The sequence below is a fragment of the Mytilus trossulus genome, chromosome 2, assembly GCF_036588685.1.
Source record: "Mytilus trossulus isolate FHL-02 chromosome 2, PNRI_Mtr1.1.1.hap1, whole genome shotgun sequence".
Taxonomy (NCBI): Eukaryota; Metazoa; Mollusca; class Bivalvia; order Mytilida; family Mytilidae; genus Mytilus; species Mytilus trossulus.
This window is the reverse complement of record NC_086374.1, coordinates 84,852,695-84,924,783: the sequence shown is the minus strand read 5'-3', so window position 1 is coordinate 84,924,783 and position 72,089 is coordinate 84,852,695. Positions and strand designations below refer to the sequence as shown.

The 72,089-nt window shown below is 32.3% G+C and overlaps 1 protein-coding gene and 1 long non-coding RNA gene across 2 annotated transcripts; both read left to right on the top strand.

The window, feature by feature from the left end:
* The first annotated feature begins 34,352 nt into the window (after positions 1-34,352).
* Positions 34,353-43,260, top strand: LOC134705469 (uncharacterized). Its single transcript, XR_010105574.1, has 3 exons — positions 34,353-34,406; positions 37,729-37,776; positions 43,216-43,260. It is a non-coding gene; the product is annotated as an uncharacterized LOC134705469 (long non-coding RNA).
* Positions 43,261-44,018: 758 nt separating this feature from the next.
* Positions 44,019-66,942, top strand: LOC134706041 (mucin-2-like). The gene is made up of 11 exons (XM_063564750.1): positions 44,019-44,063; positions 45,561-45,663; positions 47,788-47,826; positions 50,614-50,669; positions 51,358-51,420; positions 55,857-55,959; positions 56,652-56,713; positions 57,459-57,524; positions 58,567-58,636; positions 59,631-60,284; positions 66,566-66,942. Exons 1-11 carry the CDS (start codon positions 44,019-44,021, stop codon positions 66,697-66,699), a joined length of 1,395 nt encoding a protein of 464 aa, XP_063420820.1. The 3' UTR covers positions 66,700-66,942.
* Positions 66,943-72,089: the final 5,147 nt, after the last annotated feature.

Below are 72,089 nucleotides of genomic sequence, written 5' to 3'. Positions count from 1 at the left end.
TAAAGGGCAACACGACGGGTGCCACGTGTGAAACAAACTATGCATACCCTTCCGAAGAACATGAGCTCATCGGTTTTAGTGAGGTTCGTGTGTTCAGTCTTTAATTTTCTGTGTAGTATTTTGGAGACAATTGTTTGTCAGTTCGTCGTTTTTCGTTTAATGTCATAACCTCAATAGTTTGTTTACGACCTATGAGTTAAAATCTCCCTATAGTATTTTTAACCTCTCTATTGCCCAATTAACAGTTATTCAACCAACAGCAGACATAAGGATTTTTTAATACCAGTAAAGTTTAGTTAAAGGAGAACGGAAAATCTGCATAACTCATTGTTGAAGGCCGTACGGTGACCTATAGTTGTTAATGTTTGTGTCATTTTGGTCTTTTGTGGATAGTTGTCTCATTCGCAATCATACCCCATCTTCTTTTTTTTTTATATAATATAAGAAATGAATATATAAAAATTAACATTTAAAGATAATGAAGTACTGTAACCAGTATTATAATTTTCATTTATGTATTTCTTTGTTCTGGGTGTTTTTGCGTGTATTTGTAATGTAATCCTGTTACGTAATGATATCACTTTAGTGGTATTTTCAACATTTCCATATAAGCGAGACAATTTGCTAGCCGTAAGACCAGGTTCAATCCACCATTAGGTTCTTAAAATGTACTGTACCAAGTCAGGAATATGACAATTGTTAGCAAATACTCCATTTTTTTGCCATGTTTGCGTTTGTTTTTGTTACTGGTTAGTTTTTCTATTGTTCCGTTGTTTTCCTCTTATATTTGCTTAAGGTGGCTCGTGGGTACAAAAAATTCAGCAAAAAAATAAACCTTTATTTTTTCATTACAAATTTTGTTTCATTACATTACACTATTAGTTATTACTTTATGATATGGTACAAAACTCAACCCAAAAAACATATTCGGTTTAGCCCCAGATGACTTTTAAAATGTTTATATCATTGAAAAAGATCCAAATTATCTGCCTTTGGTGCAAAAATGCCATTTTTTGGCATTAGCAATATCTTTTTTAAACTTATTGGTGACCTATATTTTTTATTATTGTTTTCAAATAAGCTGTACATAAACTAAATAATGGTAAAACTGAAGCGATTTCTGTAATTAGTTTATTTTTTTATTTTGATATTACCTCTTTGTCTCCTATTTGCTCAACAGAAAAAAGGGACATTACAAAAATGTATGCTTCTTCTGGAGGCAGATTGTGAGTTAAATGAATGGTGACCCCATTTTTTTATTTCATTTTTCTTTTAAGTATATGATAAAAGAGGGACGAAAGATACCAAAGGGACAGTCAAAATCATAAATCTAAGACAAACTGACAACGCCAAGGCTAAAAATGAAAAAGAAAAACAGAAAAACAGAAAAACAACCAAGAGTTCCAAATGGTGAAGTTGAAATCATCCCTTCCTAAATTTTACTGACGCCATCACGAGTTGGTTGACCGTTATGGAATAACCGTTTCACAAATGATATCGGATATGTTCCTTACGTCGTAACTACAATCCCCTTCCCTTTCATGAATTTGACCTACCGAATTAGTCTTTTTATCGGATTTGTAATCACATAAGCAACATGACGGGTGCCGCATGTGGAGCAGGATCTGCTTACCCTTCCGGATCACCTGAGATCACCCCTAGTTTTTGGTGGGGTACGTTGTTGTTTATTATTTAGTTTTCTATGTTGTGCCATGTGTACTATTGTTTTTCTGTTTGTCTTTTTCATTTTTAGCCATGGCGTTGTCAGTTTGTTTTAGATTTACGAGTTTGACTGTCCCTTTGGTATCTTTCATCCCTCTTATATAGAGACAAACGTGCTATCATTATCGTATTAAGAACACTTTTAGTTATTTTTTAAGGACTTTACTCGGAAGCAACATCCAATGGATTCCTTATTGATGATTCACCACCAGTTTTCGGCAGTAATCCTGCTCTATATAATGAAATGGGCTCAATTTTAAAACATTCTATCGTGTATAGAAGTTGTTTCAAAGTCACGTGGGAAGTTAGTGACGAAGAGTCTTTTATAGAGCGGCAATATATATCAGTCTCGTCCCATCGAGGAGGAGAAATGAATACTACTACTATTGAGGTATTTTTTTTTTATTTTGTCTCTATTTAATTTCTTCAAAAGATGTAAAAAAAAATGAAATTATAATCGTATTGTTGATAATCAACCTTATTCTTGCGAGTGAAATAATTTACATAATAACCACTTTAAAAGACCTGCAAAAAGATCCACGTTATAATCTTACTGATAGTACTAATGAATAAAAAAAATAGTTAATTAAATCGTTGATCGAAATTTTAATTTGGATTTTTAACAAGAACCTTTTCTCTTGACTCATTGACTATCTTTTCATAACAGCTAAATGGAATTGTTCGAGATTTTACGTATACAAGACTTGATCTTCATGATGGTGGCGAATACTTTGTGGCTGTCATTGCATGTAATGGAGCTAAAATATGTGTGAAGGAAACATCAGCAAGTATCTTAGTTGACAACTCACCACCTATCGCAGGTATTCTTGGCAATTTGAAATTTACATTATATAGACGAGTAATATCAAAAGTTTCCACTTTCATTATTCAATCTTCAAATATTTTATGTAAAAAATAACACAAACAGTTCAACAATTCTATTCATACACCATTGTTTTATCACACAGAAATTAACAACCATAGGTCACCGAAGTACGGCCTTCAATAATGAGCAAATCCTATACCACATTGTCAGTTTTAAAAGGCCCAGAAATGACAACGCAAACAATTCAAACGAGAAATTTAACGGCCTTACTTATGTATAAAGAATGAACGAGAAACAAATATGCAACACATAAACAAACGACAACCACTTAATTACAGGCTTACGACTTGGGACAGACACATGCATACAGAATATGCCGGGGTTAAACATGTTAGCACATTTGTTTACATTTGATAATTTACCAGATTTGTTAATACGTTGAAAAATGTAAATTTGATTGCACAACTGGAAATACAGCTTACATCCATACATTTCAATAAAGAAATAAATTAAGTTAACTTTTTTTGGTTAACAAAAGAGAAACAGGCATAGTGAGTTGTAATCACGTAGATTAAAAATCCGACTATTCTGTCTTGCATAGGAAACTTAACATTGATACGGTACCGTATGTCTATGTGCACGCTGGGTATGGTTGTCCTGCGAGAGAACGTACTGTGCTGGTGATTTGGTCCTGACGGGTGCTGGTGATCAATGAAAAAATGTAAACAAAGACGAAAATGATGATTTTTGACGTTTTCACTCATAAAAAATGGAAGAAAACAGTTGAGATTTTTCAATTTTGTTTCTTATGGGTTCATATGTAAACCATTGAAAAGTTGACCCTCTAAACTGTTTCAGTAAGCGTAACACAAAAATGCTCATTTTCAGAAAATCTCGAACTGAAAAAATAAAACAAAAATGCTCATAGAGTCCACTATCTATACCGCAATCCACACGACAAAACTATTTTGTAAGAAAACATTGCAATTTATTAAAATTTAGCATTTTTTCAATTTACTCATGTCCTGATACTGTGCTGGTGGGTCCTGTCATTGTGCTGGTGGGTCCTGATACGGTGCTGGTGATTTTGGATAAGAAGTTGGTCATATTTGAAACAAATGTTACAAAATCAATAAACTTGGGCAGATAATTGTTGTCAATAGGATCTATTACTCCTATTTTAGCTCTTGTGCATCCATTTGGCTGTTTAATATGTGTTTTAAAATGATTGTAACTTGTATAACATAATAACATAAAAGGGCAACATCTTTCGTCCAATATCAGAGAACAATATAATTTAGTATCTAAAAATAAGAATAGTTTTATTAAGATAGTAAATGCCCCTTACATTGATGCCTCAACAATGATCAAAGCCCATGCCGCATAGACATGTTTGTCAGCGCTCCGCATACCCCTCCCCACTTCCACCTAACCAACCCTCGATCCTCATTTCCTCCTTCATTGTTACAGTGCTGTACCAACACAACAAATTATCACATTAAATAATAACACAAAGACACACATTATTGAACAACGAATGCTCGCAGGTACTGAAAGCTATTTCAAAGCCGCATTTTCAACTAATAGATAAACCATGTTCTCATATAAAAAAATCTCAATCGCGTCGATTAAAAAAGTCTCAAAACTTAAGTTCACATTTTAATGTTTGATTAAGCAGAACATTAAAAGTGTTCAGTGAATCTTGTGCTCACAACAGTTATTGTCATAATTATGTTTACATAAGACTTATAAAGGAATTAAGAAGGTATCAAGAAATGTTTTACAGTTCAATTTAATTATCATGAAGGGAAGGTGAAAGGAAACTGTGAGGGTCAAAATCTTAAATTGCTTATAAATGTTGCTGGACCCAGTTTCGTTATCTGATCTGAATGTTCTGAAATGTGCAAGGTAGATAGACATTTTGATTTGTTTTACTCGGAAAGACATTTTGATTTTTTTTACTCGGAAAGTTTTGCCCTAATTGCTTGAACTTTTGCAATATTAAAGCCAATTTCAATGAGTGTGAAGACAAAGGGAATATCTTTGGTTATATTGCTTGATGAACCGAAAAGTCATTGTTAGGTTATGTAAACTACCCTACTTTAAGAGTATACTAGTCCGACAAATGACACATCTTTCTGTCTGTAGGACCAGGCTACTTCGAAAGGAGGGTACGGTTTAGCTAACAAGCAAGCTAACCAAAGATATTATGTTTGCCTACATACTCAATGGAATCGGCTGTAACTAAAAACTCGAATACATTTTAACAGACAGTGGTCATGTTTGTTGATGAATATTGTTTTTCCTAGATTCACTCTTGAAAAATCATGTGGTAACATTTGGTCAAGTAATTTCAGAAAAGATCGTTTTGTAATTGCGGACACCAAAACAATACATGAACCTCACACGACCCCTCGACACAGGTGAGCTTATATGATCTTATAGCGATTCAGGTTGATAACCATTTGAAATTAAGCCAGTTTGTGTGTGTGTGTAGATTTGTATTGTTTTAAACTGTTATGACCTTTTAAAGTTAAATGTAGGTGTTTAATCTAAGAATTTCTTGTTTAAACTTGTATACTTGTTTTAAACTCAATTGGTAGTATGAAGCTATTGATTGATTGATTGTTGGTTGCTTTACGTCCAGTGGCAAATATTTCATGCATATTCAGGACGAGAACAAGTTCACAATAAATACAATAGGTAGGTCTTGTCATAAAAGAGGCCAATGGTCGTAGAATTTTGGACTGTCACTGGAAAATGAGGATGTATTGGATAGAAACAGAAATTTTGCCTTGCAGCAGGCCACCTACGGACCCCTCAAAGAGTTGCTGAAAGGGTTCTTAACGAGGGATTTAACGTCTCCATTCTGACCGGACGCGACTGCGAACTTGATACATCCCGCATAGCCAAACGGACGCCCCACTTCGGCAAGCGTTTTACTGCCGGTCGAGAGAAGACCAAGTGACTATATTTCTATTTCCCAGTAACTCTTGGGGAATTTTGAAATGCACAATTAACAAAGCAAACGTACGTTTCAAATACTTTTAAATAGATTTTTAAGGATAATGTACCCTTGCGTTGATCCCATGCTAAACATAACAAAAATCTCTGTACAAAGGTTTGTGAATTTTCTTCAAAAATAGTGATTTTATTTTCACCAAATTCTCTTTTTCTACTAAATACAATAATGAACTATAAATAATAATGCTTTGCATGATATATGTACAAAATTATGTCTCTATTATTCATTGTCTGCTGTTTTCATACTTTTGCAGTTTGCACATTTCGTAATTGACAGGCCACAGAAGGGGTCATAAACCATACACGAAAAGATAAAATATTGATCTAAGTACTTAATTTGCATCTCTGAACCCCCACCCCGGTTTGTTTTTTAGGAGGGTGTCTATAAATGGTCGATTAAAGACAGCCGAGTAAGCATTTTACTTTCCAGGCGTGTTTACGTTGATTGTTACTGTCCTGAAAACGGATAGATGGAAACAAAAATGTTTGATATATTTGGCTTTAGATTCAGTTTTTTTAAATATAAATTAAGGCTACATTTTAATATAATAATACTAAGAATTCACAATATAAAAAAATGCAGAAAAAAATGGATGAAGTGAAATATCTTAGTAAGGAGTCATTACTACAGAGATGGTGTGTTTGACACACAAAACTTAAAAGCTTAGTGATATTACCAATATTAAAATAAAAGTGTATTTTAGTTAGGTATTTTTTTCCATTTACTCATTTTCAATTATAATTAAGGCACATTTGATTTTTATTCATAAAAATATTTAAATATAGTAAAGTATGACACATTGTTCACTTCCTACCCCGTAATTCTTTATTTATTTTGGAATTTTGAAATGAAAAAGCTAAGACATCTTAGTTTTGTTAGTGTTCTCTAGGTTATCTCGTCTTCATTCTCTGACATATTCTAGTCTGGCCCTTTCATAAAATAGTGATTTTTTAGTGTTCTATCGAACTTTCGAAAAAAAAACTGATAACCGTTCAGACAAAAAAGTTATGTTGAAAAAATCTTACAGATACAGCAAGTGATTCTTAATAGCTATAAGATTCGTTTTTCTTTTAAAATACAACTTTTTAATCTTACGGGAAACCATTCCAAGCTTAAAACTTTCACTGTAACCTTGCTCTTTCTTATCCCCATCCCCCCCCCCCCCCCAAAAAAAAAACAAAAAAAAACAAACAAACAAACAAACCCGCAATACTATTGTCATTCTTATAGTCAACACTCAATTGTTCACAAAAAAAATGTGTTTTAAGCTTCTAAAGACATATGATTCAAACGCTCAGAAAGTCCTTTGTTCTATATTTTTGCTCTCCATTTTTATGCAAAACCCTATTATTGAAACAACTTTTGTTGAAGGTATTACGATGACGTATGGTTATTAACACATACTTCCTTTGGTTTCTTATGGGAATTTGTCCATTGACAACAAACATACCACATCATCTACTTTATATAAGTATTTTGGTGATCTTGTAAAATAATCGTAAACATATTTTCTTTATATTAAAAGGGGGGCAAGAAGGTTTCCATTAACAGGCCAATGAATAAGATTACAGTTAATTAAAAAAAAAAAAAATGGGGGTATTTTTTCTTGCATAATAACAGTAAACGGATTCACAACAATGTTAATTTCAAAAAAGCAGGCAACAGTTAATTAGTCATTACAGTACAGCATCAATGATCTTGAATATATGCCACTTTTAACTAAAATATAAAGGCACAGAACCAGGACATAGGAGCACAGAACCAGGACCGTTTTTCTTATCACCAGCCCCGCGTCAGGACAATTCCGTTTAACGAACTTGCACGACTTTTGCAATATAATATTGTTGTAATATACTTTGCATGGTACTTATGACGCATCAGATAAAAAATAAGCAACAAAACAGTCGTTTTATTGCCGTTCTGATACAATGTAAACAAACCCACCAGCACAGAATCAGGACCCACCAGCACCCGTCAGGACCGAATCACCAGCACAGTACGTTCTCTCGCAGGACAACCATACCCACCGTGATGTGTGTCTTTATGTTAATGATAACTTGGTGTTATTTTCATTCACATCGGGATTCCATGAATAAATAGAGAATACCGAATTACAAGCTGAAGTTTATTTTGTGAGACATGTACTTTAAATGAATGAATAAATAATAAATATGAATAAATAAGGGATTAATAATTAATTTCTATAAGAAAACAAGTAAACAACCCAAAAACTTTTTGCTGTGTCATGAACGTTACTTTGATTTTAAAAATTAAATTCTAAAGTAAGTAGAAAAAATAAGAAAAACGCGTCCATAAACATTATTCGAGTGTTTTCTATGTGATCTAAAATCCAATCCCTTTTTGACGAATATGACCTACCACATTAGACTTGTTACCTGATTTGTATTAACATGATCAACACGACGGTTGACACATGTAGAGTAGGATATGCTTACCCTTCCGGAGCACCTGAGATCAAACCAATTTTTTGTAGGGGTGGGTTTCGTGTTGCTAAGTCTTTAAACTTTTATGCAGCTTTTTGTGTGTTTGTGTGGTTTTTTGTTTTAGCTTGGATGTTCTTCTGGTATCTTTCGCCCTTCTTTTAAGCTAATATTTAGAATAATAAAATGTTAGAAATGTGAAAGAAGCATGGACATCAAGCATATTTCAAAATAATTTTTATTTCATTCTTTGCATGCCTATTTTGGAGAATACTGAAGGTAAGAAATATCTCAAAAGTTTTGAAAGTCAAATATAAAATGTTTTGCATCATGAAAGCTACAACCAGCCAATTACAAACTTGTCGACCGTCAGAGCAATAACAACCACAGTATAGGCATAAGTGTGCAGTTCTAGATAGATCGTATAAGTAATTAGAATACATATAATACCGTAAAGCGGATTATTTTTGCGGGTGTAAATATTCCCGATTTTTATTGAATGAGGTATAAGAAATATTTTGGCGCTTATAATTTTAGCGGATTCAAACGTTTTATATATATCTTTGCCTGTACACTTATAAATTGGCTCAATTTATTTTGGCGATTATGTTCCGTCCGTGAAAATAAACGAAACTGTACACCCTGCGAAAATATCCCGCTATACGGTAGCTTATAATACCTTTCGAGAAAGCTTTTATTATTTTAAGGAACATTTGCTATACAAACCGATCATGCTGGAAGTCCTGATCGCCAAGTTTCCGAATGGATGATGTGGTCAAGGTTTAAATTATGGTTGTCATGGTTAGGATTTTCCGATCTCCACACGGGTATTGATTACTACATGGTATCAGTGGGCAGTCAATTCATGATGAACGATCTCAATAATGTAGGTACTTGATTGTCCGCTGTTATAATCAAATTTAAATTTTAGAGTATCGTTAAAGCAATTAATCTTCGGATATAAAATTTCCTTACAATTTAAGACTTTTCTATATACATTTCATAGTATGTATCTAATCAAAAATTGACAAATGTTAATGTTTATCAATTTTTTGTTCAAGGATACATTAAAGGATATAATGAAAACAGAACAATGAAATTTGGATCCATTACTGGAGACATTAAAAAAGAAGTTTAGACGAATGAATAGATTAAAATATGATACCTTAAAATGTTGTACAATTGTATTTCAAGAAATTTGTACATATAAAAGGGGGACGAAGGATACCAAAGGGATAGTCAAACTCATATATATACATATACATTTTTGTATTTTTTATTACAACTTTGAAGGATGGAATTCCTCAGAAAGTTATACACTACGTTACAAATACTAGTGTAGACAAAGGGGATGAAGGAAAGGTTCAAACTTATGAAGCAGCAACAACTCTACTTGAAGCTGATGATTATGTGTTTGTTAGTCTTTGGGCAGTTAATAACGTAAGTAAACATGTATTCCCAAGGAAAGGAAAATCATACAACATGCATTGACTGAAACCAAACCAAAAAATATTTAAAACCCATGGATGTTATAATCATATCATATCATTGGAGGTCTTTAATGTAGCAACACTTTTTTATACTACCTAAGATTGATTGTGTGTAAATCTGTGAACAAAAAATGTCTTTTTTTAAAAGTCATTGCTTAAAGCCAATCTTTTGTTTGTGTTTTTCGATTTTTACTTATTGTCTTATGTCTAGTTACCTTTTAAATGTTATGATAAAAAACGAATAAAGACGAGGAAGTAACATATATCAATTAAATCAATAATGCTCATTATCTTCAAGTAAGCATTGAATATTTGGTGAAAACATAAGATTTTTATTAGACCTGTTATAGCTATATCTTAAGGCAATTCTAAACATCAGCATGGCAAGTTAAATGAACCATACATACAATGTACTTGATCTGAAATAATTTGTTTTTCAATTGTGATATCATGTATTCAAATATTAATATGAAAGTCATACAAAAGTATGTCATGGAATTGAGAAAAAGATGAAACTATATCATTAAAATAAATACACAATGTATTGCATAGAGCCAATGCTATGCTCTTTCATAAAAATAAAATACTTTGGATAATGTAAAATATGAATAGTAAGATTGAACAAATGTGTATTACTTAGGTTGGACTGATAAGTGATATGATACACCACCAATTCCATTTAATTCCTGGTGGATCACTAGAACTTATCAGAAGATGTTCCTCTACTACGTGTTTAGGTCATTGTGTATGTGCACCGAAAGACCAAAGATGTCCTGTGGAGAGTGCCAGTTGCATAGACACTACACGAAGTAAGATATATATTCTGTCATTTCTTTTGTGTTACTTTTACTACATTTTAGAACTGAAACATAAATCACAATTTCCAATACTGTTTGGATTTTAATCGTACAGATTATTAATGCCGAGTAAAATATTAATGGTTGAGAAGTCGATAACAAGGTTTTCAATGTTCTGACTCTTTCTTTAGGGAACTTTGGTTTTGAATGTTGGTTGTTGTTTATCGATTTAATATATGTAGGACTCAAATCTACGGCGGGTTCCAAATCTCTGGCAGATTCCTAATCTATGGCAAATGTGTATTTACAAACGCCAAATAACTGAAATCTATGGCAGATTCTTGTTTTCTCTAAATCTATGGCAGATTCTTGTTTTCTCTAAATCTATGGCAGATCTGGGGGAAAGAGTAACATAAAACGTCACAATTTAATAACGCCATATTTAATATTTGCCGCCGCTGACGATGGCAGAACCGATAGTTGTGAACATCATTTAAGATGAAGATATTTCCCTGACAGTAATTTGCGGGTAGTTTAAAGGAAGATGTGACATATTATCCCGAAGATGGACAAAATGTGCCTTTACTGACAGAATGCCGCGATAAATTATGGCACCGCTATTTTCAGTACCGCATATTTTAGAAAAAAAGAGTCTTTTGGACCCTTTATATGTTGCTGTTCGGTGTGTGTGAATGCTCGGTACCTTGAATTAAAATGGTTTAAATTGTTACATGGATGGAGAGTTGTCTCAATGGCACTCATACAACATCTTCCTATATCTATTTAGTAGAAGTTTACTGTCTACGGCTGGCAAAGTTTATAAAGTGAAATATTAAATTACCGGATACAAATTCGATTTAAATCGTCATCAAATAAAAAAGATGTATTAACGATATCGCTGAAATAAATATTATTTGAAAATTCAAACTATATATTTTTATTTGTTACTTTTTTATTTTATATTTTTTAAAACGAGGCCGTCTTGTTTTTTAAAGGTCTTATTAGTTGTTTAATGATTTGGTTAAACAGGTACCATGCACATCATTTGTATCTTGGAAGTCTGTATCAAGGCAAATAAATTTTTCCTATATGATTTTTTTTATTGGTTGACCATTATGGAATGTATATTTCACAAATGTTTATAGACATGGTCCCGTTGTCGTATATTACCACTTGCTTAAGTGAAGTAATTGGTCGAAAATGTACTGCATTGTTTTCCATTTGCACAAAACTTGGAATGGCATGACGTCACTTTTACCATAGATTAGGAATCTGCCATAGATTTTAGTCCTAAATATATATCTTAAGATTTCGGTTCAGTTTTGGGGTCAGTGTTTACTTTCCGTTTTAGCATTTTTGTATTTCTTTCAGATAATACAAACACGTTGATAACTATGTATGACATAACTGATTTACGACCTGGAGAATCAAAAGATATCAAGTTTACAGCATCACATGATACGCTTGCAGCAAGGTGGCGTATTGTTCAGATTCAAGGCCTTTTGCCTGTTTGGTTCGTATAAAACATTTACTCTTAGAGATCAGAAGCAATTACCATATTTATAGATTAATATAATTGTAAATTTATATGTAAGATAATCAGGAATCTCATGTTCAGTACCTGTCGTTTTCAATTATTGATGTGGTTCATATGTGTTTTCATTTCTCGTTTTAATATAGATTAGACCGATGGTTTCCCCGTTTGAATGGTTTTAAACTAATAATTGTGGGGCCTTAATACATGTAGCTTTCTGTTCGTTGTGAGCCAAGACTCAGTGTTGAGGACCGTACGTTAACATATAATGGTTTACTTTTATAAATTGAGACTTGGATAGAGAAATGTTGCATTGGCACTCACACCACATCTTTGTATATCGATATATGATGTTATTTGGGTACATTATGTCGTGACAAGGAAAATGTATACGAATCATAATACCTTTGAAGGCCTTGCACGTTATAAACAAAGATCTAAAAATGAAATTTACACAGTCGCATCCCTGGATCACCAATCATGCCAAACATTCGAAGTTATATGACAAAAAGGACATAAAAACAATAGTAAGATTCATCTTTGGGTCAACTTTGCCCCAAAGAACATTGGAACCTTAGTGTATTAACACTTTCTTTACTTATCCTCGGATTCGGAACTGTCAAGATTCGTTTGTTAAAAATCATGACAGTACAATTAATCTTTTCCTTTGTCAAAACTAGAAAAGAAAAAGACAGTCCATCCACAGACAATTTTTTATTAAGAAACTGTTAAATGCTAACGTCTGTTTCATGAAAGTGTTATATTAGGTATGAATGGAGTGTTGGACTTACAGACTTAAATGAACCAGGAGGTGTCATTGATGATTCAATTGAGAATATATGGCATCCATGTGGTCAGATAGATAGAGCAATTTATACCTTACCAAGAGGTAGTGTAAAATACAATGATGTATAAAATTCAATTAGCTTTGTTTGACACATTTTATGAAATCAATAATGCTAAATAAAACGGATTGTTACCGAGTAGTCAAAAGGGAGCGATAATTCTAAGATAATTGCAAATGAGCGCAATTAACTATTTTTTTTAAAATTTTCATTTACAATAAGATTAAAGATTAGAATACAGCCAATTATAATGTAGGACAATCAATGTTCAATATATTCAATATATATGTCGCTCCTTATACATAGATTTACAGAATCCATGTAGGCCGTTAAGTATGAGATCATAAATTTATCCATTATTGATGTAAAATATATAACAACACTTTACACTTGAAGTTTGTGTTACACTTATCACTACACTCTGCTAAGAGTCTGAAAAGACCAGATTTTGTGTTCGACAAGTAAAAAAGAGCACACATTTTACTCGACAGTACTTAGTTGTACTCGACTAGGTCTCGACTTTACTTAATAAATCTGATTCCGTACTTGATGATGTTCATGTAGTCTGAAATGCTCTTGACTTGTCTTTGCCAGTCTCGACCTGTCTCGACTAGTATCGACTCAGTCTCGACCAGTCTCAGTAAGATCAACATATAACTTACATAACTGTATAGTTAGATGAAAATCCAAGTTGATTTGAAAAAGTTAAAAAAATAATTAAATTGTGCTATCTGAATTTATTCAAAATGCAAATTCTAGCTTCCATTACCTAGATTAATTTTATCCTTTTATTTGACAGCAATACACCAAACAACATAACAACCTGGGATTCAGTGAGATCAATATATAACTGAGATAGCTATATAGTTTGATGAAAATCCAAGTTGATTTGAAAAAGTAATAAAAAATTAGAGTGTACTATTTGAATAAATCGAACTGCAAATTCTAGCTTTTTTTACATTGATTAATTAAATTCTTCAACTTGACAGCATTTTACCAATCTACATTACGACCTATGATTCAGAAAACTCAATAAATAACTGAGATAGATGTTTAGTTTGATGAAAATCAAAGTGAATTTGAAAAAGTAATAATCAAATATAAAGTTGACTATCAGAATTTAGTGCGACTGAAAATTCTAGCCCTTTTTTTACCGTTTAATTGAATACTAAAATTTGACTGCAATTAATCCAACTACCGAACAACTTTGAATTCTGTAAGATCAAAGTATAATTGAGACTGCTATACAGTTTAAAGAACATCCAAGTTGGTTTTAAAAAGTTATAGAAATAATCCAATATTACTATCTAAATTAATGAAATTATTTTTTACCTATTCTTAAAATTCTTTAATTTCACATTAATGAACCAATTTATCCAAATAAACTGGAGTTTTGTTAGATCTATAATTAATTTAGTTAGATTGGCTGATAAACACCATTCAAGACTTAATTTGAAATGCACACTAGTCGAATTAGGTCGAGACTGAGTCAAGACTATTCCAGATAGGTCGAGCCCATTGACTACACCAACTTCATCAAGTACTGAACCAGACTTATTAAATAAAGTTGAAACATAGTTGGATACAGTTAAATTCACCTAAGTACTGTTGAGACAATGTCGAGACTAGTCCAGTAATATGTGTGCTCGATTTTACTGGTCGAGGACAAAATCTGGTCTTTTCAGACTCTGAGCAGTCTGTAGTGTATTGACTTGCAAATTCGTTTAAACGTTTTAAGTAAATTTTCATATTTTAAAGGAAAACTTCTCAATGATATGGTATCTTACTCGTTTTTCGTGAGGGCTTGGTACGACAGCAACACATTTGCCGATTTTAAATCCAATGGTGTTACGGTCATGTCAAAACCTTTGACAACAACTAATTTCATTGGAGTAGGGGTAAGAATTTTTATTGACATTCCATCTGACTAGATAACACACCTACTGTATAAATCACGAAATCCAATTTGTTTGAAATTTATTCCCTTTTTCAATTAGAAAATAAATCAAGCTATATGTAACTTTCTGCTTTATTTTTACATCTCCTGTGGATTTTTTTTAGACGCCACCAGGAGCTGGTTGACCGTTATAGAGAATCTGTTTCAAAGAAAACAAAGGATATGCGTCTATTGTCACCAAATTTGTACTTACACGACCAGCACGACCATTGCCATATATAAAGCAGAGTCTAGTAATAATAATGCGTGAATTTCTCGCTACATTGAAGACCTGTTGGTGACCTTCTGCTGTTGTTTTTTTATTTGGTCGGGTTGTTGTCTCTTTGACACATTCCCCATTTCCATTCTCAATTTTATTATCTACTACTCTTCCGACTCAACTGAAATCATCCCGGGCTTAGTTTGTAAATATCCCTTTGGAGATGTAAAAAAATTATTATAATTTATTACTATACTTGTTTATAGTAATATACTAGTTTAAAACCAACTTTCTGGAAATAACATACAATAGGCATTCATAAGTAATATTGTTCAGGACGTATTTCTGAATATACTTAAATAATTAACTCAATTCAGGAATCCCTAGCAAAGATAAAGACTCAGAAGAATTAAGAATGAAAATCATAAAAAAATAGACCATGCCATCTAAAATAATATATTTCTAAGGGATTAACAACCTTGGTTTTAGCAAGCTTTTTTTTAATATATTTTTTTTTACGTTAAAAGTGTTATGTGCTCTATTTGACCTGGCTCGATTTTGTGGTATTACGTAACATCTGACAAAATCCATCTGATTAATTTTCAAAAAATTCCCCACGCAATGATGGTCCGTTTTAAACTTGTAGTGAAGGGAGAGTGTTTTTGTTTGTTCCGTGTTGAAGGACTCACTGTGACTGAGATAAAGAAAAGAAATACAAGCGCCGTTCCTTTGCTGTTTGTGTGTTTTTTTTAATGTACATGCTGATTTTGCGTCATGGATGAATAACGCATATTTTTGTTTTTCTTTTGATACAAGCGTATGCATTTGTGCTAACAGTATTTTAAATGATATAACGGTTAATAAGATGAATCAATTAATTACAAAACAATAAATGGGTACACATTCTTTGGAATATTGTTGCAAGGGTTGCAGTCCAACCTTCCATTGCAATTTCTAAATAAATTTTCATTTCCTTCTCAATGCATTTTTTTTTTTATTTCGAAAATACTTTTTATTATTTATTTTAGCTGAAATCAAAAAAATAATTTTGACAGGTTCAGGAACATTTGCCTGGTCATTGGAAGAAAGATGTTGATGTCATGTTGCGAGGCGGATTATTTTCTGTCTCGTGGAATGAAGCATTTGTGAAAGCCAGAACAGTTATAAATAAGTTTAACGTATACATAAGTACTTATCCAGGAGGTATGTCTTTTACTTATGTTTTTTAAAATATTTTACAGTTTTATGTGTTCTTTATACTTGAGGACGAAAACGAAACGACTACGAGAGAGCAAAATACTTTAAACCTGTTTCAAACGAATCTCCATCGAACGGGAGATATTTGCCAGATCATACAGTTGTGGCGTTTAAATTTGTTTTACTTGTAAATAGTTTAAATAGTATGTCTTAATGCTGGAATGAGTGAATACTTGTTTTAACTTACTATTTAGCATGCGTTTCGCATATTTATTATGCAGTGTGTTTTTTTCAGTCGAAGTACTCACAATCTTGATCAAAGTCATTATATTGATGACGTTTTACATTATGTAATATGTACTACTTTAGCTTTGCAAAAATAATTGACATTGCAAATTGAAAAATGCAAAGAATTTTATCAATGAATTCTATATTTCTTCGTAATCTTTGGTAGCATTAATGTTTTTTTTCTTCGTGGTAGTCTCTAAGCATTAGACTGGGGAAAACAGTTGTATGTGTTTATGATCTTCTTATTCAATAAGTCTCAACCTACTGAATTTCTTATTTTTTTTAAAGACTGGTGACGTTCTTGTATGTATAATGTGTGAGGCATTTATCCGTTTTTTCTTCCTCTCATCTCATTGCTGATTATTTGCTGATCGTTTCAGGTCATGACGTACACGTACTGGATATTGATCTGCCAGGAGATATGACATCCGTGAATATAAGCCGTGTACCTCTTTTACCCAGTGTTTGGTATTACTCTAATGTTGTTGGTTACAGTTATTCTGGACAGCATATAACACTGTCATCAGATGGTTTCACCGTAGATATAGATAAACCTACAGGTGGTCTTGTTAATGATGGAATAGGTTTGTTAACAAGTTTGCTAGTCTTGTGACACAACTGTTTATTTCTACTTCAATTGTCAAGTTGATAACGACTTATGGAGACATTTTAAGCCTTATCTTATGTCCACATATATTAAATAGAAATAAAAAAATAAAATAATAATAGAGTAGCGAAAGATTATTATTTTATATTCTATTTAAATGATTTAATCGTTTGAAGCGCTTTTATTGATTTACCTAAACAAGGAGTAAAATATCTTCCCCAACCATAAACATTTCGATATTTTCGTACCGGTTCGGGTTTTTGCAAATCATTTGTTAGGGTTTATTATATTTTCGTGTGTTTAATTTTTGCACTTTCATTGGAGGCACCAATTAAACCAAAATAACCTAATTTACGTAAATTGCTTTATTGGTAAACGGACAATTTAAAAATCGATTGTTATGTATCTGTTCTATCTTCTAAGATGTTGTTACCCTCGGGGGCTGTAGTCAACTGCAAGTGATATCGACCTAGTGTTTAAAAAAAATGAAAATAACACTTTATTTATTGAATGGGTCCAAAACGCCGTCCGAAACATTTTACTTTCATCAGGAACGCTGAAAGCTGAATATTTGGAAGCCAAAGATGTATGAGAACCGAAACAGTTGAAGAGCTGTAAAACCATATAGTACCCCCAATAAAAGCCAAATGCGTCTTAACAATAGTGAATGTGGGAGCTGAACTGATACTAAGATATTGATTAACCGTATGAATAACGAGAATTTCTTGTTGATCACCATTCAAAATTGAAACAAGCATGAAAATGTTATGGGAAGGCAAAAAATTGTTTTTATGTATGGATAAAATGGCAATAAAATTAGTCAAATATTTGTTATAGACTGCAATCAGGTAATCAGCGATATGGCCCATGATTTAGAATATCATGTACACTTAAATGCAATTGAAAAAAATATACAACAATCAGAGCTTGGTCTTCTTTTAACCGGAATTCTCCTTGACAATTGTTAATAAGTAATAATGTTATCTCATTAGCGAATCTCGAATCTACATTCTTTGCTAATTTCTTAATGGAATGTTGCTCTTTTAATGATTTTTATAATTAACTGATCAATATATTGATCTGAAAAATACCACGAGAAAGATACGAAATTAAATCATTTTCTTTGAGTTGTAATTGTCTAACGTAGTTTTTATCATTGCCATCTTTATAACCTTTTACAGGGAAAATGGAAGCAGACTTCCAAAATTCTACAGATGTAGTAAGTGCTTCCTGGCATGGATTTGGAGACAGGGACTCTGGTATTTCAAAATATTACTGGTGTGTTCAATTTGACAGTACAGATTCTGACTGCAATATTTTACCATATCAAAATGTTGGTATCCACAGATCGGTGTCAAGATCTATCAATGCATCAATAATAAATTCAGGTATTACATAAAATTATAAGATATTGAAACGAATTTGTTCCACGAATCACGCATGGTAGCAGCCAACATTCATAATAAAACCATTGATTGTGCACTAAGGACAGATGACCTTGATATATATCATATCACATTTGATCCCAGTATTTCTGATATATATATTTATGACAGTGTTTTATTTATAAAAATATCAGCTCGTTTACAATAGAAAATATCTCAAAATCACGAAACAGTAAAACAATGTAAACCAGTTTTGACTTTCTTTAAAGAAGAGATAGAAGTATTGTATTTATGGCATTTCCCATTTCAATAAAAGGTTTGCAAATTATTGAACCAAGGTTATCGAATAACACGTAATCAAAAAGGGATTTAAGTTTGACAGAAATTTTTCGTTGAAAATTACATAAATATTTATTCAAAAACTTTTATATTAAAGGGACAATGGTTGTAAGCAAAGTATATTCTGTTGATTTCGTTGGCTATGCATCTGACTTTGTTTTATCTAATGGAGTTGTGATCGATAACACGCCACCTAGACCAGTGAAGACGTTTCTATCTAAAGACACTATTTTGAGGAATCCTTCATTCGAAGAGAGTGACAATATTTTTGTTGACATTTCTCATATATCTGGTGGTGACATATGTAGTCAGTCTACACCAAATAATTGGAATTATTCTGAAGAATCATGTGTTTGTGTGATTGGATCATCTAAATCTATAGCTTTGCATGGTCGGTCATTTCTGTTTGTCAGGGGACAAGTTTGGCAGTCAGTGGAAGATTTAGAACTCGGTTGTTATTATCGTATCACATTTGTCACTGCTCATGTGCCATTTGACGATGCAGTTGTTTCGACAAAAGAGGGTTTTATCGGATTTGGAAATGAAAAACATATATTCCTTATATACAGAAAACAAGATAAGTATGGATCAAACACTGACCTGTCCTGGCATTCTTATATATTTTATTTTACGGTAAAAAGTAAAATTGTGAACATAACTTTTGGAAGTGTAGATGAAACGACTGGAATTCTAACAGACCACATACAAGTTTTCAAGGTAGTTGTATCGGAGGAGAAAACACTTTCTGGTCGAGTTTCATCAAACGCAGTATGGCTACATGAATGGTCATCAATTCATGCATCATGGCAGTTTATTGACCAAGAGAGTTCAATTGTAGAATATGCATGGGCTATAGGTAGGATTTACGACTTTTATTGAATATCTAAGTCCACATAAATCTGTATAAATAAGATATAATACTTATAATTATAGGTAGTTTTAAAATAGAAAAAAATAGACAGTGCTGACTAGTTGGCAAAGAATATCCGTTAAACAAACTCCATTGTTGAAGGCCGTACAGTGACCTATAGTTGTTAATGTCTGTGTCATTTGGGTCTCTTGTGGATAGTTGTCTCATTGGCAATCATACCACATCTTCTTTTTTATATCCACTATTCTCTCTAATTGTACTGTCTTTACAAAACGGAGCTGGAAAGATCGGAAAAAAATTGAAAAGCAATAATGCACATAACTAACATATTAAAACACGAAATATTAGGAATTTTATCGTGAAGTATGTCACAATAATGGTAATTCAGGAATATAACTGATGGTTGAAATCTAATCCAATTTTGTCTTTTTCGAATATATCAGCTCTGCAACATTTCTATTAGGTTTTGATTTTTCGATTACTTGTCGAAATGCGCTTATGGCACGCTTCATTTGGGACCGTTTAATGTGAATAGTCTTAGCTTGATATTTAACAATTAAATGTTAAGAACAGCATTTCGATGTATGAAAAAACAGTAGACATGTCTAAATGTAAAAAGAGGACCGGACTGTCTCCTAACGATTAAGTAAGTACAGGATTTATTATCCAAATATTATTGACGGTACAAAAATATAAATTAATAATTTTAGTAGATCAACCTTTAATCTTTTTTGTGGATTTTGATATTAAATGAGTTTATGTATATTCATATTTACGATTTAGAATCTTTAACTTACAAAATCAGTTGTTTTGTGATATTTTGTTTAAATCAAAACTATGACAGTCGGGCCAAATATGAACAGACCAAATTTGCCAAATTCTGTTTATTTTGTTTGATTTCAAATGAATATCCACCTGGTATGTATGATTTATCAGTATCTGTAAAACGACAATTTCTTTGTTAGGATACAAAGAAGGAAGTACAGAAATACAGAGGTATATAAGTGTTGGACTTAATACATTTGCCTACAACTACAATTTGACGTTAGCGCATACTTCACAGGTTCATGTAACAGTCGTTGCAACTAATGCTGCAGGACTATCGTCAACTGCAACGGCAGAGGCTTTATTTATTGACCTGACTCCACCGCAAATAAAATTTGTATATGATGGAATCGGTAAGTTCAATTTGGTAAATCAGATTGAATTATTGTAAGAAAGAAGTTTAATTCATTGAAAAAACCTATTCCGCACTTGTTGGTTGGTTTGTGTTGCGTGCATTTTTGTCCTCTTAGAATAACAAGTAGTTCCAATGATCAAGAGAAAATATTCGTCTCAAAACTAATACGCAGTAAAGAAATGAAAATGAAACGTTACCTCTTCCTGATTTTCGTGATTTCCATGACATTTTTTTATTGATTGCTCGAAATTGTCTATTTCGTGTTATTGCTATCTTAGATTTTTAGTCACAAGTATAAACGTCTGATCTAGAATTTTATCAAGTGAGTCTGATGTCTGACATTTTGACTTAATAAGAATCGTATGGCCGGTGATGCATCCATGGCAAGAGACGCTTACATTGTCAATGAAACCGCTGTTGCTTCTTTTGGGTGTAATGCCATTTCCTATATGTTTATAAATAACGTTGTTTTCTTGTGTTATGAGATTTAAACATAAAAAACTACTATTTCAATATTTTTGTCAGTTATTTAAGTTTAGGCCACACCAATTTGATTACTTGTTCGACGGACCCGCCCGCACCTATTTTTTTCAAAACAGATTTTTTTTATTTTTATTATATTCCCGCTTCCCGCATCCGGAAATGAAATCATGTCCATTTCCCGCACCGTTTTTTTGGTAAATATTTTATAAAGATCACTACATTTGTTGTTTTAAAATCACAGTCTAGCCTTTATATAACGATTTTAAACCTATCAGCACCCTCCAACACTGTAAATATCTGCGAGAATATTTGTTTCAGCATGAAACCAATTCATTCCAAGCGGGAGTGCTCCGATATTAATAGAAATACCAGTACAGAACAAAACGTTGGTTTCTTTCCCCCTAACTTATATTCCCTATAAAAACATGTTCGTTGTTAATATAAAGTACAAAGAACTTCTGAAGGATTTGCCTTCAACTGCAATTATAATGTATGGTGACGGTCATACCCGCTGCAGGTTTGTGCACCTGTCCTGGCTGATTCAGAGACCTGTCGTTCAGCAGTTATCGTTTGTTGATGTGGTTCATTGGTATTTTCCCGTTTGGAAATATAATTTAGATCGTTGGTTTTCCTGTTCGGATTGTGTACTACAATACTAAGTTGTGGTCCCTTATAGCTTGCTGGTTGGTCTTGATCAAAGCACTATGTAAAAGGCCGTACTTTGACCTATGTTTGTTATTATCAGGTTGGGACCAACCCTCCCTCAGACAAGGGCCTTGAAGGGGTAATTTTACCATGTTTACTGTTCAGTCTGTTGTAGAAAAGAAAAGAGAAATACTAAGGATTTGTACAGTGCTACATGTACTATACAACACCTTTGACAACTAATAGAATTTTTTACTCAAAAAGAGGAGAAATACATTATATTTTAAACAACTTTTCTAAAAGAGGGATGGGTCCATTTATTTTGAATAATATTATACTGTTAAAGTAAATGTGTTAACATGGTTAAAGTCCAGGAATAATACAAAATTCTTGGACATGTTTTGACCATTTAATACCAAATATTATAGTTCTTTGGGAAAATATGAGCCCTTTTGTACTTAAAGTGTTTTTACAAAAAAATATATTATAAATTTAATATTTTGACCCCTCATAAAAGGGATATTCATAACATTAAGGGGTTGTTCTGAACCTGATTATGACTTTGATGGAGAATTGTCTCATTGTCAGTCACACATACATAGACCAGGTTTAATTATTCAATTATTTCTTGTTGAACAGAGAAAAAATACTTCATAAATTAAAGAAATGTAAAGGTACAAGTGATAAATCAAGTTTTAATCTAGTCAAAACCTACTATTTTATGTTTACAAAAAAAAAATATAATCGCTCGCCTTTACTTTTTAAGCTTCGCCTCAAAAATTTGCAAATTATATATTTTTTTATTAAAATTTTCAAATCGCTCGCTCGCCCCAATTTTTGGAGTCCAAAATCCGTTGAACAAGAAATTTAATTGGTGTGGCCTTAGTTAATGAAATATATTTAGTCGAGTTAGTGAATATCAAAAATAAGATCAAATTCAAAATTATGATGAGATTGAATAAAATTCTGAAAAAAGTATATGCAAATTCGTCATTATCAGGCTTCGAGGTGTTATAATAATAATTTCATTTTTATGAAAGGTTAGTAATATGCATAAGGTATATAAAAAAATCACCAAGAGACCAATATAAATGTAAAAACCCAATGCCCCCTAAAATGAAATCGTAAAACAAATGTAGGAAAACTTTGTAAAGCCCACTATGACGTATATATTCATTACCAAATATGACTTACATTAATATGTAAGTGGTTACACAGCTACTTTTGCATAGGTACTATTTCTGTACTAAAAAAAATGCATTACTGGAAACTTACTTTTAATTTAGTACTATTTCTTTACTTTAAAACTATTGTAATATTTAGGTACTTGTATTTAACAGTACTTAATTTGTGCTAACTATTTTGGTACAGAAATAATACAATATTCCATGTTTGAAAAGCATAACTTAAAGAGATTTTAAATAAAAAAAAACTTTCAAAATGCTGAAAATGTCACGGTAGTATCCAAAAATCTGTAGTATCTAAATTTCAAGTACAAATAAAGTACTATAAAATACAGGTACTTAAATAATTCAATAATTTTAGAGTAACAAAATAGTACTAAATATTAAAAGTAGATTTCCTAGGAGGACTTTATGTTATAGTTAAAAATTAACTAAAATTGAGATTTAGATTGATCAGTATTATATTACTGAAATTTAATATTTATGTCAACATGATTGAATTTTTGAAACTTTTGTCTGATTTTCATTTTATTTTACTTTTAAAGGTTATGATATAGACAGTCAAACAACCGATGAAATAGTGGCTAACTGGAAGGTGGAAGATCCTGAGTCAGGATTATCACATTGTGAATGGGCTGTAGGTAAGACAACAAACGTGTAAGAAAAACAACTATACGATCGTCAGGTCATAAAAGATTGCATATTTTGGCATTAATATTGATTCACTTATAGGGTCTTTGCATCGGAACTAAACACATTTATTCAAAGACCAGTTGTTGTTATGACACGGGTTATGTTCTTCTCATATATGTTATGATGGTATGATACTAAACACCTAACGAGAAGTATTGTGCCTGATATTCATATGATGAAATCATAATCTTTCAGTCAGTTTAATTGAAGTCTGGAGCTGGTATATCAGCTAACTGCAAGTAGTCTGTTGTTATTTATGTATTATTGTCATTTTGTCTATTTTCTTTGATTAAATCTACTGACATCAGACTCGGACTTCTCTTCAACAACTGAATTGGAATGTGCGTATTGTTATGCATTTACTTTTCAAAATTAGCTAGAGGTATAGGGGGAGGGTTGAGATATCATAAACATGTTTAACCCCGCCGCATTTTTGCGCCTGTCCCAAGTTAGGAGCCTCTGGCATTTTTTAGTCTTGTATTACTTTTAATTTTAGTTTCTTGTGTACAATTTGGAGTTAAGTATGGCGTTCATTATCACTGAACTGGTATATATTTGTTTAGGGGCCAGCTGAAGGACGCTTCCGAGTGCTGGGATTTCTCGCTACATTGAAGACATCTTGGTGACCTTCTGCTGTTGTCTTTACTATGGTCGGTTCGTTGTCTTTTTGACACATTTCCCATTTCCATTCACAATTTTATAATATATATAAGTGTCATTTGTTGGTGATCTGATACTGGATGTTCAACCTTCAAATGTTTTTTTTCCCGAACAGTTTTGTTTGATTGACAGGAAACCTACACTCCTTGTATTCTTGTATGTGCTTTTTGACACATTCCCCATTTTTATTTAAAATTTTATTGTTTGTTACATGTATATAAAGATATTTATAGTATCTATTCTCATAAAAAAATGCTTGCATGTTTTTGTTTACATTATTATGTTATTTGTTTGTTTATTACAAAAGCTACAGAAAATCAGGTAATCGTTTTCATGATTTTGTTAAAATCTCACCTGTTTTTTTAGCTCACCTTTCCTAAAAGGAAATGTGAGCTTTTCTCAGCACTTGGCGTCTGTCGTAATCGTCGTCGTCGTCGTCGGTCGACGTTAATAATTTTTCAAACATCTTCTCCTCTGAAACTACTGAATGGATTTGGATGAAACTAAGCATGATTGTTCCTTAGATTATCGTGCACAAAGTTTGTGCTTTGATTTTTGATCCGTCAAAAAACATGGCCGCCGTTACTTAAAATAGAACATAGGGGTCAAACGCAGTTTTTGGCTTATATTTCAAAAACGAAAGCATTTAGAGCAAATCTGACATGGGATAATGTTCATTATGTTAACATCTATCAGCCCTGAAATTTTCAGATGAATCAAACAACCCATTGTTGGGTTGCTGCCACTTAATTGGTAGTTTTAAGGAAATTTTGCAGTTTTTGGTCATTATCTTGAATATTATTATAGATAAAGATAAACTGTGAACAGCAAAAACGATCAGCAAAGTAAGATCTACAAATAAGTTTTATGACCAAAATTGTCAATTGACCCCTTAAGGGGTTATTGTCCTTTAATGACAATTTTTCACAATTTGTTCATCATATTTGCTAATTTTAAAAAATCTTCTTCTCTAAAACTACTCAACAAAATTCAACCAAACTTCAACTGAATGATCAGTAGGGTGTATACAATAAAGTTTGTGTTTTATTTTACATTTCATCACAAAAAGTGCCGGCATGGCTAAAAATAGAACACAGGGTAAAATGCAGTGTTTGGCTTATATCTCAAAAACTCCAGCATTTAGAGCAAATAAGACAAGAAGTTAAAGTATTTATTAGGTCAAGGTCTACCTGTCCTGAAATTTTCAGCTAAATTGGGTAACTGGTTTTTCAGGTATAATGCCCCTGAATTGATGATTTTAAAGAAATTTTGCAGTTTTTGGTTATTATCTTGAATATTATTATAGATACAGATAAACTGTTAATAGCAAAAATGTTACGCAAAGTAAGATCTAAAAATAAGTCAATTTGACAAAAATTGTCAATTGACCCCTTAAGGAGTTATTGCCCTTTAAAGAATTTTTTCACAATTTGTTCATCATGTTGACTTTAAAAAATCTTCTGCTTTGAAACTGCTGTATCAATTTCAGCCAAACTTAGGTTAAATGAGTTTCAGAGTATCTAGTATAAATTTTATATTTTATTTTCTCGTATGTCAAGAAACATAGCTCCTATGGCTAAAATAGAACATAGGAGAAAATGATTTTTTTTTTGGCTTTTGAAGAAAATAGGACGATTCAAAGAACATTTAAATAAATTGAAAAGCCAAAATAATCATTGATGAGAGATTTAACAAAAACAATTAAGGTGATCGATTCAGGCTCTTGAGAGCCTCTTGTTTTATTTCAGTGTTACATGTATAACCAGTATTACATTTAATATGCATATTTTTAAGAAGTCTTTATTCTTGAAACTTTTTCTCTTTTTATATTATTATGTTTATTTTTGTTTCTTACAAAGGCTACAGTGAAACAGGTAATGATATCCAGGCTTTTGTCCGAATATCACCTGAGCTAACATCTGTTTCAAAACTGTTTCATCATAGTTTATTGTCATCAAGAACAGTTTACGTGACACTTCGATGTCATAATACTGCTGGTTTACACAGTCTTCGATCTACCGATGGGGTAACAATATCTGACAGTCCCCCAACTACGAACAGTGCACAAATAGAGTTACTCGACCTTCCTGTTACCGAATATCAAAATTCGCCATATTTTCAAGGAAACACCACTGATTTAAAACTAAAGTGGACAGGTTTCGAAGATCCATCCGGTTTAGATTCGTATATTGTAAGCATATAATTTAAAACGAAAAAGAAACCAACATAATTGGAAAGAAGAATTGAAAAATGCGATTATTTAGATATTGATACGAAATACCAACATATTTTAAAATATTTAATCTTATATTGTACAGTATTTTACTTACTTCTTTTTGTCAACTACTATTAAGGTATAATACCATCATTGATTAGTCTTTGTTAAATTTGCGCTTTTAAAAAAAATGTGCAGAATTAATCTTTGTTTCAAATTAAGAAATACTTGGCATAAGTAAAGTTTTATCCTGTCCAGTACTATAGAAAAAAAATTCTTTTAACATTTGATTGCATATAAGAAACTAACCATCAGTGGAAGTTAACCAATCAAATTTTGAAATACCCAAGGCATATAATTATGACACAGAAATGTTTTTACTGCAATACAATGTAAGATTAATAACCTACAACTGTTAAATTCAAGGGAATATTTTTTAAGACCTACTTTCGTATACAACCGGATGTGACGTAACGTATCATGATTTGGTGGTATTACACCTTAAGAAGTGTTCGTTTTTAATGAAATTTAGTCGTAGAAGTTGATAGTTAAGTAAAGCAATAAATAATGGGCTTTACACGGAAAATAATATAGATGATATGTGACAATTAACATATATATATATATATAAAAAAAATATAAGTAGTCTTAAACCTTAAATATTCATAATGAGTTGTGATAGAATAGTGTGAACTTTGTAAATAGTATGAATTTATTCAAAGGTTCACATTGAAAACCATGAGAAGAGTGTATCCATTTCAAAGACAATAATATACGAACACAGGGGAATGGTGTACTGTAGTTTGAGGGGTTTTGACCTACATGATGGGCCATTCTTAGCCACGATTGCAGCAATCAATTCTGCATTTCTAAAAAGTGAACCCATATCAACAAATGTTATGATCTTTACAAAAAATCCAATTATTTCAGGTAATCAATTGTATAGATGTAAAATAAAGGCAACAGTAGTATACCGCTGTTCAAAACTCAAATTTTAATCAATAGGAAAAAAAAATTAATTCCGCATTACAAACTAAAACTGAGGGAAATGCATTAAATATAAGAGAACAACAGCACATCAATAAAATGTAGCACACACAGAAAAAAACTAAGCATTAACTGATATACAGCAGTTGTCGTTTGTTTATGTAATTTATACGTTTTCCTCGTTTCTCGTTTATTATAAAGATAAGACCGTTGGTATTCCCGTTTGAATGGTTTTACACTAGTAAATTTGGGGCCCTTTATAATTTGTTGTTCGGTGTGAGCCAAGGATTCGTGTTTAAGGCCGTACATTGACCTATAATGGTTTACTTTTATTAATTGTTATTTGGAAGGAGAGTTGTCTCATTGGCACTCAAACCACATCTTCCTATATCTATTAGACAAAATCCGATGAGAATAACAAATAAAACATCAACACTAAATACATGAATTTGAGATAGAAAAGTACCATGACACGTCTTTAAGTAATTTGAATTCACACTCAAATATGAGAAGAAATAAACGACACAACAGAAACACAACGTCAAAATGTAACAGAGAAACGAACTATAATATAACAATGGCCATATCCCTGACTTGGTACAGAAAAAAAAATGGTGGGTTGAACCTGGTTTGTGGCATGCAAAACCTCCCGCTTTAATGGCAATATTAAATATATGACAACATAACAATAGATTTGAAAATAAAAAGAAATAGAGCTTTTTCTATACATAATTTCAAAGCATCAGAACGTTAAATCGTTTTAAATCAATGTTGGGAAATAAAACACTGATTTTATGCCCCATTTATGGGCATTATGTTTTATGGTATGTGCGTCCGTCTATTCGTTCTTTTGTTAATCCGTCTGTCCCGCTTCAGGTTAAAGTTTTTGGTCGAGGTCAGGTTAAGTTTTTAGTTGAGGTAGTTTTTGATGAAGTTTGAGTACAATCAACTTGAACCTTAGTACACATGTTTCCTATGATATGAGCTTTCTAATTTTAATGTCAAATTATAGTTTTTACCCCATTTTCACGGTCCATTGAACATAGAAAAAAATTGTGCGGATTGGGCATCATTGGGACACATTCTTATTTATTGCTATTATTGTATAACTTAAATTATTAAATCAATGTTATAGTATATTAATATATAAAGACTTCTTTCAGATACCTCACATGTAAAACTGTCTGAGAAGAATCGTACATTTACAGTAACATGGAATAATGTTTTCTCATCCTCCTTTTCTCTTTATTATGAAGTGTCTGTTGGAACAGTTTTAAACGGAGCTGACATTATTCAGTGGCAGGAGACAACAAATGAATTTCTGATAATGCATGTTCCGCTTCGTGTCAAAATTTCCAATGGAATGTCCATATATATTACAATTACAGCTGTTGGTATGAATGGACTATATTCAACTAAAAGCGTTGTGCTCAAACTTTAACATATTAAATATAACTTGTATCGATATAGCCAAATAAAGTTTTTCGTAAATATTGTTTGATTTTTTGTCATGGACAAGCATTTTGATTGAGAAAAACCAGTTACAGAAGATTTTTTTATGGAAATGTGAAAAATATTATATAGATATAGGAAGATGTGGTGTGAGTGCCAATGAGACAACTCTCCATCCAAATAACAATTTAAAAAGTAAACCATTATAGGTTAAAGTACGGCCTTCAACACGGAGCCTTGGCTCACACCGAACAACAAGCTATTCACATTTCGACTCATGACGAATAATGATGAAATTTATATGACTACATTTTTTTGCAGAAAACTTAATTAAACTCATTCTAAATTCAAAAAAATAATGTTCAAACACGAATTAGTACGGTTTTAAAGAACAATACCATTATTAAAGCATATTTTTACTTAGATGTGCTTTTTGGGTAGACATGTTCCCTAAATGAAATATTAAAATAAATTTCAAGTACTTATCTGTAGTAGGTGTCAATAAAAAGCTTGGATTTCATTATAAGGAAGTCAAAAACATAATTTCTACAATATAATCCATAGTCAAAAGATCTGCACTGAAAGTGTTATAACTTAATATCATTGGAATTTGAAAATTTGATTTTAAGTACATACAGACGAAATAAGCACATCTGTAAATTGCTCTAATAGATGTATGCGAATCATTTCCAAATCACAACAACCGTTTTTTCTTTTGAAATTTATCAAGTTGTGTCTTATATATAACATATTGATACTTTACTTGTTATGCGTTTACTTTTCTACATTGGTTAGAGGTATAGAGGAGGGTTGAGATCTCACAAACATGTTTAACCCCGCCGCATTTTTGCGCCGGTCCCAAGTCAGGAGCCTCTGGCCTTTGTTAGTCTTGTATTATTTTAATTTTAGTTTCTTGTGTACAATTTGGAAATTAGTATGGCGTTCATTATCACTGAACTAGTATATATTTGTTCAGGGGTCAGCTGAAGGACGCCTTCGGGTGCGGGAATTTCTCGCTACATTGAAGACCACTTGGTGACCTTCTGTTGTTTTTTTTTATTTTTTGGTCGGGTAGTTGTCTCTTTGACACATTCCCCATTTCCATTCTCAATTTTATTTAATTATTCTTCTGTAAAAGGAATTTTTAAATCATATAAAGAATAGATCAGACAAAACATTAGTTAAAGAGATTGCCATTTGTATAACATTCTTAAAAGACGTACAAGATGTATATGTGGGAATTCTAATGCATAACATGAATTCACAGAAAAAGACTTATTTTTATGTCACTGATGAGTATTATGTAGAAGAAACGCGCGTCTGGCGTATTTAATCATAATCCTGGTAGATCTACCTTTGATAACTATTAACCTTCAAATATCATATGTTCAGAGGCGATCGCAAACCATGTCATCAAAATTTAAAAAGACAGTATTACTTTGTTTGCCTTGAAATATTTCATAAATATACGGTTACATTATATTATATTGCTACCGGACGACAATTTGTTGTGGGATGATTTTCCCCTAGCAAGTTGAACCCACCTAGTAAGTAAAATAAATTTAACACACAATTCAGTGTGCACAACATGTAGATTTTTATCAAAGATCACTTCGGAGCCATTGATGTCTTTTTATCTTTTCAAATAATAATGATTTAGTTTTATATATATAGCTATTGTCATTTTTGACAAGGTTTTTGAATATAAAAATCAACAGGATATAGTATGAATATTGGTTAACCTAAAAAATAAAAAAATAATTCTTTGTTTTCATACGTGTGCTTCAATAATTTAGATTACTTACGCTTCGAAGTGAAGTGAAATGTTGTTTTAAACACTTTTCTGGGGAAACAATATTACCATGATATATATCATCGAAGAAAAAAAACAAGTAAAAGTATAACAAGAACCAACCAAAAACAACGCGTCGAAAAAGGACAGAACAACAAACTCTTATGTAAAACAAATACAAAACGTCACATAGTAATACTCACTAAAAATACCCTTTTTCAAATGGGAGGTGTTTTATACTATGAATAGATCAATATAAGTAAAATTGACACAAAAACTGGTTATGATCAAAGTAATGTAATTCGTCCAAATATTTGTTGTTGAAAACGACTATGTGTATGTTAATATCATTGTATACAATAGGAAGTATATTTAATAAAAATATAACTGGGTAACGCATAAAGCAAATAATCTTTGTGCAAATAACTTGAGACCGGTAACAAGGAACTGTTTTAGTGACTACGTGTGTAACAAGAAGCAATCTTATATCAATCTTAGAATGACTGATAGACTTTTACACGTTTGAATGTCTTATGAATTTCTTGAAATTTTTTGAATCCCTTTGTCTCAAACCTATTGATTCAGATAACTCGAATGTCGTACATCGTAATGTTTTGTCCTTTAGAAAGAAGTCTTAGCATCACCCTAAGCATTGTCAAGCTCTTACTTAACACGTTTTATTGTAAGTGTGGTTCTACTCACCCCTTTTTGAATGACAAATTATCATACTATCGGTTAGAACATATATGATGTTTAGTTTTATCCTTTCCACACCTCCTCTCCATTTCAAATTTGAGTGAAAATTATAACCTGTGATCATTTAATTCGTACTATCTTTTTTTTTTTAAGAAAACAAAAATCATTTTGAAAACACATGTTTTTCCCTTTTGGTGCCCTCATAAAATACCAAGCCTCATTTCCTCTGCTACTCCCATAAGGAAATCCTTTTGGACATCAAAATATTTTGTCTTTCTAAAATAAATTATTGTTTTTAATGTTCCTTTATACGATCATCTGATATAAACTATTCTTCAAATTTCACCAAAAACTATGAACTAGTATTTTACTTTCCATCGACAACCAGTGGTTTCGGGCACTCGTAACATGGCTCAACATTTTTGTTTCCGCTCCTTATCCCCTCCCCATCTCAACCCAACAAACCCCTCCTCCTTTCCTTCTTTAATTGAACAGGTGTGCAACAACACAACACTTAACATTCAAATGGAAATAGGAAATATGTCAAAGAGACAACAACTCGACCAAACAGCAGACAAAAGTATAATTTAAAGAGACTAAGTATTGAACCACGAGTACTCGCAGCTACTGAAATCTAGTTCAAAGTTGCATTTTCAATAATCATGTTCTATATTATTGAAATATCAATCGGTACTCAACAAACACATTTCGCAAAACTAGTCATGTTAAACAAAAAAACTTTAAAACTATGCAGTGAATCTTGTGCTCTCAATAGTTATTGTCATAAATATGTATACATCAGACATTATAAAGGGCATGTAGAAGATAATCATCTAAATGTTCCTCACCAAAAAGGAGGCCTGGGCCCAAAATTGGAAACTACATTCAAACATATGATTGCGTTGGATAAAAACCGGAATTTTTATACGTGTGCTTGTAAAACAAATGTCGTTGAAGAATATTCTAAATATAGCACAAACAACATTTTCGAAATGACCAAAAAAAGTGATCCGGATTTCGGCAATAAATGTCTCATCAGTAGTGTTAAAGATCAAAACGGTTTTTGGAAGGCCATATAATTTACCGCAATTTAGGATAGACTCTTGAATTTTAAAGACTTGTTTATACATTTTCGCTTTTACTTCATAGATAAGGAGCATCCGTTTTAATGATCATATATTATATATCTATGTTGGAGACAGTTGATCGTATGTATCTTTATAATTAAAAGGGAGAAACACAATGTTAACGTTTATAAAGCAACTGTACTATTTCCTTAGTACTAATGTTACCTCCGAATCTGTATCTATCTATAAGATTGTCCGTAACCAACACTTTTTCAGCAATCCGAAACATTTATCTTTTGTGTCATATTATTCCACCATACCGTTACCACGTATAACATTTTCTTACGCGCAATAACATTGTATTATTAAAATAAGTTTACGAAATGTATTTTTCAAATTAATGACCCAAAATCTAACTGAAACAAAAAAACAAGTGACAAGTTTTTGATACTCTGATGTAAAAGAAAAAAAATCAAAAAAGATTTGAATGCAGTAAATCATTATTCCACATTGCCTACCCCTGTTTACCTGTATCTCAAACATGTTAATTTGTCGGGACAGATTGATACTAAGACATGAAATAGCAACATCAAAGGCAGGTGTGGATCCGTTTTTTTAAATAATTCAAAAAAAGGGTTCCAACCCCAGGGAAGCACACACTTAGATCAACTTTTACAATATTTACAATAACTCTATGAAAAAATTGTAAAGCTATGCATGCATCCCTTTAACGCTTCACACGTCTGTAAATTTAGTAGGAATTGTTTTTATATTTAAGTATTAAAGACTTTATAAATCAAGGCAACTTATATGATTAACATTCAGAATTCTGAAACTTCCATAAATATTTTAACTCTTATTGAATATCATTGTGACAAAATTAAAATCGTTGTTTTTACTTTTATCTATAAATAAAGGATTGAGGAGTGCACAAATATACGCTAGCTAATAATAAATCATGTCAATCCCCGAAATTACAAATGTAAAACAATTTAAACAGGAAAACACACAGCCGAAGGTAGTACAAAACAATGAAAGGTAAACAATTACGATACACAGAATCAAAGCACATCCGTTCAAGAACATGCTCCTGATTTGGGACAGAACTTAATTATGATACGAACGTCCGTACATAATGCCCCCTATCGTTGTAAGTGGTGATCACACAATTCACAATTTGAATAAAGAAACCATAAAATAGTGTGATTTATTTTAACACAACTATAGAGACTTAAAAGAGGGACGAAAAATACTAGAGGGACAATCAAACTCATAAATCGAAAATAAACTGACAACACCATGGCTAAAAATGAAAAGACAAACAGACAAACAATAGTACACATGACACAACATTGAAAACTAAGGAATAAACAACACGAACCCCACCAAAAAAACTAAGGGTGATCTTAATGTATGAGATAAATATGTAATTTTTGAATAGTTGTTAACCAGGTTATTGGAATATAACAGCCTCAATCTCCGGTTACAAACCTTTGAAAATGGAAGTTGATCTTTCAATAAAATAATTAATGCAAGTTTTATATTTGTGTATTAAGCCTCTTTTGATTGTTAGTTTTATTGAATAAATGTTTTTTTTTATTAAAAAAATGCTGAAAAAACTAAATATGTTTGAAAAACTGTTTCTCAATACCACATTGGATTTGGAATGTGTTTTCCGTCTGGTCAAGTATAATTTGAGACTGACATTTTAATTCAAACCATGCTTTACCGATATGCACAGTCAGTGTTACAATCTTAACCAGTTGAGGTCATTCATATCAAGGCATGTACGATAATGGATTCTAATAATCTCGTTGTCCTACTTGCAGGTAAGCGCGTTTTAAGCTAATGTATTTATTGTGTAAACACCTACTAAAAGCTATTTATAAAAAATAAAATGCATATAGAATAAACGAATTACACATATGTCAATCCAAATACTACACATCCAATTTTGCATAGGTACTATTTTTGTACTTAAAATCTGTAGTACTGAAAATTTACTTTTGATATTAAGTACTATTTCTTTTCTTTAAAATTATTGTATTATTTACGTACCTGTATTTTACAGTACTTGATTTGTACTTACAATTTTGGTACAGAAATAATATCAAAAGCGATCACAATATTCCATGTTAGAAAATCTTAATTTAAAGAGATTTGAAAAAGACATACTATCAAAATGCTGAAAATGTAACGTTGTAACTGAAAATATGTAGTACTTAAATTTTCAAGTACAAATCAAGTACTGTAAAATACAGGTACCTAAATATTACAATAATTTTAGAGTAACAAAATAGTACGGAATATTAGAAGTAGATGTCCAGTACTACATACTTTTGGTACAGACATAGTACCAGTGTTCTTGTAAATGTTTATGTTTATGTGTACTTTAAGACATATTTAAATGTTGAACGTATGTTTAAAACTGAGAGGGAGAAATGAAGATTGGGTATGTACGTAGACAGTAACTTTGAATGAACTACAATTGAACTCTCTGTCTTGAATTAAAAATGAGGGTTTCTAGTGATAAGAGTAGAATTGTCAAATGTGTATGATAGTGCTTGTGTGAAGGTCATAACTGTTATATACCAGTTCTCCCTAAAATTTGTCAAATGTTTATGATAGTGCAAGTTTGAAAGCCATTACTGTTGTATAAAAAAAAATTCCTAATATTTGTCAATTGTTTATGACAGTGCAAGAGTGAAGGATATAACTGTTATATAACAAATCTCTCTAATATTTTGTGAGGAACATCTGATACACAAACAGTCTAGATTAGATGTTTTCATAGCAATTTGAATTGTATTTTTGAGTGCCTATAAAAATAAATGTGGCTGTAAAATTATATCTTCTCCAGACTATTTGTGAATCAAAGCTTGATGGCAAAATATAAGTTAAGTGTAGTGCATAATAAAATAACAACAATTATAAACTCTGAGGAAACTTCAAAACGAAAAGTCCATAATCAAATAGCAAAATCAAAACCCAAACACACACAAACACAAACACATCAAATGCATGGATAACAACTGTCATATTTATGACTTGGCAAATACATTTAAAAGAAAGAACATATATATCAGACCTTTGATTTTTCCCCCACCAAAATTTTGTGCGAATATTTTGATATTCCAAATTAGCTGTCATTACATATTTACATTTTCAAGAAAAGTTGATAATAGTATTTGCAAAAATGAACAATGTTAACGTTGTTATTGACCGTATGTACATATTTGTTAATGAGATAAGACATGTATTTTACAGCGCTTGGGTCTATGCAGATACATTTTTAATGATAATTATCTACTTCTGGTTTACTGAAGGTAATTTTTGTGTCAAATGATAGGTGTATGTGTTTTTCCATGAAATGATTAAAAATGCTACATCTGGTTTAATCAAGGTCAATATTGGTTGAAATGTTGCGAGGTCATTTGTTAACAAACATTTGATTGAAGAAAACAATCCATCTGAGGGGAAATAATTTCTGTAAGATGTCGTCTGATTGTTTCATACCAAAATATACTATCGTCATCACCATAAAACAAACATTTTAAATAATACAACAGTGTTTTCGATATCATAAAAACAAACAATTACTAAATATGAACATCGGTACAAGGACATCTTTAGTAAATATAAAACAACATGCAGACATCTTATACGTTCAGGTATTTTACATCCAATCTTTTAAAGAAGTGTTTTATACGAGCACAAATATGTCGAAATTCACCTCAAACGCTAACCAAACCTTTTAACAGACTTATTTATAAGAGACAACGTTATGATACTGTCGTCAGATATCAAAGGACTGCATATTTTTCAATTAATTTTGATTCACTCACAGGGTCTTTGAATCGGAAATAAACACATGTATTCTCAAACCAGTTGTTGGCATGATTCACAGGTTATGATCTTCTCAGTTGAGATATAAATTGAGGTCTGGTGCTGCCATGTCAGCAACTGCTGGTAGTCCCTTTATGATTTATTTACCGTTGTTATTTTAATTAGTTTCTTTTTGTACCTTTTCTGACATTGACTCGGACGTTTTTAAACTGAACTGTACTGTGCTTATTGATTGTATTTGGTTTTTCGACATTATCTAGAGGAGGAGGAATGAGATACCACAAAACATGTTAAACCCCCCACGTTGTTGTGCAAGTCTTTTAATTTCAATTATTTATATGTTTTGGATATAGTGGCATTTTCATGGATTAGGTTCACCTTCTGTTTATGGGCCAGTTGAAACCCGCCTCCGTTTGTGGGATTTTCACGCTGTTCTGAAGAATCGTTGGATGCCTTTTGTTGTGTTATGCTCTCTGGTCGTTTTGTTAAACACATTACCGATTCCCATTGTCAATTTTATTCGTTTTTGGTGATATGTAACTATCGTAAAGTGGTCTTACTAAAACTGCATATGTAATAAGAAAGACGTCTAAACTGTATGAATTTGTATTGATGACTAAAGTACAAGATAACGTCATAAGTAAACGACGTTGGATTTACAATAATGTCGCGTTACGTTAACGTTCTCTTCTTATATGCGTGAATTCCAACATTTACTAACCGTTACATAGTATTCGAAATATCTTTTCACATATTTGAAACGAAATATTGTACCCAGCTAATTTTAAAATTGTTTACACAAAATACATCATATTAATCATGTTAATAATTTCCATTTAAAAGTTAGAAATATTCAAACTCATCCAATTCCATATCTCCCGTATTGTTCCGAATCATGTATTCCCTTTTAGGATGTCTTCTCCTCCATTATGTTTTACTTGTTGTCTTTAAGAATGTTTTTTATATCTATGTAGTACTTGTTGTCTTTTTGAATTTCTTATCGCCAAATCATGTATTTACAAGTATAGTCTTTTAGAATAGCTTGTCCCTAATTTAGTATTTCGTCTTGCCTTTACGTATGTCCTGTCCCAAATCATTTACTACGTGTAGTTTTTCAAAATGTCTTGTCCCCAACCATTTATTACTTATTCCCGTTTAGAATGTCTTGACCCCAATCCTGTACTAAGTGATGTCTTTAAAATGTCTTGTTCCCAATTGATTATTACGTATTGCCTTAGATTGTCTCATCATTATTGCAGAAACATACATAGGCAGACAATCTATTATGTTTTGTACTTTTTGTAGTATGGTTGAGTATTGGAATATCTACTTCATTTGTACTGGATTCTACAGGTAAGTTATTATATCATCAATATTTGGTCATTCATTAAGGTCATCAGTAGTTATAGTGTAACGTCGGTGTTTCTGCTGTTTCGTTATTTCCCCCTTACAGTTGATGTGTTTTCCTCGGATTTGTTGTCTCTCTATCGATTGATGACTTTCGAACACCGCAATACTACTGTTGCTTTAATTCATTATAGTTATTGAAGGTACCAGGTTTATAATATGATACACCATACTCGCGTTTTGCCTTATAAGATAGACCCATCAATGACGTTCAAATCAAAATAGTAAGAAAGCTAAACAAGTATAAAGAGGAAGATATTTGATAACCAAAATTCCCCAAAATTATGCCAAATACTGCTAAGGTAATCGATGCCTGGAATAAGAAACACTTAGAATTTCAAAAGTTTATAAAAGATGAATTATTACTCATGTTAACACCAACATATGTTACAATATTTCAGAATAATGATGTCTTCTTCAAAAGTCTGAATTGTATAATCACCACTTACAACGATATGGAGCATTATGTACGGACATTCGAATCATAGTAAAGACATGTCACAAATCAGGATAGAATTATAAAAAGAAAAGTAGAATCACAAAAATACTCCATTATCACTGTACTTTTATGCATATTTTTAGGGGCCAACTGAAGGACACCTATGGGTGCGGGAATTCTCGCTACATTGAAGACCCATTGGTTGCCTTCGGCTGTTGTCTTCCCTATGGTCGGGTGGTTGTCGCTTTGACATATTCACCATTTCCTTTCTCAATTTTATTGAACTTAGAGGAAAATCAATTCGGAAAGTCCATACTCACATGGCAAAATCATATAACAATACGCATCAAAAACGAATGGACAAGAACTGTTAAAATCCACCAATCAAACAAAAATGCTGTAGGCGAGGAGTGGCACTACGTACGAAATCATGAAATAACAGACCAAATAATTGTATATCCCTTTTTAAGGCTAATATAACTATATAATATGAAGTAGATAATTATATAATTAATTTATTATACTTTCAAATATGATACCTTGAGCTATCATACACATTAGACTTATTAAAAAAAGGGAGTTTAAAAGATTACCTCTCTTGGGTCATATATCCTTAGGAAAAGTCGACCTTAGATATGTTTGGCTCTTTTTGCGTCTTTTTTTCTCTTATACAGTTTTCGTTTTGTTGAATGTTTGTTTTTGAAATATTCGAGCGTCCTTTATTAAGATAATCGAGATAAGTGCTCTGACCGTAGGACTGTTAAGCGGTATTTTATTATGTTATTGTTATAAAAATATTAGGGACTACTAGTATTGCAAAGTTTATGAGCTCTCAAAAATAGAACTGAATAACAAAGGTTTCATTCTGTATTATAAATGAACTGTTTTCCTCTTGAAAAAAGCATCCATAATTACGGTTGAAATAGTAAACGAAATGACAATGATGTGGAAAGGAGTTAATTAATTATGAGTACGTAATATGTGATCAGTCACACGGATGTCATTCGGTTTAACGAGAGAAATGATTGTGAAAGAATATCTAACGGAGGTCAAGCATTGAGCGACGATAGTGAAAGCTCTGGTAACGGATCGTGAAAGACATTGAATCGAGAAGACATATGAAAGGTCAATAAATATTCTTATTTAATTATTTATACAGACAAATAAACGAGAAAATAAAACTGTCTGTCAAAGTTGTTTAACATTAAAATCAGTATGTGGGAATATCCAGTTTCAAAAGTATATAGTTATTAGAAAAATATAAAAGGAAGATTTCTTCTCGACATTTCAATGACATAAAAAATGTAAACAAACATGAATTTTTTACAAATTCGACTAGAAAAACCACTTTTATCCGAATAAGGGCATTCTATTTGAATATATCAAATGGTTCTCATAGTTATTTTGTATAAACATAATCTGAAACTTGGTAAATAAAGAATTATTATTTACACAAAAATTGATTTTTCGGATCGTGAAAGATCACGTACCGCATTTTTGAAGATCGTGAAAAGGATCGTGAAAGATCTGATGCTACGAAGACGTTCAAATTATTCTTCAATTATATCATAATTAATACTTGTTATTGGTATTGAGAAAGCTAGATAGGTCAACATCCTCAATAGGTTTAAGCATTTCAAAGTATTAATATTTTCAGGAAATGAAATGTCAAATAGTTGGATGATTGTAGAATGAAGCTTTTTATTGACATATGAAGTACTCACTTATCACGAGTTATAGGATACCCACATTTTGTATATTGGATCCTATAAACTGCATGTTCGTCAGACAGGATTCACCTGACCCTGATTTTGCCTCATTTCATGGATGAAGATTCATTTTTGTGGTCAAGGCACAATACATGTCTATGACATTACACTTCAAACTGCTCAGAGTCTGAATTTAGACCTTTCTACGCTCTTCGCGTTCTCACTATGGACATACCACGATTCATGCGATTGCAACACGATCTTACCACGCTTCTACTGCGATTATAACACGCTCGTCCCACGACCTTACTACGACCATACCACGCTCATACCGCGATCTTATTACGCTCTCAACAATAATGTCAGCACCGAACTCCATATAAATACTGTTTCATTCCTTCTATTTCTCATTTATAAGAATATTTTACGGAAACAACACAGACATCTCATCTTTATATTCGTCAACTATTGCTCGGCAAACCTCGGGTAAAAATGAACTTATAGAATTCCGCGCAACTCTGAAGTCATACTACAAGGTCGAATACTTGTCACCAGTAGCTAAATGTCTTAAAGTGATGGCAATTTTAAGACCAGGCGATAGGGCTCTTCTAAATAGCGTATTCGTCTTCTTAACTCTTGAACCAACTCGGTTAAGAAGTTCATCGAACATCACTGGGGACATTCTTAAAAAATGGAAGAAGGAAGATTCATCCTCAATTCTTTACTCGTTCATCAACTGATCATAATGACCAAACTAGAGTCTCATATCCGTTGCTAATCAAGGACGAATCCAAAAGGACCTACGCCGTCTAAATGTTCTTCGAATCCTTCTTCTTCGCTCTCTCAATAACACCATTATGGCTTGGTCGTTAAGATTTTGTATCTGAGTTATTGATTGAAGAAGCATATTAACTACATGTACATGGTCTTGTGTTTCCATGGTTAAATTGAAATTGATGTTTCAAACAAAAACTGAAGAGCTATTAAACATGTATGTGACAATGACAATGAGCATGACAAAAACTCGAAATAGTCGTGGTACGAACGTAGACAGGTCGTAAGAAGAGCGTGATGAGGACGGCATGAACGTAATAGAATCGTTCTATGGTCTTGAACAGCGTGGTGTAAACGTAGTTGGGTCGCGGTGACAACGTGATGATCGTAGAGAGGTCGTGATAACGTCGCTGTGAGATCGTAGCGTAATCTACCCGAATAAAATGACGCTCTCGTTACGATGGTACAGCGACCTTTGCGATCTTACCACGACCTTACTGCGCTCTCACTACGCTTCTACTACGACTTGATTTCGCCACGACTGCACCACGCTTGTTTTGAACATGTTCAAAGTTGGCCACGCTCATCATGATCTCCAAGACCTTACCACGAACGTATAACGACCTCACTGCGATCTACACGATCGCACTACGCTCGTCAAAATTTGCATTTTTTTCATAGATCGTAGTGCGATCGTGGCCTAGTGGGACTGGGGTATTATAGGATAATGTAAACAATCTCCAAATTAGTTTTAAGGAAAATTTTAATTTCATGGTGATTTCTACATGTACTAGTGGTTCCCAAAATATATAGAATCAAAAAGCGTAAAGACAAACCAATGGTTAATAATTCTTGTTTCTTCATTGGTATGATACTGACTTGATAAGGAGTTCCTTAGGAATAATAAAAGAAATTAGCAGTATCTCGTTACTTTACTTTTCTCTGTATAGATGATGTTCTCTTTTCTTCCTGTTTGATTTAAATGTTTTGATTACTAGTCTGTTGAGCGCGTTTATCCCATCAAACTTGACAAAGAATATTAGAGATATATACAATATAAAACAGGAGATGTGGTATGATTGCCAATGAGACAAGAAACCAAAATAACACAGAATTAACAACAATAGGTCTACGTACGACATTCAACAGGGAGCAAAACCCATACCGCATAGTCAGCTATGAAAGACCCAGAAATGACAATATAAAACAATTCAAACGAGAAAACTAACGGCCTAATTTATGAACAAAATATGAATGAAAAACAAATATGTAACACATAAACAAACAACAACAACTAAGTTACAGGCTCCTGACAAGTATGTCTTATGTTTTGACAAACAGCTAGAGATTAACAATTAGGGTCAGTTGAAAACAAAACTTTATTTCAAAAGAGATGATTTAAGTTCCGAAATAGAGAACTTTCCATTCACATGTAGTAATATTCAAGTTCGCCTGAATATTGAGTATTTATTCTTTTTTATGGTATTTTCTTTTGATTTTATTGACGGATAATTTCCTTTCACATCACAGTAAATTGATTTGAAATAATATCCCTAAAAACACAGAATTCACGTGCCGTTTTCAAAGAAATTAAAAACGTTGATATTGGTAAAAGACAATAACAATCAAAACCAAGGGGTAGACAAAGACTCACAAAACCAAAATACATTTACATCAACAGTTATAAATAATAATAGTTAAGAAAAAATAGGAACTCCACTGAAAACCGGGAGTGAACTTAGGTGCTCCAGAAAGGTAAGCATTTCCTGCACCGTATACGACACCCGTAGTGTTATTTCTTTGTTCAGTTTGGAAATGGTGGAAGGTTATTATGACTGAGTGAGAATAGCAGGTATGATTTCTGACACACTTTTGTCATAATTGCCAATCAGCTAATGATGGCGACCGTAAAATTTCTCGAGTGATGACCTTAATTTAATTGATTCATAGCTCTGTCTATTTTTCTGTCAATTTTTGAGAAAGCAGTTTTCCTCGTTCAACAAAATCAACGTACTTTGAGCTAGCTCTAGAGTACAGTATCAATTGGAACACATATACTCAATATGCTGTAGCTGCTAGGATGTTGCTAAACAGAATTGAAAGTTGACTATAGGAAAATTAATATACATAATATATGTTTTCCTTGACTCTGTATGATTTTGCACAAAGTATGCTGAGTTCCAGCCCAAAACTAGATATTTAAAACGTCTAGTGCCATTTTTGGTAAGGAAACATAAGATGAAAAGTTCTTTCAGTCGAGCTTTAAGTTAAGTATGTGGAATAGTGGTATAAAAAGTTGAAAAATCAAAGGTTTTAATGTTGGGACAATGTTTTAACTGATTGAGAATGTAAATTCATCAATAACTCTTTTGAATTTTTCTATATTTTTTTTTTAAATAGCGTTATACAGATTATCATAAATAATCCACAATCGATTGCTTTCTCACTGTCTTTGTTTTTCAGAATTTCGTTGTGGAGATAATGTCTGTCAAAGACATCAGGTATTTGATAAATTATCTGTAGAAAATACGAATTATAATACGAGAACATTGTTAACCTAGTATTTTTTTCTTGAAATTTATATGTGTGACATTCGAATATCGAATCAAATTAATGATAAGTAATAACAGTATAAATAAGTAGTAATATTGGAAGAAGTAATAAAGAAATTCGTGTCATATAAAAAAAATAACATGAACGATTTAGGAATCTGATAATAATATTCTTTACTGAGCATTATTAATTGTTATCTGAAAATGATATTGAACTGTGATTTGATTTCCAATGAAAAAAAAAAAATAAATGACTAAAGGGTGAGATAAATGAATAAAGGTAATTGTTCTGCCTTCAGCAATGCACAAAAAATAAACAAAATGCACGCTTCGAATGGACAGGCAGAAACAAAAATAATGGCCAAATGTTTTTTTTTTAAAGTAATAGAACGCATAGCATGCATATGGTAGCCAGCTATCTTTCACAATTAAAACATACTTAACCGCACAAAATAAAACAAATATAAAAAAATAAAATATCAGAATTATAGAAATAATTAACTAAAGACACAAAGCCCAACCTAAGTACTACAAACATTACATTATCCAAATAGATATATATGATAATAATTACATTATGTCAGGAAATATATATTCATATATGTGATAATAACTAAACCATGTCAGGAAAAAAGTGTTTTTTTATCAAACATTAGACCATTACTTTCTTTCGAAACGTTTATGATCCTCACCATAACCGTATTTCTTTTCAATATGCAAGTTAACCAGAAATCACCAATACAACATTATAAAACAAATGTATATGTTCATTAATGACCTTTGTAGAAATGTGTAATAGAGGAGAATAGGCACAAACTGTTACATTTTACATGTGAAGACCATTCGGCTGTAAGTATTAATATATACCAAAAAGATAAACATTGACATCAACATATCAAAGACAGGTTTCAGGACAAACTCAAAAGAAACAAGGAATTCTAACACATTAGAACAACATATTTATTAAAATTTACCTTTATTTCTTTTCTCTACTTTCTGAGATTTGCTTCACACCACAATATTAAGCCGTTAGGTTAGTTTAAACATATTTTATTGTTCAAAACAAATGGATTAGACACAAGTTTTCCAACTTAGTTCCGTCTTCTCCATAATATACCGTTAGGTTAATTACATAAAAAGTAAAACCACAAAAGTGCTAAATCAAGGCACAAAAAACAACATCGGGGTAACAAACTTAAACCGAGGGAAACGCATTACATAAAGGAGGAGAACAACGACACAACACCGAAACGAAACACACACATAACGGACCAAGCTAAACCACTTTGAAAATTCCAAACGTAAAGTACTTAATCAAATGGCAAAATTAATAGATCAAACATATCAAATGAATAGATAACAATTGTTATAATCCTAACTTGGTGCAGCCATTTCCTTATGCAGAAAATTGTGGATTAAACTTTGTTTTATAGCTACAAAATGTAACGTGTTGCTAACCTCTCAGAGGTATGATTCGATATTAACTCAATTTTGATAAAATAACTTAAGACATAATTTTCCTTAATATTTGTTCACGACGTGGCTTATGTTCAACTAACATTGATTGATTGATTGTTGGTTGCTTAACGTCCAGTGGCAAACATTTCATGCATATTCAGGACGAGAACAAGTTCACAATAAATACTTAAGGTAGGTCTTGAAATAATAGAGGCCATCTGGGATGATGTTGGGGAAATTTGGACTGCCACTGGAAATTGAGGGTATATTGGATAGGGACAGAAACTTTGCCTTGCAACAGGCCACCTACGGACCCCTCAAAAAGTTGTTGCAAGGGTTTAAACGTGCAAAGAGCGTGGCACTCTTCTAACACAAAGCATCGGATTTACGTCCCCAATCTGACCGGACGTGACTGCGAACTTGATACATCCCGGACAGCCAAACGGACGCTCCACTTCGGCAAGCGTTTTACTGCCGGTCGGAAGAAGACCAAGCAGTGTTCAACTAACAAGAATGAGATATAAAATTTGGAACACTTGACAGACAGATTAATAAATTAAATAATTATTTTGTAAAATAAAATAACGTTATTGCATTGGTATTAAATAATTATTGCTTCATTTGAAGTACTTTATGATACTGTAAAGCACCTAATACCTTTGTTAAAACATTAAAACAGAGTTTTTCTTGTGTTTCATTCGTATTAAAGCTTCGTTTCACCTGGAACTATTATTTAACAAACATATGATTTAGTTGAATTTTTAATAAATGAATCACGTAATTTTTTGTTATTTTCAGAATCTTCCTCCACATTGTGAACCTAATCTATTAAGTGCTGGTAAACGCTGTTTTTGCCACTCAAGAAATTGTGTCGACGACATACTCAGATCCCATATATCAGGTATTTAAATCATTCCCGAATTTTTGCAGTACGTTTTATATGCAAACGGCTTCTAATTGCATTTGAAATCATATCAGAGTAGTACTATACATGTAGTAAGACAAACATAAAAACTTGCGTTTGAATAAAAACTAAAGTATTAACAAATATTTTGGATGGAGAATTGTCTCATTGGCAGTTATACAACATCTTTTTATATCTAATAAGTCATTATTTATTTAAGGAGGCTCGAGGGTATAAAAATTTCAGAAAAAAATTAAACATTTGTTTTTCATTACAAATTTAATTTGTTACCTTTTGTAGTTGTTACCTTATCATATGGTACAAAAATAATTCAAAACAATAACTTCGTGTTGGCCCCAGATGACTTTTAAAATGTATAGATCATTGAAAAAGTTTCAAATTATCTCCCTTTGGTGGAAAAATGCCATTTTTTGGCTTTAAAATTGAAATATCTTTTTTAACTCATCGGTGACCTATATTTTTTAATATAATTTCCATATAAGCTGTACTTAAACTAAATTATTGTAAAATTTGAGCGATTTCTGTTATAAATTTGTTTTTTTATTTCGATATTACCTTTATTTCTCCTATTACTTCAACAGAAAAATCCCACCTTTACAAAAATGTATGCTTCTTTCGAAGGCAGATTGTGAGCGCAAATGAACGGTGACCCCACTTTTTTATTCTATTTTTCCATTAACTATAAGATAAAGTTTATTTATAGAAAAATATAGACAAATTCTATATAAATGATTTAGACCCGCGAACCCCCTTAAGAATGACAAATTAATTTTTAACCTCTGTATGATCAGTATTCATCTAAATATCATTTCATTACTGCTACACTTACTATCATTCGTCAACTAATTTAAACAGTTACTATTCCTCGATTAATAACATTTCTGAACCAAATTATGATGCTTTGACCGTCAAATTGATCTAGCCTATTCGCTTTGTTGATCTGCATTTGTCAGTTTTCTTGCATTGACATGATTGAGGCAAAAAACAGGATTCGAGAATTTTTTGTTTTATTTAGAGTGTAATCTGTGACATGCCTCATATATCTCCATTGGAATTTGAGTCCATTTATGTTCATTCTCATGTTCATTTCTTTTTCTTCACCACTTGACTTCTGAATAATAGTGTGATTCGTTAAGAAGGATTGGAAAAGCTCGAGAAGATATTAAAAATAGCACACCGACATGCACTAAGATCGCCATGATAAGAAAAGACAAGCATGTCCACAAACCACTTGATAGACCGAGCCACACTAACTTAGGAAAACTGAACGGGGATAGCGTCAGACGATTCGGAAGGGAAAGCCAATTCTAGTCTACCGGTCATGTTGATTACGACGAGAAAAAATTATGTGATTCTAATTCGTTAATGATGATATTGACAAAATTGAGAATGAAAATGGAGAATGTGTCAAAGAGACAACAACCCGACCTAAATAAGAAAAAAATCAACAGCAGAAGGTCACCAACAGGTCTTCAATGTAGCGCGAAATTCCCGCACCCGAAGCGTCCTTCAGCTGACTCCAAAACAAATATATACTAGTTCAGTGATGATGAACGCCATACTAATTTCCAAATTGTACACAAGAAACTAAAATTAAAATAATACAAGACTAACAAAGGACAAAGGCTCCTGACTTGGGACAGGCGCAAAAATGCGGCGGGGTTAAACATGTTTGTGAGATCTCAACCCTCTCCCTATACCTCTAGTCAATGTAGGAAATTAAACGCATAACAATACGCACATTAAAATTCAGTTCAAGAGAAGTCCGAGTCTGATGTCAGAAGATGTAACCAAAGAAAATAAACAAAGTGACAATAATACATACATAACAACAGACTTCTAGCAGTTAACTGACATGCCAGCTCCAGACTTCAATTAAACTGACTGAAAGATTATGATTTCATCATATGAACATCAGGCACAATCCTTCCCATTAGGTGTTTAGTATCATACTATCATAAAATATGATGAATCTAATTCTTCTGCACCAGACACGATCTATATATCATAGGACATGATACTACAAAATATTAATCGACACACAGTTTACAGTATTGTTTGAATGTCTAACAAATTATGTTTCAATTAATTATTTTATAGCCATTACAACAGCAGCTCAAACAGTAACAACAAAAGCAGGTGAGTTTTGTAATTTGTTTCGAGGCAAATTTCATTAGTTGGTAAAAAAATTATATTCCAGGTACAACCTTTTTTTTTTGCTGCAGAACATTTTTATATCAAGATGACGTTATCATTTGTAAATAAATAAAATCTATTTGATAAACGTTAATCTGATCATGTCTATACGATCTGGTTAAATTGTTTAAAGAAAATTCTGATTATATAACAAATATGAGTCGTTTTGTTTTTCTGTAATTGGTTAAATCATTATTTAGACAATACTGATTGCATCAGTAAATAACTCTTGAATAATATGACGCTTCACCCGTGTACTTTACATAAATTAAACCTATTGAAATATTTACTAGAGAATTATTCAAAAATACTTTCAAAATTTCATAAAGTTGGTGTAAAATGACGGTAGGAATGGATAAAAAGTAAAATCACAAAGATACTGATTTTAGAGGAAAATCAATTCGGAAGTCCATTATCACATGGCAAAATCAAATAACAAAACGTATCAAAAACGAATGGACAAGAACTGTCATATTCCTGACTTGGTAAAGGACATAAACAAACTCCGTTGGAAGTTGGTCATGATACTATTTGGCTTCAAAAACAGAATAATAAAGTAATAACACCACTCATAACTGATTTATCCAGCTGGTTTATATTATAAAAAGTGGTAAATTTTTAAAATTTTAGTATTGTCGCCTGTGGCAGAATAAATAGTACTGCTTACCCTTTTTATTTACAAGCACTATGTGGACATCACTGTTGGTGTACTGTTAGTCCATGAGTACATAATTAGCTCAGACACGAGTTATACCATACTAAATTTATATTAAGAACAATTTGACGATAGATAAAAGAAACATTTACAAAGAAAGGCTCAAAAAGGCAAAGTTGACCTACTAATGTTAGAAAAATTCGACCATGTCTTAAAAATCAATTTTGCAGTACGTCCTACCTATTCTGCATACATACAGCTTTCAATAATTATGTTTGAGCATTCCTTAATGAAGATAAATCTAAAACTTTCTTCTGACTACTAAAATGTATAACGTGTTGATTAATTTGCATGAACCAGTGCACTGTTACTTTCTTGTAAATGTTTTTTTTTAATCTCTTTTGCAAACTCGACTGTGACTTTTTATGTGCTAGTTGATGTCGTTGTATGATTTGTTTTTATTCTGTAGTTAGTCACAACTTTGTTGTTAACATGTATTTCTATTTTATAGTCTTTTTTTTTTCCTGTAACAAAAGTATGATTTTTTTAAATAATAAGGATGTTCTTATCCCAGGAAGAACACCTTAGCCGTATAAGGCACAACTTTTAGAAGTTTTTGTCCTCAATGCTTTTCAACTGTGTACTTGTTAGTCTTGTGTAGACGAAATGCGCATCTGGCGTATTAAATTATAAACCTGGTACCTTTTAATAGCAATTATTCAGACATAAAGCATATTCACCCTGGCTGAAATTCCCTAACTACTAGTTTATTTTTACCTTTGTAACTTTTTCAAGGTTCAACTGATTTTTAGAAAAGGTTTGGCTAGCCACAAAACCAGGTTCAACCCACCATTTGTTTCATAAAATGTCATGTAACAAGCAATGGTCATTGTGATATTACAGTTAGTTTCTGAGCGTTACATTTTAGTTTTGTATTTCTTTTGTGTCGTAGTTCTCCACTTATTTTTGATGGGTTTCCCTCGTTTTTAGTTTGTTACTCGGAATTGTTTGTTTCTGTATCAAATAAAGAATTTCGAACAGCGGTAAACTACTGTTGCCTTGATTTCAATATGATTTTTGTTGTTTTAAATATTATTTGTGTAATCAGTACGTTGACAATCAGTCTAAATATTATTTTCAAATACATATTCACATGGATGGCTCTTCTATCTGTCGACTCATAAATCTTGGCATTGCTCAAAGTCATGTTATTCTTTTACTGGTTATGGCCTTTTTACACTAAATTCATTATAGTTAGTGTACTGATTGATATTTAAATCTTGAAGGTCTCACGTTGACCTATAATTTTAATTTCAGTGGCATTTGCAACCTTGTATAAAATTGTCTAATTGGCAATCATACCCCACCTTTTTTAATTTGAGAATGATTTCTGTAATCGTTGTTATGACCTTTGAAGTAGTTCTCCGTAACTGCAAAATACTCGCAGATCTGTACTTATTGTATTTTTGTTGTGGGTATGTATAAATACAATTCCGCGTTCACTCTGTTTTTTTAAGCCGTATTCATATTTGTACATTTATCATTTTGAGAACATGTAAATGTTGTTTAAGCGATATGGGAATTGCTTAATCTCGAAGGCAGAATGCTGACCTACATGTGCTAATTTCTGTGACATTGGATCTTATGTGGGGAATTGACTTATGGGCAATCTAGCACATCATCTTATTTTTATATCAAAAGTAAATTGTTAGTGCCAATGTGCTATTGAATAATAGAAATGATTATGATTTGAGTAATTTAATTCTATGTTAATTTGCATATACGCATCTGGTAACTTTCAACACATGAACAAAATGCGAATAAGATGAGCTTCCCATTTAAGCGTCTAAAATGTAAGATTTTTAAAATCACAGTACTTTTAATCAGGTACTTTGTTGTTTTAAGCGCATCTTTTAAACACTATTTCTTTACTAACCTGATTTAAATGAATTAAAATGTTTATCATATAATGTGTCAGTAAATTATTACTTTTAGTTGATGACACAAGAGAAACGATACAATTCGCTACTAAAAGTATTTTTGCACTGTATGAGTAAAATTCCTTTGTTTTTCAGTTCAAGTTCATAACCAAGAATTTCGTTGTGGAGGTTATGTCTGTCATAGGCATCAGGTATCTGATAAATAATCGGTAGAAAATACTATTACTTATACTAAAACAATGTTAATCTATTTTTTTTTATCTTACGATTTATATGTGTATCATTCGAATATCGAATCAGATTAATAATATAAAGTAATAAACAATATAAATAAGTAACAATTAGATAAGTAAAAATAATGAAAGAAAAAGATTTTTCGTTCCATATAAAAAAAAACATGTACAGTTTTAACATTTGTTTAATTTGTTCTTTACCAGCCATTCCTCAATTATATAGTTTGATTTATTGTTACCTAAAATGTATATTAATATAGATAATCGTAGATAATCGTACTGCCTTCAGCAATGAAAAAAATAAACCGCAAAGTACGCTGAAAATAGACAGGCATACAAATTGGGATCTAATTCCAAGTTGAAGATTAAAATGACCAAGTGTTTATTCTAAAATCATTAAACTCATATGGTAGTCAGCTATCTATCAAAAACAAAACCTAAGATGAACTACTAACATTACTTTTAGTCAAGTAATTATAACTATATTATTGCCAGATAGATTTTTCTCATCAAACATTGGACAAAATTGTCTTTCAATACGTTTATGACACTCACCATAATCGTGTTTTTAAATATGCAAGCTTACCGAATTTTATCAAAATAGAACTATAAAACAAATGTATGTGTTCAATTACATACTTTGCAGAAATGTGTAATAGAAGAGAATAGGCACAAACAGTTACATTTTAGATGTGAAGACCATTCGGATGTAAGTACTAATGTACCAAAATAATAAAATTCGACAAGACAAAACAGGTTCAAGGACAAAGCCAAAAGATACAGAGACAACAAAAAAATAACAATAAAATCAATATAGCAGGAAAAGGAATACTCTATTGAATTATATCAAAATAGAACAACAAATATATTTATGCTTATTGCGGTTTTCTGATTTTTACTTCGCACCACTGTGTAAAGCCGTTAGATGAATAAAAATTAAGTTCACAAAAAAATGAGCTTCAAGCAAAATTTTAAATGGAAAGTCTCAAATCAAATGGCAAAATCAAAAAACTGTCATATTCTTGACCTGATACAGGAATTTTCTTATTTAGAAAATGATGGATTAAACCTGGTTTTATAGTAGCTAAACCTGTCACCTTTCTATGGTTTGCTATTCAATCCATTTGAAAAATTATTTAAGACACAAGATGATCCTTAATATTTTTGTACGATTTGGCTTAGGTTCAATTTGCTCGAACGAGATATAAAAATGGGATCACGTGCAGGACAGGATATATATAGATTCTTACATTGATACCAGTGGATTATCGGATTTATCCAATCGAGATAGTTAAATTATCAATTTTAAAGTTCGAGCCGCCTCGGCGAGGACTTTAAAATTGATAATTTAACTATCGAGATTGGATAAATCCGATAATCCACGAGTAACTATGTAAGAAATCTGTTTCTCTAATGATTAAAAAATACATTTTCTTTTTTGTTAACCGAAAATCCCCTTCGAGTGCCTTTCACATTGCACGAAGTTGTCAAATTCATTAACACCTGTGAGCATATTTTGATTCACCCAGTTAGCTAAAAAGGTCATGACCCTTAAAATCATCCAATGATCTTTTGAGATCAGCAGCAACCACACGTTGATTAAATTTTTTTTATACAATGGGTTCGGAAAGGGATAAATTTCCATAAAATTAGAGAAATATATATATATATATATTTATACGATTTTGCTTACATGAACACGCATAAGACTTTCGGTTTTTATCCAACGCCCATCATAGGTTTGAACATTGTTTTCAATTTCGACTTTTGTATATCAACATTGATTGAAAAGGGGGCCTCGATTAGATGCAAGTGTACTTTTTAATGTGTATTCTCATTGTTTGACCTCACGATCTTATGAATCAAACTAATACAATATGAATCAAATCATTAAAGAAATTATTATTTATCTGTCTACAAATTTGTCATAGCATTTATTGCAACCAAGAAACACAACCAATTTTTCACTCAAAACTTGATGACGATTGAACTACTGTAGGACATTCCAGCCGTTTCAAAGTAATATCAGGAGCCACTGGGTAATCCACAGCAGCTTAAAATAAATCTGGGAAACGATGAAAGAAAAGCAGCAAAAAATATTCATAATGTAAAATGGGAGGGCGGGTAAATTCTATAGCTTTGGTCAAAAAAAAAAAAGAGGGACGAAAGATACCAAAGGGACAGTCAAACTCATAAATTTAAAACAAACTGACAACGCCATGGCTAAAAATGAAAAAGACAAACAGAAAAACAATTTGGTCAAGCTACGTGTAAAGTTTGAATTGCACGGACTAAAACTTTGCGGCTTAAACTAATTATCATATGAAAGTGACCAGTAAAAATTAAATCGAACAGACCGTCAATTAAAATCCTATTAAGTAATATAATTACAATACCTGACTTTATGTTTGAATTACATTGTAATATCGAACACGGAAGATTAAGAATAAAGTTAAAAGTATCACTGGGGTAAAGCTGATGACCGTAATTGCATTCACGGTCATCCCAAGATGTCGGACGAAAAATTAGGTCAGTTTCTGTATTGTCTGTTAAAGTGTTTCTATATCATTTTCTTTACAAATCATACATTGAAACGATGTAAATTTATAAAAGAATCACTCGGAAATCACTAATTACTTCCGAGAAATGTGCATGAAACGGGAAATTCGATTTGAAAAAATCGTTAAGATGACCGTAAATCATAATCAAAATATTTTCAAGATGACCGTAACATAAAACAAGGATGACCGTGATTGGTAAAAAGATGACCGTAACTTGTAAAGGATGACCGTAATTTGTAAGGACTGACTGTTATTTATGTAGGACGATCGTAACTTTTATAGGATGACCATGCATCAATTCTAAGAAATATCCGTTTTGTATTCAAAGCTTTTTTGTTGAGTTTGTCGATCTCAATTGGGGTATAAATATGTTTCATAAATTTCTTTTTTTTAAACTATAATATAATTGGCCGTATTTTGGATTTATGACAATGATATTTAATTTGCATAACGTGTTTGGCATTAGAATTAAAAAATCATACCATAGGTAAATTGTGTACTAAGTTTCAATTTTATTTAACTCTAAGATGGACAAACGGACAAACAAACAGACGAACGGACGAACGTACGCACAGACCAGAAAAAACTTAATGCCAATAAATGGAGCATTAAAAACATTAATAATACATACGAATATTTTAGTTCAAATATTTTCGTGTCTGCCCTTCCATTAGGTGACTGAATCATGAAAAAATTCCCCAAAATAGGTAACGATTGTATCGGAAAGAGAAAGTCGAGTGCACCTTTTTTATGTTAGGGCATGTTTTGTGTATATTTTGTCTTACAAAGCAAGAGTATTTGATATAGCATCTCACTTCAGATTCTATCATTTTTATATATCAAAGCTACAGGTTGATTTGAAAACGTCAAAAAATCACAGTACGAAAAGATGAAATATATTGGTCAAGTGAAATAACTATCTAATGAATTACAAAAACAGAGTAGGTGTGTTCGAATAGCTATTTTATTTTCTAAAAGTACTTGACGTCAGTCTTTTAATTTGGATGATGAAAAAATATATCTTCGAAAAAAAGTATGACTTTCTTGTGTGTGACAACTAGGGTTTATAATCTCCAACCACTGAAAATGTTTTAGTCAGTCCTTCCACGGCACGAAATATTTTTTTTCAAATGCTTAAGAAATTTCCAAAATTCCACCTGACATCCGAACAGACAATATTTTTAAGTTGAAACAATGCAGACAAGATCATTCACTGATGCTCATTAGCTAGTAGATACATTTGTCTTTTAACATATAACTGATATATAACGATCGATCGTAATGGTACTATGTTGATAAATTTATCAGATTTCAAGAGCAAAATTGGCAGAGCGTCATCTCTACAATGACTTCCATTTCTACGATTGTGAGCATGAACTGGTGTAATGTGGAGACAATATTGAAGAAGTAGAATGCTGACTGTATGAATAACATTTCTGTATATATACAAATTGACAGCGTTCCGCCTTGTGATATGCTATTCGTACAAGACTATTTAAGGATCTACTTTGCTGGAGCTCACCTTCACTAGTTTAGTCGTATAATATTTTCAAAATATTTCTGTTATTTTATTTGCACGACAAAATGGAAGACGATATAATATCAATGGGTTTACATGCATTGACATTTTTAAAAATGTGTATTTATTATATGTCATTAAAAGGAATCCCAGAAATAAAAAAATCTTTTGTCGAGCAGTTGGAGGCTGTGCACCGCATTTATTCATTATACTTGTGAGGTGTCATTTTATCGCGCTTTTGTAGCATGTCATTTTGCAAAGTCATTTTAAAAATTAAACCCTCTACTGTAAAAAAGATACATATGGTAATCTTAGCATTTGAAGGACTACTTATTTTCTTCTACCTATAGGATAATACTATCATATTAATATGTTTATACCAACACGATAAATCATTTGATACAAAAAGGTAGTTATATAAATACGGATATTTCTTAGAATTGAGGGTCATCCTTTAAAAGTTACGGTCATCATTTACAAATTACGGTCATCTTAAAAGCAATTACGGTCACCCTTGTTATGAATCGCTGATTCTGTTACGGTCATCTTGATTGTGATTTACGGTCATCTGATCGATTTTTTCAAATCGAATTTCCCGTTTCATGCACATTTCTCGGAAGTAATCTGTGATTTCCGAGTGATTCTTTTATAAATTTACATCGTTTCAATGTACGAATTGTAAAGAAAATGATATAGAAACACTTAAACAGACAATACAGAAACTGACCTAATTTTTCGTCCGACATCTTGGGATGACCGTGAATGCAGTTACGGTCATCAGCTTTACCCCAGTGAGTATGGGTATTCAACAAAAGATAAATAATTATTGCTTCATTTTGAACTAATTTGTGGTACTGTCAATGTACATTATAAAAACATTAAAATCAGTTCTTCATGTGTTTATTCGTGTTTTAGCCGCGAAATAATATCCAAGCAAAAACGTTATGAAACGTTGAACATGGAACTATTATTTACTAAACATACATGTATGCTTTAGTTGAGTATTTCATAAAAAAATCATTCGTTTAGAAAACACTCTGTTTGTATTTTTTCCCTTATTTTCAGCACCACACACCACATTGTGTGCCAAATTTATTAAGTGCCGGCAAACACTGTATATGCTTATCAAGATCTTGTGTCGACAACACACTCATTTCACTTGTTTCAGGTATTTAATTATTATATTAATATACCGTGTAGTTTTAAAATAAAAGAGGGACGGCAAATACCAAAAGAGAACATTCATAAGAATGCTATATTTGTTTTAAGAAGTATTCTATACAAAAGGCTTGTAATTACAATTAAAATAACATCCAAGAAGTATGGCAAATTCAAAAAATTGCGGTTGAATAAGGAACAAAGTATTGACATATTATTCAATATTCATTTAAGAATAAAAAAAAATAGTGTTTAATCTCCTTATAATAAATATTAAACTAAATATCATTTCATTACTGTCATTTGTTAGACGATTTTAACATGTTAAATGCTTTGATTAACAAAGTTTGTGAACGCAATTGTGATGGTTTGATTGTCTCTTTGATTTAACATATTCGCTTTGTACCTTCATATCGCTCTATTGCAATTTTAGTCAATTTATTTTCATTCTCATGTTTATCACTTTAACACGTGACTTTTGAATACTAGTGTGATTCGTTAAAAAAGATTGGAAGATACAGGGGAGATATTAAAATAACTAATCAGTCGAGATTAATAAAGTTCGTCATAGTGATAAAAACGTCAAGCATGTCTACGGTGAGAAAAAAATGTGTGATTCTTATGAGGTAATGAATAAATCTTTTTTTTTCTGCACCGGATACTTAAATGTTCAATATGTATATATATTTATATATATTATAGGACATGAAGTTTCAGGACTTATTTGTGCAGATCATGATGATCATTTTTGTCATTCAAACCAGGTAATAACGTAATATTATCGATGTTGTTTTAAGGCATTCATTTATCAAATCAATCTACATTATAAGTACATAACTATGGAAAGCCAACTAGGTCAACATTATATATATATTCGTTAATTATCTAAAAGTACTTAATTATTACAACTTGTAACTGTATGATTCCAATATTCTTCATTGGTAAATTGTCAATTCGTATATTGACGTTTTGTAACTTGTAACATGACGATTTGTAAAATGGCGATTTGTTAAATGTCATCGTTTTATTATGCTAACGATCATTTTGTTAGAGATGACAATCGGTATCTTCTTCGGTGTTTAATATGTACTGTTCACTATGAAAGAGGGGCGAAAAATACCAGTGGGACGGTCAAACTCAAAGATAGAAATTGAAAATAAATTGAAAATCTGTATCTAAACTTGGAGCATTAGGCAAAGGACTAGCTATATAGACCGATCGGTTACAGCTGTTGTACACTCCAAGAAAGCGGTATGCAGTGAATCTACAGCTCGAGGAATTAAGAGTATTGAAATAACTTTAATTCAATAATATGTTACAAGATATAAGTAATTATAAATATAACAACATTGATGAAAGCATAGAAAAGAACAAATCAAAATAATGTACGTCGAGTCCCTTCGATAACCATACATATATGGATGACTGATAAAGCTATTTGAAAAAAATCTAAGTAGCGGAATAATCAGTACTGGGTGTGCCTTAGCTATCTTATTTATATGATTTTAGGTGTGCGAAATCATCCATTCACTTAATGGACTTTTTAGAAAACGTTGTGTGGATCGACACCATGGTGTAAGTATTCTATATGAGCCTTAAATCATAACTAGAAATACGAATTATTTGTATTACTTGCATACATATGTATTTGGATATTTATATGTCAATTATCTCTTCGTGTGTTCAGAGAAATTCAGAAAGAATACAGAAACTATAGTCCTAACTCCCTCAGGCAAAATGGCTATTTTAGGCCCCTGTTGCTCATATGGCTCTTCGAACGAGAAAGTCTTCAGTGGCTTTTAAATTTAAAGGGTTCCCGAAAAGTACTGCAAATGCACAAAATAAATCAACGTTAACCTATTTTCATTTACATTTTTAAAACCTCTTCTCAAAAATTCAAAAAACTTTTCACATGAATCATTTTTAACAGGTATCAAGTAATTATACTAACCCTTTGAAAGAGTTACCGGTAGTAAAGATAACATGAAGAATTTACCGAATATCTGTAAATACACGTTATGTGCCAAAGTGATTAGAATATTGAATGCGGTATCTCAAAACACAATTAATGTGCCAGTGTTTGAAATATTGTATGCGGTGTCTAAAAACACACTTGATGGGCCACAGTGTTTAGAACATTGTATCGGGTATAACTTGAAATGATAAAAAATAGTAAATAAGTAAAATACATGTAAAATTTATCCTTCAAGTTATTTTGTCAATTGTTGCTCCTAGTTTTACCTTCAACTTAATAAACAGCTAAAACTACGCACTGTATGTGATCCAAAGCGGACATACAAGAGAAGAGTTAGAGCATCCGAAAATAATAAAAACAAAAATCACCATAGCAGAAAACTAAAATCAAATCAACGAACGTAATATATCCCCCAACTAAATAAACAAACACCTCTAAAAAACACAATTATGAAGCCAAAATTAAGCGCTCCAGGAGGGTAGGTTATTTCTGATTTTCTACTCGTCTTGTTGCAGATAAAACCTAATAAAAAGTCGCTTTTAGAAATGTAACAATCGATAAACTGAGGACGGGATCGTAGATACGACAATTTTAAATTTAAATTTGATTTAAACTTTATGTGTATTTTATTTCTATTTTTAGTTACATGAATGTCGACATGCGCCTGATGTTAATGAGCATTGCTTCTGTACTACCCAGGAATGTGTTTTTGGTATATATATTGTTATTCATTCTACTATTTAATATCGTAGGATCATACCACATGTAGACATTGATTTTGTTACAAGAGAAGGGAAAACTTGTATACAAGTAGAACATATAAATATATATATATACATATAATTTAATTTTTTGATGTAACGTGTCTTCTGATTGGCTGACATTGTTTTGTTTATCATCTCATAGACATAATGTTGTCATGTGACTGTAACGTCATCCGCGTTTTTTCATTATTTACGCCGGTTTTAAATGAAATTATTGTATTTTTTTCTCTCTGTCGACTCAAAGTAACAAAAAAAATATGCAGCACAATTAATGATAACCCGCTTCGCGCGTTCTTCAATGCACCACATTTTTAATGATATTTCAGAAAAAAATATCACATTCATTTCTTAAGTATATACAGGGAGTAACTATAATGCTTCGACAACGTCATAAAGCATGGCCTGCATCCCTCTCAGTTCATATTCACTCTCAATTAAATGTCATTATCAGGAATAGACAATATTTAGGTAAAATAAAACAAAATTTTATGGGAACTTTTGTGGTTTCTACTGTTGATTTTACATTTTTTTCTACTACAGCAGATTGGTAACTTTCTAACTTTCTTTTAATTGTCTTTTTATTTTTCATATCTTGTATGAAGTTACAAGCATCGTCATTTGATCTGTGAGAAACCTCTCCAGATCGTCAATCTGCTTCGGATGACAACTCGATTACAAATAGTTTTTGATTGACAGGATACCGGAAGATAAACGCGGTGGCTCGATATGGATTTCGAGGACTGATATCGATATTAGCCCCGAAGGCTGATAACTAACCGTGACTTCCGGCTTTGATTGGCCATGCAAAAACGTATATATCAGTTCAAAATATGTGATAAGTATCAATTATGAAGAGATTAATACTACGAGACAATATCGACACACAATTTAAACTATTGTTTGAATGATTAATAAATTATACTTCATTCGATTGTTTTACAGTTCATACAACAACAGCTCAACAAATAACAACAACAACAGCTAGACCAACAGCAACACATAAACCAACAACAACCGCTAAACCAACAACAACAACAGCTAGACCAACAACAACACCTAGACCAACAACAACGACACCTAAACCAACAACAACAACAGCTAGACCAACAACAACGACACCTAAACCAACAACAACAACAACTAGACCAACAACAACACCTAGACCAACAACAACACCTAGACCAACAACAACGACACCTAAACCAACAACAACTACACACAAACCAACAACAACGACACCTAAACCAACAACAACAACAGCTAGACCAACAACAACACCTAGACCAACAACAACGACACATAAACCAACAACAACACACAAACCAACAACAACACACAAACCAACAACAACACACAAACCAACAACAACACACAAACCAACAACAACACATAAACCAACAGCAAGACCAACAACATCAACAGCAAGACCAACAACAACGACACCTAAACAAACAACAACAGCTAGACCAACAACAACAACTAGACCAACAACAATAACTAAACCAACAACAACAACAGCTAAACTAACATCAACTAAACCAACAACAACAAGATCTAAACCAACAACAACAGCTCAACCAGTAACAAAAACTACAGGTTGGTTTTGTAATTTGTTTTTAGGTGAATGCCATTTGTTTGTAAAAATAATGTTTCGTCATCATGCCATTCCAGATAAGACTTGTTTTGTATTGCAGAACATTCTGATATCAAGATGACGATGCTAATATTTGTAACACATCAATTTCCTTTCGATATTAAATTTAAGTATGCCTTCATGCTCTAGACAAAACGTTTTCGTTTAATTTCTGATTTTATAACAAATCTAAGTCGTTCTTTCTGCAATTGTAATGATGCATACAGGTACATAACTCAAAAGTAACTTTATAATTATATTCGGTCGAAAAGTTTGCATCCAGTTTTTTAGGTCATCTGGCCCGAAGGGCCAAGTGAGCTTTTCTCATCACTTGGCATCCGTCGTCCGTCGTCGTCGTTAACTTTTACATTTTGAACTTCTTCTAGAGAAAAAACACTGAATGGAATGTGACCAAACATGGCATGAATGTTCCTTATGAGGTGCTGAACAAGTGTTGTTACTTTGTAGCCGATACATCATCCAAGATGGCTGCCAGTATGAGACTTAGTTTAACATAGGACCCTATGGGAAATGCATACACATGACTTCTTTTAGAGAACCACTGAATGGAGTAAAACAAAACATAGCGTGAATGTTCCTTATAAGATGCTGACCAAGTGTCATTTCTTTTTAGCCGATCCATTATCCAAGATGCCACCAGCGGGGGACTTTGTTTAACATAGGACCCCCATGGGAAATGCATACAAATGACTTCTTTTAGAGAACCACTAAATGGAATGAAACTCAACACATGACACGAATGTCCTAATGAGGTAGTGACCAAGTGTTGTTACTTTATAGCCGATCCATTATCCAAGATGGCCGCCACCGGGGGACTGAGTATAACATAGGACCCTAAGGGAAATGCATACAAATGACTTCTTTTATAGAACCACTGAATGGAATGAAACCAAACATGGCATGAATGTTCCTTATGAGATGCTGACCAAGTGTTGTTACTTTGTAGCCGAACCCATATTCAAGATGTCCGCCAGAAGGGGGACTTAGTTTAACATAGGACCCTATGAGAAATGCATACAAATGACTTCTTTTAGAGATCCACTGAATGGAATAAAACAATACATGGCATGAATGTTCCGTATGATATGCTGACCAAGTGTCATTTCTTTTTAGCCGATCCATTATCCGAGATGGCCGCCAGCGGGGGACTTAGTTAAACATAGGACCCTATGGGAAATGCATACAAATGACTTATTTTATAGAACCACTGAATGGATTGAAACCAAACATGGCATGAATGTTCCTTATGAGGTGCTGACCAAGTGTTGTTACTTTGTAGCCGAACCCATATCCAAAATGTCCACCAGAAGGGGGACTAAGTTTAACATAGGACCCTATGAGAAATGCATACAAATGACTTATTTTAGAGAACCACTGAATGGAATAAAACAAAACATGGCATGACTGTTCCTTATGAGGTTCTGACCAAGTATTGTTACTTTGTAGCCGATCCATCATCCAAGATGGCCGCCAGTGAGGGACTTTGTTTAACATAGGACCCTATGGGAAATACATACAAATGTCTTCTTTTAGTGAACCACTGAATAGAATAAAACCAAACACGGCATGAATGTTCCTTATGAGGTGCTGACCAAATGTCGTATTAGTAGCCGATCACTCATTAAAGAAGGCCGTCAGCTGGGGACATAGTTTAACAAAGGACCCTAATGGAAATGCATACAAATGAATTATTTTAGAGAACCAAACAATGGAATGAAACAAAACTTGGCATGAATGTTCCTTATGAGGTACTGACCAAGTGTTGTTACTTTGTAACCGATCCAACACCCAAGATGGCCGCCAGTGGGGGACTTTGATTAACATAGGACCCTAATACATACAAATGTCTTCTTTTAATAAACCACTGAATGGAATGAAACCAAACATGGCATGAATGTTCAGTATGAGCTGCTGACCAAGTGTTGTTACTTTGTAGTCGATCCATCATCCAAAATGGCCGCAAGTGGGGCGACTTAGTTTAACTATGGGAAATGCATACAAAAGTCTTCTTCTAGAGAATTACTGAATAGAATGAAATCAAACATATCCATAATGTTCCTTTCCTTATTAGGTTGTGTTGTTACTTTTAGCCAAATTTTTTTTTTTATACGATTTCAAAAATCCCAAGTAGAATCAGGTGAGCGATAAGGCTCTTGAGAGCCTCCATTTTAAATGACTCATGATAGACAAAACTCATGTCATGCGTTTCGATGCAGGGATTGATGTTTCAAAACATTAAAAGACATTAGTTTCGTATTTCAGGTATTTTTTACATGTTAAACATATTATGTTTCACTCTAATGTTTTAAAGTCCCAACAGTTCAAACCGTTACAACAACATACGTTGGTTTTGCAATATGTTTGTATCCAATTCCCCTTAGTTGGGGCGAATTATAACGTTTTAGATACTAGTAATACTTGTTTTGTCTCAAAGAACATTCCTATATCAAGGTGACGTTGTTTTATGAGCAAAATGTTTAAATTCAAATGTTTTCGCTTATTTCCTCCCAAGTGGTTCATTCGTTTATGTTCTGTCTACATTGTCTTCAACTATAATTATCTAAGTTATCTAAGTCGGTTAGTTGATTATAGATTTTTTAAAAAAGCATTCCATTTATGGTTGTTAATGGGGTTTTATTAGGTATTAGCCATGGAGTTTTCAGTTTGTTTACGATAAGTTAGTGTGAAAATACTCGGCATCATTTATATCAAATGTTAGATAAAGATTAAATGTCTCAATAGATATAAGGAGATCTTGGTACGAGTGCTAATGAGACAAGTGTCTATCCAGGTCAATCTGTAAAAGTAGGTCAAAGAACTGTCTTTAACACCTGCACGGAGCCTCGGCTCCCACTGAACAACAATCTATTGCAACTAAAATGTTCAATTACAAACGCGTTTTGCAGGATCTCGATATTGAAGACTTCAAGTCTAAACATCCTGATTGCACTTGTGCTAGTTCCCAATTCACATATAATCCTGCTGGCCACGTTATTACCGGTGACCTTAACATTGTTTTAATAATACTTCTCTACGAAACGTGTTATCGAAAGGTCCGAAATATCGTGAGCCTAAATCCATCAATTGGAAATACAATTTTAAAATTTTGATGGATTCAGTCGAGGATTATGCCAGGCAATGGGCTAAGAGCAGGAAGGAAGACGTAGACACTCTATCCGAATGGATTAAGGCAGTGAGGTCGTTAATACAAATCAGAATTAAGAAACTGAATGGGTCCGTCAATGCCCATGCTACGTCAATCTTCAAAGATCCAAATGTTGCTTAACACCTATCTGACCTCCATGATAAATATGTTGTTGTCCTGGCAGACAAAGTCCTAAATAACATCGTTTTTGTCTGTAAAAGTCATTACATTATTTGCTTGATAAACGAATTAGGTATAGACAATTCACTTGGAAACCCAACATATACCCTCACGACACTTACCAAAGAGGAAATTCTGGATAATCATAGGTCTGTTATTTGTTCCTTTGGTATTTCAACCAAAGATGAAGAACTGGATCTTCCATCACTGTATTGGATACCTAAACTACATAAGTGTCCTTACAAACAACGGTATATTGCTGGGTCTTCCAAGTGCTTCACGAAACCCCTTTCTAAATTATTAACATCACTTTTATTAGCAATCAAAGACGAGCTTCAAAGTTATTGTGAAACTGCCTATTCTAGAAGTGGCGTGAATCAGATGTGGATACTTAAAAATTCCAAAGATCTTTTAGAGTACATACAATCTAACTCTCTTTCATCTTGTAACAGTATTAAAACATTTGACTTTTCTACTCTTTACACAAGTATTCCACATTCCAAACTAAAAGACAAATTAAAAGAGTTGGTATTACTTTGCTTCATAAAAAAGAATAGCCAACGTAGATACAAGTATCTTGTCTTAGGGAGGAATAAATCCTACTTTGTAAATATTCAGTCTGATTCAAACAAAAAATTCTCTGAAACCGATATTATTAAGATGCTTGATTTCTTGATTGACAACATATTTGTTACGTTCGGAGAGCGTTTTTTTCAACAGACTGTCGGTATCCCAATGGGAACAAACTGTGCCCCTCTACTTGCTGACTTGTTTCTTTATTATTATGAGGCTGACTTCATGCAGGAACTTCTTAGGAAGAAAGATAAGACGTTAGCAATATCCTTTATCTCTACTTTCCGCTATATAGATGACGTTCTTTCATTAAACAATTCAAAATTTGGTGACTATGTGGATCGCATCTATCCCATCGAATTGGAGATAAAGGATACTACAGATACAGTTAAGTCGGCTTCATATCTTTACTTACATCTAGAAATTGACAATGAGGGTCGGTTGTAGACAAAACTTTACGACAAAAGAGATGATTTCAGCTTTCCAATTGTGAACTTTCCATTTCTAAGTAGCAACATTCCAGCAGCACCTGCATACGGGGTATATATCTCCCAATTGATACGATATTCCCGTGCTTGCATTTCCTATCATGATTTTCTTGATAGAGGGTTACTGCTCACAAAGAAACTATTAAACCAAGAGTTCCAAATGGTGAAGTTGAAATCATCCCTTCGTAAATTTTACGGAAGCCATCACGAGTTGGTTGACCGTTATGGAATAACCGTTTCACAAATGATATCGGATATGTTCCTTACGTCGTAACCACAATCCCCTTCCCTTTTATGAATTTGACCTACCGAATTAGACTATTCACCGGATTTGTAATCACATAAGCAACACGACGAGTGCCGCATGTGGAGCAGGATCTGCTTACCCTTCCGGAGCACCCCTGGTTTTTGGTGGGGTTCGTGTTGTTTATTCTTTAGTTTTCTATGTTGTGTAATGTGTACTATTGTTTTTATGTTTGTCTTTTTCATTTTTAGCCATGGCGTTGTCAGTTTGTTTCAGATTTACGAGTTTGACTATCCCTTTGGTATCTTTCGTCCCTCTTCTATATAGGGCCCAAAAATGACAAGCGTTAATTAGAACCCATATAAATTGCGTTTGCCGTACACTATTTTAATCCTGGTATGCTTTTACTTACAACCACTGGGTGGATGCAACTGTTTGTTTCTCTCTTGGGAATAACCTACCCAATAGTCAGCACTTCTGTGTTGACATGAATTAGCATTTAGATAATAATAATCATAAATTAATTGTTAACTTTGATACTTTTTGAATATCCAGGATTATCTACCCCATGGATAGATTGTCTTTGCTGTGTTTGTAAGGCCTTTGAACTTTTGTGTCCTTGGTTCGCAATAACTTCATGCTTTGTTTAGCCTTTATAGTTTTTATTATCCGAGCGTTACTGATGAATTTGTCTTTAAACTAAATCGAAAAGTTTAATAGCTGTTTAATCAGTAATTTGTTGGAACTGTAGCACAATCTCCCATACAGACAGAGTTATCGTCCTTTCCTCCTCATTGAGGAGGAAAGGACGATAACTCTGTCTGTATGGGAGATTGACTGTAGCACAGTATTTGGTGCAGATCTTGTTGATAACGTGAATCTGTTATTTATATCATTAAGATTGAGTATAATATGTATCATTGAAATGATATTGACTATTGCGGTATGAGCTCTACACATTTTTCAGGGCCGTCCGTTGACCTATATTTGTATTTTTCTGTGTCATGTTGATATTGTGGAGAGTTGTGTCATTAACAATTCTACAACATATTTTTTATCCATATGTGAGGGTGGTAAAGGATTATTTTCGTGGAACGTGATCGCCGTTTTTATTTCACGTTCAACGTGTTTTTACTTTTTTATTTGATGTTCAGTCGTGCAAGACAGGTGCCTCGTTCAACGTGTTCTGCTTATTTAATTTCACGTGCATCGTAGTTTTCAAAGTCTTATTTTGCGTGCTCGGTATTTTTCAAATAAAATTCAAACACTTGACAGGGATCGTCAAGAAATACTTTTTTAATAGCCGTAAACCAATTATATCATAAATTAATATACTAAATCGGGAATATCAAGTAAAACAAAGCGTTAATATATACAAAATGACGGTGACTCAGTCACAAAAGGTTCACATAATAGTATTTATTTTTCGTGCAACTTTCATTACAGAAACTTTTTCACGTTCAACGTGAAATTATGCTTGTTTCACGTTTTTTTCGTGCAAGCACACACACCCCTTTACCACCCTCATATGTATATACTGTATCTGACATCATTGAGTTTTAATCTGAACTATATAATTTCCTTTTATTTCAGTGGTTTGCCAAGATAAACCTGGAGTGAATTGTACTTTATTCAACGCAAATTTTTGTGCCAACCCATATTCAAATGAGATTTGTGCCAAATCATGTGGTCACTGCACCAGTTTTATGCAGTCTGCACTTGGTTAATATTGAATTTAAACTATACGATGTTTTTGTTTTTTATCATGTATTTCATGTATTTCATGAAAATTGTGGTGGAACTGAATAAAAGTGTCAAAATTGAGAAGAAAATTATATCTAATCATGAGAGAATCTTTTATAAGAGGCTTTTAATTAAACTATATACTTCACATTACTTCATAGAACTTACCCGAACGTATCCCGGTGTAGCGAAATATAGCACGAAAATGGGAGCATTCACTGTATTTATGTTTTGCTTTTGCAATTCATAAACTGTGTTGGAGTATATGTTATTCGAAACATATTCATCTTGCTATTTTAAATACTCATGTTCTTGTTTTGCAATTAAATTATAGATGGTTTTATTGACAACAACCTTTAGAGAACAATTGTTACAGGTTAGATAACCAAACGCACCAATCATGACATGTACTTGGTCATTTAGACTCTGTTAGACGCAATATTTCTATACCTTGGGAAGAACTTTCAGTATGTTTGTTAAGCATCAATTGTTATTTAAACTGGGTTAAATACCATTTAGTAAATTACGATATTTTCTAGGAGTGTTACGCAATATTGTTCGTCATTTCACTCTATAAATACTCGCGTGAGATTGCAGTTTTTGGTCACAATGAGCTGTTCTTACAAATGTACGTTCCGATAAACATGAAGACCTAACAGGGCATTTTCTGAAAATAAAACATGTTAACAGAGTTATAATTGCTTGTATCAGCTTATCGAGTATATTTAATTACTCAACCGTTTAAAACTTAAGACTGAAAATTTAAAGTTCCATATTATGTATAAATAACCTAAATTATACAGTCCCAGTAAAATATCGTTTCATCTCGTCTTCAGCTATAAATTTCTTCTTTTCTAATCAGAATAGCAATATGATATATTATACTTACTGGACGTGTGATGAGATGACTTGAGCTGTACAGTTTTCTCCTTGATTATATCTATGAACGTTTCGGCAACAAAGGTTAGATATCCATAGCGGGATAGCACATCATCATATTTAATGAGGTTTTGTTTACAGTGCTCGGTAAAACTATATAAGAAAAGTTCTATTCGTTAGATAAACAAATTCTTAAAGGTTACCAATTCAAAACTGAAATTATTATGGTTTTATAGGTATTAATATTGATTGTGTTATCAATAAATTTAAAGCAAACTAAATTTTTTTTGTTATACATATATGCAAATTGTACATTTATGACTCTTTAATCTGTCGATACATGTATCCTGACATTGCACAAAATTATGGTTTTCTCTAACTATTTAGGACGGTTTTAAAATAAATGTATTGAATGTTGGGTGCGTACTGATTGATAGTTTAGTCTTAGATGCATGCTTTGTTTTCTAGTTGTTTATGGCTTTGAAATAGCTGTCAGTCACAATCGTACTTAGTGTTTTCTTGGGAGATGGTCAACTACTTGGCCACGTCCACATTGTGTTTGTGTTAGATGTATTGTTAGTTGTATCCATCTAATGAGTTTTAAAAGCCTTAATTAACTGATTTTTTTAGTTTTTTCTTATGTTAACGTTGTACGGTTACACCATTGTCAAAGGTATGGCAGATGTGTGTGCCCTCACTTACAAAGGTAACACTGTCATGTAGTGTATGTTCCTATCGCATTCAGGAGCATGTAAATCTGTACTTGGCGTTCGTTGTTGTGTTTTATATTTGTTTTTCGTTTATCATCTTGTTACAAAGTTTAGATCGTAAATTTTCCTCTGGAATTGTTTTACATTAATTTGTAATTTGGAGCCTTTTATAGCGGACTTTGTGGTATGGGCTTTGTTGAATATCACACCGTGACCTGTTTTAGTTGTTCAACTTCTGTATCTTGTGGTGTCGTGTGTAGAGTTGTATCATTTACAATCAAATTAAATCATCTTCTTTTTATCATGTTTATTTTATTATGCTTTAAGCATATTTTGTTTCATAACAATACAAGAGGCTCTGGAAACTTTCATTGAAATATATACAGAAGAAATTTAATGTATGTTTATTGAAAGAGTATAATTATTCTAATGCAAAGTCAAGGCGAGGAGCTCTAATTCACTCATGAAATTTAAACAGAACTGATGGGATGTTCAAATATAAGTGAAAATATCATTAACAAATTAACAAATAGGCTATTACAAAATTTGAATCTAACAATTACAACCAGAAAAGGTCATGAACACAATTAATTAGACACTCCTCGGAAGACCTTTCTCCCTCAAACTTATGTTAACTGTATTCAAGTATGTTATTTCATGATAAACTTTATCGCATGATACATATCAAACTGTTTTCAAATTGTTACAACATATATGTGCGACTAGTATATTATATAGCATTATGTTTGTCACCTTTTGAAAAGACACAACATCACGTAGCCTATTTCTTTTCCGACCTTCTGATTAATCCAGCCCACACTATGCACTTGCGAACACGAAGCTGAAAAGTCAGAATAATAAATTTCGACCATACACATTGAAAATGTTGACCAATCATCGCATGAAATACAATGCACATGTCGTCGTTGCTAATGTGATATAAATACCTGACAAACACAATGCTGACTTAATTCGTTTCAGTGTTCGTCATAGTTTTTGACCTAAATGGTGTTCAGATGTTCATTTTGATATGAAGACCATCTTAATAAACAGAAGTTTTTTTTTCGAACGTTGAGATATACTTTGATAGTTCATTTGGTGTTACAGCCCGTAACAGTACTTAGTGATCGAATTCGCGTTTCTTTACCGTCAGAATAAGTTACGTTATCGACAAACTTATTACAGAAGTGACATGATTTAATTTTCTTCATCGACAAAATATTTCATGTCCAACGTGTAAGTTTTCTTGTTTAAGTCGAAGTTTTTTTAACACAGTAAAACATTTTTATAATCAGCCTCTGTCATTGGCATTTTAATTTTAACGGTAAAGTAAATGTTGCTCAATGTAGATATTATATACTGATTGCACTGTGAATATTTATGGGATTCAACATTGTAATAGTTTTTCTTTCGTCTGATACAGAATACCCCCATATCTTTCCTTTTCCATACCTATCTGTTTATTATGTCCCGGGGATTATGTCAATCATACATTGTTGCAATACCGACATGCTTGTACTTTGTCACAGAAAAAACTGAAATAAATTTCCTTCAAATCGAAGTAAAAAAATACAAATTTACCCTTTAACATTTGAAATGTTGAAGACAAAATTGCTCTATATCTTAAGTTATTGACGAATATTTGAAATGTAAACCTCTATAAGATGTGATGTACGGCATTTCATTTTATCATTGGTAACGATCTATATCTGCCAAAGAAGAAATATTCATAATTTCAGAAATTTTTCGTAAATACTGTTAGATACCACTAATCGTTTCAACAATCAAGACAACAGAGACAAACAGGAAGAAAAATATGAAAATGAAAAGATATGACTTAAGTGTTAGCATGTTCAGGGAGACGGCACTCAATTTAAAAAAAAATAATTGATGTTTTAAGGAACTGTAGAGGTCTCCTCAGGTTTTCAACAAGGGTAGAATTCAAAACCTTGAATATGAAAGCCTCGAAATCCGTGATACTTTTTTTGTGTGATAGTTATATCTACAAAATCCAATCATGTACACGACATATTAAACATGTATATTCATACATAGATATAGGAAGATGTGTTGTGAGTGCCAATAAGACAACTCTCCATCCAAATAACAATTTAAAAAAAAGTTAACCATTATAGGTCAATGTACGGCCTTCAACACGGAGCCATGGCTCACACCGAACAACAAGCTATAAAGGACCCCAAAATAACTAGTGTAAAACAATTGAAACGGGAAAACCAATGGTCTAATCTATATAAAACAAAACGAGAAACACGTATATATTACGTAAACAAACGGCAACTACTGTACATCAGGGGCCGTGTCAACGAAGCTGTCCTAGGACTAAGACATGTCTTAGGATGGTCTTAGGACACGTCTTAGTCCTAAGTCGGTTTAACGAAAGTCTCCTAAAATAAGATACGTCCTAAATTTGGTCCTAAAGTGAGGATATACAACTAGGTGGTTTAGGATAGTCCTAAAGGTTACATCGTTCTAAAACGTAATAAAAACAACAAATATCGCATAAACTCAATACTAAAAATACTATAAATACAATATTAAACTATCATCAGATAAAATAAATTCATAAAAAAAATCGTTTAATGTTTGTTAAAGATTTAATTGTATTATAATAAATTATTTCGTGCAGTCGTTTTTGAAGCCTAAACAATACTATCAGCATAAGCAACACTGATATTTTAAATAATTCAAACATGGGAAAAAGTGTTTTTTTTACCTAATTCTGATTTGATACATGTAATGACATCGAGTGGACCTAAGGACAAAACTAGTTTATGTACTAAAATTGCACGAATATTACAAAGTTGTGTAACCATTTAATTTTGTTTTCTTATTCAATTCATGTATATCTTTTATCATATTTAATAACGTATTTATTATTCCTTAAAAACTTTAACTTTTATTTTGCGTTAATTGTTTTCTATATAGGATAAGAGTCATCCTCCCTCTCTTTACATATAGGTTCTAAAATAAAATTTAATCTATGTCATACAAATCTCTATATATATTTTCAATTAAATAAATGTGTTAGGATGGTCCTAGGACCATCGTAGTTAGGACTGTCCTAAGACAGCTTTGTTTTACATCCTAAGACACGTCTCAGACACGTCCTAAGACCATCCTAAATAATGTCCTAACACCTATCTTAGGACATATCCTAGGATACTTTCATTGACACGGCCCTGACTTAGGACAGGTACAAACGTTTACAGCGGGATTAAACGTTTTAATGGATCCAAACCTTCTCTCTTTTTTTCTGAAACAATAGCATAACATCACAACATAGAAAAACACACGCTAAAATATCAATTGGCAGACTTTACTCAATCAAAAAACGTAAATTAGTACACAATGAACGAATAAATTTAATGTATATTTATATATTGGGAATTTATTTTTGTTTCCAAACAGAATTATAAGGTTATGTTTAAGTGCCTCCGTTCACTGCACAAATGTTAATTGTCTTCCTAAAGACCAGCAAAAATAAATGGCACAAGTTCACGTAGTCATAAAAAAAGTTGTATAATTTACGTTATCGAACAAAAAATCAGAAATACGGAATATTATATGTGAATGGTTACGAAATCCGTTTCACCTTCATGTTTTAAACGTCAAGGAAAATGTTTTTCCTGATACAAACGTTTTAATAACCAGCTTTGTGTAACCTATTATTATAGACAAATTCGACTGTATAAAAGGAAGTTAATATGCTTACTCTGATTTGAAATTTTTTTTAAGAACTTTTTTAGTAATTGAGAACCTATGTT

Excerpts from the sequence above, each read along its gene's own strand:
- LOC134706041 (XM_063564750.1), top strand. The coding sequence starts at position 44,019 with ATGCAAGTTAACCAGAAATCACCAATACAACATTATAAAACAAAT. Across the intron at positions 55,960-56,651 it reads ACTCATTTCACTTGTTTCAG|GACATGAAGTTTCAGGACTT; the intron begins GTATTTAATTAT and ends TATATATTATAG. Across the intron at positions 56,714-57,458 it reads ATTTTTGTCATTCAAACCAG|GTGTGCGAAATCATCCATTC; the intron begins GTAATAACGTAA and ends ATATGATTTTAG.